Genomic DNA, 72,089 nt, shown 5'->3' with positions numbered 1-72,089 from the left:
AATAAAAAGAATAGTGACTCCTGCTCTTTGCTCATTCATTTCCATTTGCATGGTAGATCCTTCTCCATTACTTTACTTTGAGCCTGTAGGTGTCATTACATGTGAGATGGATCTCCTGAAGATAATAGATGGCTGGGTCTTGTATTTATCCAGCTTGCTACCCTAAGCCTTTTAAGTGAGGCAATTAGCCCATTTACATTCAAGGTTAATATTGATATGTGAACTTTTGATCCTGTCATTGTGTTGTTAGCTGGTTGTTATGCAGAGTTGATTGGATAATTGCTTTATAGTGCCTGTAAGTTATGTGCTTAAGTGTCTTTTTGAGGTAGCAAGTGTCATTCTTTTCATCTCGTGTTTGGCATACCATTGAGGACTTAATGTGAGGCTGGTCTAGTTGAAATTATCCCCTGAGCATTTGCTCGTCTGAGAAAGATTTTATTTCTCCTTCACTTATGAATTTTAGTTTAGCAGGATATAAAACTCTTGGTTAGAATTTCTTTTAAGGACACTGAAAATAGGCCCCCATCTCTTCTGGCTTGTACAGTTTCTGCTGACAGGTCTTCTGCCAGCCTGATGGGTTTCCATCTGTACATGAATTGACCCTTATCTCAAGCTGCCTTTTAGATTTTTTTCTTTTGTATTGCCCTTGGTGAGTCTGATGACTATGTGCCTTGGGGATTGTCTCCTTGTATAGCATATAGTTAGGGTTCTCTATTTCTTAGAATTGCATGTCAACTCTCTAGCAAGATTAGATAAATTTTCATCAACTCTATACTCAAATATATTTTCCAAGTTGCTTATTCTCTCTCCTTTTCTCTCAGGAATGCCAATGAGTCATCGATTTTGTCTCTTTACATAATCCCATACTTCTTGGAGGTTTTGTTCATTGTTCATTTTTTAAAATTCTTTTTTGTCTGAGTGGATCTGAAGAACTAGTCTTTAAGCTCAGATTCTTCCCCCAGATTGGTTTATTATGCTGTTAATACTTCCAATTGTATTATAAAATTCTTGTAGTGAATTTTTCAACTCTAGAAGTTCAGTTTGGTTTTCTCTTAAAATAGCTATTTTGTATTTCAACTCTTGCATTATTTCACTGGATGCTTTGGATTTCTTGGATTGGGTTTCCACTTCCTTCTGATCTCAATAAGCTTTCTTTCCACCCAGATTCTGAATTCTATGTCTGTCATTTTAGACATTTCAATCTCATTGAGAACCATTGCTAGAGAGCTAGTGGACTTTTTGGAGGTAAGGTGACACTCTGGCTTTCTAAATTGTCAAAGTTCTTGTGCTGATTCTTTCTCATCTGGGAGAGTTGATGTTCCTCTAATTGTGATGTAAGTTGAGTATAGTCAGTTGGCTTCATTTCTGGATACTTTCAGAAGGCCAGGGCTCTGTAAAGAATTTTTATATGTAAGTGAATTCTTGTACTTGGTTTCAACAATGTACATATTAGCCCAGTAATTTTTGGTGTTATAGTTTGAGCTCTGATCCAGTAGATGGTGCTTATAAGTAATGGTTGGTAGCTAGGCTAATACCTAGTTGTACAGCCTTTTTGGACTTCCTTTCATTCAAAGGCATACTCTCCAGTGTAGGGATGGGAGAGAGATGGCCCCCCAACCAGGTCTGCTTCTTAGCCTTGGGGAAGCCTCCTCCAATCACTGGTGCCACACTTGCATATTTTTTGTTAGGTGTTCTGGGCCATGGGGCTCCCTTGGGCAGGGGATGCAATTGAAAGATAGGCCACACCCTTTCTGGGCCAGTCCTGTGGAGGGAGGCATGCCCCACTCCTGCCCTGTTCTAGAAACCCACAAGTCTTGCCCATCTCTGTGTTCTGAGAGTGAGGGCTCCCCCCGCCCACTTAATTGCTGGCCACGGATCTCAGCTTGGTACTCCCAAGCTGCATGCCACAGCTCTGGGGGTACCAGGATGTTCTGTGGCTTGGGGTTGGGCTCCAACTGCACTGGAGAATCTGATGTGCTTTCAGGTCACCAGAAAAGTACTCAGGTGGGGCAATGGATTCAGGTTGGGCTGCAGAGACTGTGTTTGGTACCCACTCCTGAGAGGTGGCTAGGTATGGGCCTTGGGAGAGGTTGGTGGGCAGGAGGGCTTATGGAACAGACATGTCCCAGTCCCATGAGGCAGCCAGCCCCAGTTTCTCCTGGCTTGGTGGTCAGCTGTAGCCAGAGCCTCACAGAAAAGGATTGGGAGCTCTGGGGAATGGGTACCTATGACCATGCTTCATCAGAGCTTCCCAGCACTCAAAAGCTCCTGGGATCTCTGCTGTCCAAAATCCTGTCTCTGCCTTCTCCCAGGGGCGATTCACCTGCCAGCTCACATGCCCATGGGGATACGGGTTCCCCTGTAGCTAGGATCCCAGATGTCTGCAGTGAGAGTGAGCCACCCATCAGTTCCCTCACTCACCACTTTCCCAGAAGCCATTCAAGGCTGGGAGTTAGCCCTCGCATTCAGGTGCCGCATGCAGGGTTCCTAGCTTCCTCTTTCTTCAGCTACAGCTTCAGCATCATCTCTCCATCCACTCTTGGCATTTTCTCTCTGAAGATCTGCCCAAATTATGTTGGTTTACTCAGTAATTTGGCCTTTCTTGGCAGGAGTGACACCTGCTGGCTGCATCTCACTGGCCATCTTTTCCCCAGTCCCCACTAAATATCTTTTGTTGGTGAAAAGAATAAATGAGATAACACATGTAAAGTTAACTAGCTCTGATCTGATAAACAATTTCCAACTCCAAGCAAAATTGCCCCTCTCTTCTTTATGCCTCTTTATGACCAGATACTCTGTTGAGAGACACATCTGAGCATCTAGAACACTTTTATCATCTTTACTGATTTAAATGCCTTTCTCTACCTAACTGATTGAAGTCAGTATGTACAAAGTATTTACTTTTATGTGACCAGCACCTAGAATTATTCTTCACAGATAAAATGTGTTCAGGAAATGTTGGCTGACTGAATGGGGAAACAAACATGGAAACAATTTCAATGCAGTATGACAAAGACCAAACTCTCTACAAAAGACTAACAAGAACATAGAAGAAGAAATGTCAAGTAATCTTGGAAAATTTGTGAAACATACACACACGGGATTTAAAATGTGAGTTTTATAAATGGAGGTCTTCAGAGAAGAGGAAAGAAATAGCACAGACCAAGGAAAGGAGACATTTCACATTTATGAAAAATGATTGATCCAGGACCTGGAGTAAGAGGAGAGAAAAAGAAAATAAGAAATGATGTGGCTAGAGTTGGTAGGCAGGAGCCATATTATAAAGGTCCTTGGGTGCCAGCTGCCAGAATAAAGGGGTTTTCATTTTATCTTCATTGGTAGAGGTTCCAACTTAAGTGACTGAAATAATAAAGGATTTTGAGAGATGAATTATAATGCATGTAGGTTTGTGTTCCACAATCCAGAATGCTCACTTTAGTAGCAAAGTCAAGAAAGGGTGTCCTGTGTCTGGGAGATTAATCTGGAGCTAACTGTATGAGTCCAAGGCAATATATGTAAATACCTAAGGTATGTATTTGTGGTGATGCTGGAAGAGAAAATAGTTTTAGCTGATATTTAGAAACCAATCAACAGGGATTGCTTCTGACAAGGGAAAGAATACAGGTAGGGAAATCTAGGACAATTCCCAAGTTTTTGGCTTTGGGTGGCCTGGTAGGCAGCGATATCATCACCAAAGTAGAGAGGAGAAGGAATAGCTAGGTAGAGAGGAGGGGGCACTAAAGAAATGATTACTTTAAAGTACTGATGGAACATTCAGACAGAAACATTCAACCAGCTTTTGGAAATAAGCCTAGGTGGTGTGCTCCTTCCTCTTCTGTTCCACAGAGTGTGTCTCTTCTCTTCTAGGGAAGAGAAAACTGGAGGCAGGGGCCAACATTACCATTTCTCCAGCTGAACTGTTGTCAGTGGGCAGATGATCCTCATCACTAAGCAGCTACAATAAAGTCGGTGATTCTACCAATGGATCACTATAAGGAATAGCCTTCCTCCACCTGTTCTAGATACCACCTAACCTGACTTTCCACAAATAAATACAGATGCCAGTTAAAAGGTAAGAAGATCTTTATTGAGAAAGAATTCTTCAAAGCTATCCCAACCTTTCTCTAAAAGCTGCACATCTGTTACCTATTATTTGAGATGCCAAATTTTTCTGCCTCTTATCTAGGGCGTACACAGATCCTCACTATTGATCGCCTCTCATTAGGTCATTAACTCTCCTTGGAGGAAACATTATTGATTGTTTTTCAACATTCATGTTCTAGTCTCCCTTCCTAACAGCTTTCAGGTTTTAATTTAGATATCCATATTCATGCCCATGTAACCTACATATTTTATGTAAAGCTGATTGAGATTCTCCAACCTCAGGGGTAGACCTTGGTTGACCTAAAACAGCAAACATGGTCTATTCCCTTGACCAAAGTCACTGGTGTATTGTTGAGCATGTGACTTAAACAGTTTAGTCGGCATGAATCTCAGGACTCTTGGTTGGCATATTTAGAAAAAAGTTCTTTCTCACTGGACTAACCAGAGAAACACATATGCTTGATTACTACTAGCAGTCATTCTACATCCATGAGGCTAATTAGCCGAACACCACAGAAAGGGGAACAGAAAGTCTCGCAATCATGCAAACCTGAAATTTGTCCTATTTCTGGACTTTTCAGAGAATTAAACCAAAAATTTTCTTAGTAATGTTTCAGCAAGTTTAAGCCATACTTTCTATTATTTATAGCCCCAAAGCATACCAATTCAGAATGTGGTATTAAAAGATGAAATGGGCTGAGTGAGAGAGGCAGGGTACAGGGCAATATCTTCTATTGAATAGTAGGCTATCCTGATTATGAGGTAGAAAAAATAAATGTTGTTTAAACTGTTAACTGCTTTGATGGGGAAGAAATAGCCATACTTTATAAACACTGTATCCTCCAAAAGGGCACACCAGCCTATGTTAAGACCTCCTCTAACAGTACCTGGGTGATGTTGGTGATTGGGCCAGTTCTCTGAACTGGCACTCCTCAATACGAATTTTGGAAAATATTGGCAGATTTAACTACTTATGCACTATACTCTTAGGACATGTGGACGCTTAGCAACTTGTATCTTCAGCTTTGTATTTTAGCTATTTCAGGACAACATAGAAATCTCATTTGTGGCCTAGTTGCATAATCTTTATCTCCATGTTTATACATTTATCTATACTTATAGCCATAGCCATACCTATACCTATATGTATATCCATATACATGCTCATGTCTATATTTATGCACATATATATCCATATTTATGCATATATCTATGTATAAATATATACATCCAGCTGCATACATAATACAGTTATGCATCACTTAGCAGCAGGTATACATTCTGATAAATGCATCATTAGGTGATTTTGTCATTGTGCAAACGTAGAGTATACTTACACAAACCTAAATAGCAAGGAGGCTGAGAAAGCAAGTATATGACAATTTACAATTTTATATTGGGAAGTGGGCTCTGACCTCTTACCAAGATACATAGGGCAGAAATTCCCTAGGCACAGTAAAAGATTCGGAGAGTTGGATACCAATAAGGTCCGTTAGAGAGTTGTTATGTGAGCTTCTGTCACACCTAGACTTATTACACATCTAGGCTACATGGTATAGCCTATTGCTCCTGTGCTACAAACCTATACAGCATGTCACTGTACTAAATATAGGTAATTGTAGCACTATGGTGTCTGTATATAAAAACATCTCTAAATATAGAAAAAGTACTGCGTTGTGCTATGACATTATAATGGCTACAACATCTCTAGGTGATAGGAATTTTTCAGCTCCAAAATGATGTTATAGGACCACCATCAGATATGCAGTTCATAATGATCAAAACATTGTTATGAGACACATGACTATACTGTATTGTAACATTAGAACTATAATAACTGTTAAATAAAGTTAAATAAAAGTAGATGCTCAATTAATATTTGTCAAATAAATAAAAATTTCCTGCAAAATTTTAAATTCTCAATAAAGGCTAGCCATTATTTGCATCTATTATATCTATCGTAGTATAGATAGTTACAGCAGAAAATCCTAACTTAAGCTTGCTTATCAATAGAAAGCATATTATCTCATGTAATTTCAAATTCAAAAGCAGAGTACACTCTAGGTACAGTACAATCAAAGGCTCAATGATATTATCTAAATGCTTTATCATTCTTCACTCTGCTGTTGTCATATTGGCTTCATTCGGAAGTGATTCCCTTGCAATTGCAAGATGACTGCCAAAGGCAATCAGGACTCTGTGCTTTTTTTGTTCAGATGCAATTGAAGAAAAGAGGAGAATATTTTCCCCCAAGCACAAGAAATAAGTACTTCCCTTCTCTTAGCCTTTTTCTTGGCTCTTTTCTTCACAAGCTTATGTAACAAGCAGCGAAAAGTGGCTCTGTCCAATTTAAGGAAGATATTAAAGATATTGACTAGCTCATAGAAATTCTAGAAAGCTTGGGGACAATGCAGCCAGAAACAAAGCTTCAAACCAAACCACAAACTAGTCTTGTGAGGATGCTCTTACCACTGAACATTAGACCCTGTACTTCAGACACCAAGCAAGTTCATTTGATTAGCAATGCCTAGAGCATGTATCTATTATACATTAGCTTCAGAGGAGGCTGAGAAAGCAAGTATGTTACAATTTACAATTTTATAGTGGGAAGTGGGTTCTGACCTCTTACCAAAATAGAGAGGGCAAGTATTCCCTAGACACAAAAAAGGATTCAGAGAGTTGGCTGCCAATAAGGTCCATTGGACAGTTGTTACAGAAGCTTCTGCCAATTCAGCCACCCACATAGTATGGTGCTCCCTGAGGAAAAGAGGATTGTGAACAGAACTGAAAGAACTGGCTCACCAAACTCTGTAACACTTTAGGATTCATGTAAAAATTAAAGAAGCTTCTCCATTTCAGTTGACTTGTATTGAGTCTCCAGCTTAGTGGCGGTAGGTAGCATTACCGACAGCTCTCCAGCTTGCATCCGTAGTGTCAGAGTTTAACTCAAGAGACACTGCATGACTAATCTCTGTTAGGGCAAAGGCCAGTGCAGAGCTGTCAAGGCAAGCAGTGACTCAGCCAGCAGCAAAGGCAGTGACAGCAGCTCATCCAGCAACTGTGACAGGGAACAATAACCAGAACAGATTCCCCAGAGCATTGAATATGCCTTTTAGGGATGCCAAGAATACTCAGGAAAAGAAAAATCTACAAGGCCCCAAATTCCTTAACAAGGAAGTCAGGGTTTGAAATGAGAAGGAATTGGGTATTAAATTTAGAAATCTAATGTCTCAGGGACATATGGATCACATATGTGATTAGAGAAACATCTAGCATTTACTTCCTGGAATCAGAGCTCTTACAAGAAGGAAAAGGGAGCACTTTTGATAACAAGTTTCCCTTTTTCTTGTGAGGCAGTTTTTCTGGAAGCTCGGCCACCAGATTTTTGCAAAGTTGTGTTCGTGTAGAAACTAAAATTTCAGCAGTCACGACACACTCTCAGAAAAACTTGATTTGATACCCCAATCTATAATTGCTTCACTTCCCCCACCTAAGCAACTCTTACATTACTCTATTTTATTTTCTGCAAAGAATATGAATCTAAATTCTTAAAACTTACTTATTATGTTTATGACTGCTCCTGCATAAGCCTTCACCAGAGTCCACCAGAATATGGACCTCATGAGAACAGCGAAATTGTGTATCTTGTTACTAGTAAATTCCTGCAGTCTTAGAACAATAACTGGCACATATGGTAGACACTCGAGAAATATTTGTTAAATGAATATTAAGATCTGGCTCCTCATAGAACTATGTCCATTATTATAACCATATAAAAATTCCAATTTTATGCTTGCAAGTCTTTATTTCAATTCAAATAATATTGTCTCATTATTAAGCAACTTCTATATAATATCCTTTACACATTTCTGCCTGGGACACTCTGCTACCCAACTATATTCCTCATCTCCTCTCCAGAAACATGCTTCACCTGATCAACACCTTCCAATCTGTCCAGTTGATCCAGTCTTTCAACATGGAAAATGAAAGAAGTGAGACATCAGAACTAATACCAGAGAGTAAGTCAGAAAAACAACAGACGACTAGAGGACAGAATAGGCACAGGATAACATCAGTTTACCAAGATGGAATAGTTTTAGGGGCCAAAGCTAGGGTGCATAAATTATGCTAGAACTCACTAATAGTCAAAGTGAAAGAAAAAAACTGAAATCATTTGGGCTAGATACTATGTGTATTAAATGGTATGCAGAACCCAGGGCTTCCTGGAATTAAGTTCAGAGACTTAGTTTTCAACCAGTGTCTTGCCAAGTGTGGCTTTTTAAAGGTACAGGCTCCACTTCCAAGAGTGAAGGAGAATGTAAGGTGGAGTGGGAATCTGAGCATGGGTTTTGGAGATAGACAGAACTGGTTTTGAGTCCTAACGATGTCAAACAAGATAACTTCTCAGAATAACTTTCCTAAAGGACAAGCTAGGCAACCTCTCAGCAACTCAAATCTGTGAAATACAATTATATTAGTAGTACCATCTCATTGGATTATTGTGAGGATTAAATAAATCAATGCAATGTGTTAATTTATTATGGAACTAATTTCACAACTTATACAAATATTGAACCATCATGTTGTACACCTTAAATTCATATGATTTTATTTGTCCATTGAATCTAAATAAAACTGGAAAAAACAAATAAATAAAAGTCAGTAGGAAAAAACAGAAATATAGGTCAAAAATTAATGGACAAGGTCAACAGCACACTTCTCTGCTCTTAAAATTGCTATTTGTTCATTTAACAAATATCTATATACATTATTACTAATATTGTTTACATCTTTTAAAGTAGCTGAGTTGCCTAGTTGACTCAGGAGGTAATGACAATAGCTATTGGGGTTTTTTGGCAGTCACTGTGCTAAGCATTTAACAAGCAGGATTGTTTTTATTTTTCAAAATAACCTCATAAGAACTATTATTGCCCCATATTTCACATGAAAAACATCAAAAGTCACCCAGACAAAAGACTTGTGGGTAAGCCAGATGGTTAAGTACTCCCTGAAGAGGTATCAAGCTCCTCTAGAAGATAAGCGGGAATCCTGGTGTTGATGGGTTAGAGACTTGCTTCCTTTTCACAGCTGTTTTCTCCTTGGAAACTTTTTTTTTCTTTTTTGGAAGAGTCTCTTATAAACTGGGGTGTTAAAACCCCTAGCACTGGGAACTCAGAGAATGTATATATTATTCTCTACACATGTACCACGACTTATCTCAAACTTACTGAAGACAAATACTTAAATATACAATAATGGCTGATTCATTGGTCTATTTAATTTCAGAAGTTTAAACTTTTTTAAAATTTTATTTTGGCTCTTCCTAGTGCCTTTTATGGATCTTAGCAATGCTAACTAGGCTGTAATATTTGTTTTGTTATTGACTTCAGATTTCCATTGATAGATATAAACTCAAGAGTTAGATCTGAGGTGGACCTTAGAAAGTATCTATATAGTCCACTGGTTTACAAATTACTCAAATAATTAAAGGTGTTCTTTCTCTTTAACTGGAGCTGTTTCACTTTTGTTTTATGGAATAAGCTTCCATTTATTGTTTCACCAAACATAATTTCACTGAGAATGTGTGTGTATAGGTTTATTTATATTAAACCACCACACTGATCTAATAAGAAACCTTTACTCATTTTCATTTATTTAATCATTCAGTTTAGCACCACTAAGTGCCCATGTTTCTTTCAGCCAGTGGAGAAGAAAAAAAAAAAAAAGACACTCTCTCAGCCTTAAGGCCTTACTGTTCTGGTCAGGAAGGCAGACATACAGAGATAGCCGTATTGATGGGAGTAAGGCCATAGCAGAGGCTTACCGAAGAAATTATTTAGGCAGGAGAATAGAGTCTGGAGGCAGGGAACCTAAGGCCAATTCATGCTGACTTCCTAGAACTGAATCAAAAAGAAAACCCCACCTCTCCACGTCCAAGTAACAAAAGGGTCAGAGGCTACTCCTTTGCAACATGCCCCCACTTCCACTGTGCACAGATGAAAAATGGAATGTAACTCTGATTGGTCCTCTCCCACAACCAATCAGACTGGTTATGGGCCAAATCTTCATTTACATAGGGTAAAACCAAGTAATCAACAGGAAACCTCTAGACGGTATTTAAACCTCAGAAAATTCTGTAATTAGGGCTCTTGAGTGACTTGCTCGAGCCCGCTTCCACTATGCGGTGTGTACTTTCATTTCAATAAATCTGTGCTTTTGTTGCTTCATTCTTTCATTGCTTTGTTTGTGCATTTTGTCCAATTCTTTGTTCAAAATGTCAAGAATCTGGATGACTCGTAGTCAAGACCTTCCACCAGTAACACTATGAGCACATGGTGGCGGGAGATTTGGACAATCTTTCAGAGAGGATATGACCTAGGGCTGAGCCTCATTAATAGGATGAGAGAAGTGCAAGAATTACACACAAAAGCAACAACAAAAGCTAGCAACAGAAAAAAACAGAGAGCTCAGAATGGGAAATAATTGATGTAGCTATACTTTGAGGTTAATTGCATATGGTAAGCCCTCAATAAATAGCTGGTTAATTCATTTACCAACTAAATTATTATTCTGGAGGAAATAAGCGTGTGAAAGTCAGTTCATGAAGGGGCTTACAGGTGTACCAAATAATTTGGATTTATTCTCTAATCTAGGACCTGAAAATGCAAATGTCTACATGGATCTTGTAAAAATGTGAATAAGTTGGCCAGGTGTAAAAAAAAGAAAGTAATTATGAAGACTACACCTTATTATTGTCAACACATGAATGTCTCATACATACTCCTGGCACTTAGGCTACATACATAAATAAGTACAAACAATATAACATGATAATTTGTCTCCATTTATGTACCAAAAGCAATAAGATCATAGAGAAGGGCTTACTTAATTCATGTCAGGGAAGCAGGAAGATATTACTGATATTTTATCTGAGGTGAACTTGAGGAATAAGCAGAAGCTCATCTCTCTATTTCTAGCTACACTCCAACATACTCCCTGCATTCCAATCAGGTTTGTCTCCTAACTGTCCTGCAGCACCCCACACTCCTATGTCCTCTCTCAAGTCTTTCACTTTGCCTGGTGTGCTCTGCCTTCTTTACTTACTCAATTTTCACCAACCCTTAAAGACCCAGTGCAGACCTTCCTCAACCATAAATTCCTTGAAGACTTTCCAGGTACCAAATGCTAATTGAGAACATACCAGAGGCTGGACATACTGGAAAGCTGAAAGACACATATGACACAGCAGAGTGTAGAAGTGCTCAGGAAAGAGAGTTTTCCTGTGTGTAATGAGAAATTTATGGATTTGGGAGTCAAGGAGTAATTGGCTCTGTGACTTCAGCAGATTATCTAGCCTGTGTTTCCCTCAGTTTTCTTAGCTAGAAAAATGGATGCTTAACCCTCATGGTCATTATGCTTCCTTTCAATTCTAAGATTATGACTCTGATTTTGAAGAACAATGTGATCTCTTATGTTTCCAGTAGGATTTCCACGTTTTCAGAACTTTTCTGTGTAATATGATCAGTATAAAATCACTCATCAATGGTAGCACTACTGAAGAGTATCATTTCTGTGCCATTATAACTCTTACCCTGGGTTTAAAGAGTTGCATAGGTCACAGGTTCATTGAGAAAATATCAGCTGTCATGTTACCCTGTTACTGTTTTGGTTATCTCGCTAACATTAAAAATAGATTGTGGTTCTTTCTCTGGACCTGCAATTTCACGGTAGTAAGAAGATAGAGGCAGGTGGACTACAGATCCTGAATGTTAAGATTAAAGAAAGACTGCTTATGAAAAACAACATACATGAATTAAAGAATCTATGGAATTATACCAAAATAATTAATGAAACTGTTGTGTTATTTTAGTAATTATGGAAGCATTATTTATGTTATAAACAGACAACAGGTTATGAAATACCATACTTTGTTTTAAGATCTTAGATGATAAATTGCTGACAGCTATTTGCAAAAACTGGGAAGGTATTTTCTTAGCACCTACTATTTATTGTTAATTTGCCTCATTCCAACTGGATGCATTAGTTGTACTTTTGGTTTTAAGCAAAAGAACCAACTCCAGCTAGATTTAAGCAAAGGCTAATCTATTGAAAGAACATCAGATTATCTCATGGAGTCCAAGGAAAGGTCCAGAAGTGGGAGGAATCAGATCAACTTCAGGGACCTTAGCAGTAGAACTTCATGGACATTCTTGCCACAGATTTTCCTTTAGTTTGACTTTAGTTCCTGTGACTTCCTACCTGTATCTCTCCTCCTGTCCCCAAATTTTAATTTCTAGGAAAGAGCATATGTTGAACACAACTTGGGTCAAATGTCCTGCTCAAGCACAACCAACTATGACAAAAACATACATCAAAAGAGTGATATATTACAAACATGGCCATCAGAGACCATGCCTTGTAGATGATACCAATGTTTGAGAAAGGGAGAAATGTTGGTATCCAGCAAGCCACCTCAAGAGATGCCTGCCCATTGCACAGACTTTTTTCTGGTGTGATTTTTACCTCCTTCTTCCCTTTCCCAGTTATCCATATTTATATATAACTGTATAAAATTGTACTTTGTCCTTCTAGAAGTATATATTTTATATAAAATTAAAATAATGAAAGGGGCAGAATAAACAATCTTCTGTTATTCTATAAGTGAAAATATAAACAATTATGTTTGCATGTACCATATAGAGGCATCCAGAAGCTAGACTAAAATATCACAAAGATAGGGACTAATCATCAGATATAGTCTATGAAAATCTAATAACTTTTATAATAATAAATTTGTCTAATAACTTTGACCAATCACAGGATAATCTTTCTTGATTACCAAAGGTGTTTACTTCATTTCTTGAAAGCAAAATCAAAAACATTTATCAATACCAGATATTCAGAAAGATAAAGAAAACATGTAGTATGTATGTTATACTCCCTTCAATAGTTTGTGAAGGACAATTTCAAAGACCTAGATCTTTATCCTCCTCCTGTTATCTGTACACCCTTACTTCTTGAAAGTATAATTCTCCTTGGCTTCCTAGACATTGGACTATCAGGTTTTCCTCATCACAGATCTCTTTTGCTACCACATTCACCCCTGTTCACAAATGAAGGACTTATTCCAAGGCTTGTTTTTATCTTTGCTTTTTTTTTTACTCTCTCTCTCTCTTATTTTTATTTTTTAATTTTTTAATTTTTTTTTTTTTTTTTTTTTTGAGATGGAGTCTCACTCTGTTGCCCAGGCTAGAGTGCAGTGGCAGGATCTTGGCTCACTGCAACCTCCGCCACCCGGGTTCAAGTGATTCTCCTGCCTTAGTGTCCCGAGTAGCTGGGACTACAGGCGCATGCCACCATGCCTGGATAATTTTATTTATTTATTTATTTATTTATTTATTTATTTATTTATTTATTTTGTATTTTTAGTAGAGACGGGGTTTCACCACGTTAGCCGGGATGGTCTCCATCTCCTGATGTCTTGATCCACCAGCCTCAGCCTCCCAAACTGCTGGGATTAGAGGTGGGAGCCACAGCGCCTGGTTTCTTTTACTCTTAGTTACTCACAGAACTCAAGGATATAATTGCCACCTCAAGGCCAAGACTGCCAAGTCTATCCTGAAAACTACCTATGTTTTGGTCTACTTGTTACTACTTGAGGGTAGTTGTCCAGGTTCTTGACGTTTTGAACAAAGAACTGGACAAAATGCACAAAGCAAGGCAGTGAAAGCAGAGAATTTTAATGAAAGTACACTCCACAGGGTGGGTGTGTGCATGAGCAAGTGGCTCAAGCGCATCTGTTACAGAATTTTCTTGGGTTAAATACCTTCTAGAGATTTCCCATTGGCCCACAACCAGTCTGATTTGTTGTGGGAGGCGACACATCAGAATAAAGAATAGACCCATGACCAGTCTGATTGCTTGTGGGAGGGAACAAATCAGAGGTACTTTCATTTTTCCTTTTTTTTTTCTTTATCCATTCATCTATTTTTAAACTTTTATTTTATTATACTTTAAGTTCTAGGGTACATGGGCACAACGTGCAGGTTTGTTACATAGGTATACATGTGCCATGTTGGTTTGCTGCCCCCATCAACTCGTCATTTACAGTAGGTATTTCTCCTAATGCTATCCCTCCCCTAGGATCCCACGTCCCAACAGACCCTGGTGTGTGATGTTCCCTGCACTGTGTCCAAGTGTTCTCATTGTTCAATTCCCACCTATGAGTGAGAATATGCAGTGTTTGGTTTTCTGTCATTGTGATAGTTTGCTGAGAATGATGGTTTCCAGCTTCATCCATGTCCCGGCAAAGGACATAAACTAATCCTTTTTCATGGCTGCTTAGTATTCCATGGTGTATATGTGCCACATTTTCTTAATCCAGTCTATCATTGATGGACATTTGGGTTGGTTCCAAGTCTTTGCTATTGTGAATAGTGCTGCAATAAACATACATGTGCATGTGTTTTTATAGTAGCATGATTTATGATCCTTTGGCTATATACCCAGTAATGGTATCGCTGGGTCAAATGATATTTCTAGTTCTAGATCCTTGAGGAATCGCCACACTGTCTTCCACAATGGTTGAACTAACTTACACTCCCAACAGTGTAAAATAATTCCTATTTCTCCACATCCTCTCCAGCATCTGTTGTTTCCTGACTTTTTAATGATCACTATTCTGTCATGAGATGGTATCTCATTGTAGTTTTGATTTGCATTTCTCTGATGACCAGTGATGATGAACATTTTTTCATGTGTCTGTTGGCTGCATAACTGTCTTCTTTTGAGAAGTGTCTGTTCATATCCTTTGCCCACTTTTTGATGGGGTTGTTTTTTTCTTGTAAATTTAAGTTTTTTGTAGATTCTGGATATTAGCCCTTTGTCAGATGGGTAGATTGCAAAGATTTTCTCCCATTCTGTAAGTTGCCTGTTCACTCTAATGGTAGTTTCTTTTGCTGTGCAGAAGCTCTTTAGTTTAATTAGATCCCATTTGTCTATTTTGGCTTTTGTTGCCATTGCTTTTCGTGTTTTAGTCATGAAGTCTTTGCCTATGCCTACGTCCTGAATGGTATTGCCTAGGTTTTCTTCTAGGATTTTTATGGTTTTAGGTCTTACATTTAAATCTTTAATACATCTTGAGTTAATTTTTGTATAGAGTGTAAGGAAGGGATCCAGTTTCAGCTTTCTACATATGGCTAGCCAGTTTTCCCAGAACCATTTATTAAATAGGGAATAATTTCTCCATTTCTGGTTTTTGTCAGGCTTGTCAAAGATCAGATGGTTGCAGGTGTGTGGTGTTATTTCTGAGGCCTCTGTTCTATTCCATTGGTATCTGTTTTGGTATCAGTACCATGCTGTTTTGGTTACTGTAGTCTTGTAGTATAGTTTGAAGTCAGGTAGCATGATGCCTCCAGCTTTGTTCTTTTTGCTTAGGATTGTCTTGGCTATGCAGGCTCTTTTTTGGTTCCATATGATCTTTAAAGTAGTTTCTTCCAATTCTGTGAAGAAAGTCATTGGTAGCTTGATGGAAATGGCATTGAATCTATAAATTACTTTGGGCAGTATGGCCATTTTCACAACATTGATTCTTCCTGTCCATGAGCATGGAATGTTCGTCCATTTGTTTGTGTCCTCTTTTATTTTGTTGAGCAGTGGTTTTTAGTTCTCCTTGAAGAGGTCCTTCACATCCCTTGTGAGTTGGATTCCTAGGTATTTTATTCTCTTTGAAGCAATTGTGAATGGGAGGTCACTCATGATTTGGTTCTCTGTTTGTCTGTTACTGGTGTATAAGAATGCTTGTGATTTTTGCACATTGATTTTGTATCCCGAGACTTTGCTGAAGTTGCTTATCAGCTTAAGGAGATTTTGGGTTGAGACGATGGGGTTTTCTAAATATACAATCATGTCATCTACAAACAGGGACAATTTGACTTCCTCTTTTCCTAATTGAATACCCTTTATTTCTTTCTCTTTCCTGATTGCCCTGGCCAGAACTTCCAACACTATGTTGAGAGAGGGCATCCTTATCTTGTGCCAGTTTTCAAAGTTTTCAAAAACTGGAATGCTTCCAGTTTTTGCCCATTCAGTATGATATTGGCTGTGAGTTTGTCACAAATAGCTCTTATTATTTTGAGATACATTCCATCAATACCTAGTTTATTAAGAGTTTTTAGCATGAAGGGCTGCTGAATTTTGTCGAAGGCCTTTTCTGCATCTATTGAGATAATCATGTGGTTTTTGTTGTTGGTTCTGTTTATATGATGGATTACATTTATTGATTTGCATATGTTGAATGAGTCTTGCATCCCAGGGAAGCAGCTGACTTGATTGTGGTGGATAAGCTTTTTGATGTGCTGCTAGATTCGGTTTGTCAGTATTTTATTGTGGATTTTCGCATCAATGTTCATCAGGGATATTGGTCTCATTTTTCAGCTGCCACACAGAAGGAGAGGTTGTAAACGGAGTAGCCTCTGACACCTAGTCAGCATGAATCAGCCTTAGGTTCCCTGCCTCCAGACCCTATTTTCCTCCTAAGAGATGTGATTCCCATAAATCTTTATGGGAAGCAGAGGGACTGATGGTCTTTCTTCTGTAACTGCTTCAAGCTAACTTGAGGAGCAGTCCCTACCTATTGAAGATCATGGAACTTTTTCCCTGCTCTATCTAGTGGAGGCAGGGTAGTTTATTGATCGCCGGGGGTGCTATCTTCATTTGGAACTTCCTGGCAATCTTGTTGCATGATCATATGAAGCTCGATGGTCTCTAGGTGAGAGGAAATGTATTTGGTTAAATGATCTAATGGGAACTTCAGGGAGTGAATACCTATGCTATCAGGAATGTTTGTTATAGGGAGAAATTAAAACATTCTGCTTAATTGCTCCAAAGGAAGCGATTCCAAATATTTGAAAAAAGAAAAACTGCAAAAATATATAAAAAGATGGCTACTATTATCCAGCCTACAGTAACTATGCAACAAAAACACCAAGGAAAGTTGGTAGGCATTTACTTATCTTTTGGCTGTCTTCTAAACAGATACTTCAGGTCTTCCACAGGTTCACAGGTATAGTGGCTGATGGAAGCTTCGGGTTCCAGGTCCGAGACTTCAGGTATCACAGACTTGATCCTTGAAAGTTGTATCCAATTATTTTTTTTTTTTTGTAAACTTTTTTTTTTTTTTTTTTTTTTTTGAGACGGAGTCTTGTTCTGTCGCCCAGGCTGGAGTGCAGTGGCCCGATCTGGGCTCACTGCAAGCTCCGCCTCCCAGGCTCACGCCATTCTCCTGCCTCAGCCTCCTGAGTAGCTGGGACTACAGGCGCCCGCCTCCTCGCCCGGCTAGTTATTTTTGTAGTTTTTAGTAGAGACAGGGTTTCACCGTGTTAGCCAGGATGGTCTTGATCTCCTGACCTCGTGATCCGCCCTTCTCGGCCTCCCAAAGTGCTGGGATTACAGGCTTGAGCCACCGCGCCCAGCCATAATTATTTAATCCTAATACTTTGACCATGGAAATCATGGCCAGCACCACTGAAAATGATCCCTTCCATTTGGGCTGTAGTTGTTGAGCAGGTGATACCTCCTTCCAATGTTTTAACAAGTACCTTATCTCTTGGCCTGATTTTGGGATGCTGGTTAGCTCCTGGTATGGGAAGACTTTGAGTTCCAAACTTTTGTTAAAGCCTGCTGAAATTGTCCATTAACTAGGTATTTTACTAAACCAGCTGTTTCTAGATCAGTAATTAGATCGTTAGTTGAGAATGGCCTCCCGTATAACATTTTGTATGGGTTTATATTAATTTTTGCTCCAGGGGTATTGCAGATCCATAAGAGGGATATAGTCAGTGAAATTTCTGATGTTTCCTAACATAGCTTACCTAATGTTTCTTTTAGAGTTTGGTTAGCCCTTTCTACTTTCCCGAAGGATTGAGGCCTCCATGCTGAATGTAAATAGTATTTGATCCTGAAGGTCTTAGCAACCCCTTGAGTTATTTGGGAGTTAAAAGATGGGCCATTATCACTTTGGAGACCCTGAGGTTACCCAAACTAGGGGACTATTTATTGTAAGAGAAACTTTATAACCTTATTAGCCTTCTCTGTTCTGGTAGGGTAAGTTTCAACCCAACCAGTAAAGGTATCTATTAGCACTAACAAAAACTTGTATCTTCTACAAGTGGGCATTTGGGTGAAGTCTATTGATAGTCTTCCCCTGGGTAAGTTCCTCTCCTCAGGACTGATTCTATTAGAGGAAGCATTTTGTTTCCTGGACTGTTAGGTGCACACAGTGAGCAGGCTTGACAGACCTGCTTAACCACTGAATCTAAGTTAGGCCCAATGAAGAGCCTATTAACCATGGTCACAGTGGCATCTCCATTGGGCTGTTTGAGGGAGATTTAGTTTGATTCCATATACCACCAGGATTCTTATTTTTGTCCCCCTTGTTCCTTTATTAACAGTTCTTCCTATAGTGTGTATTCAGGATCCATTGAGGAATCATAGAAAGGAAGCAGTGCTAGGATTTGTTGGGATTGCACCCTGAGGGATGCGGCTTTGGCTTCTCTATCAGGCCTTCTGTTCCCTTGTGCTATAGGGAGTAAGTCCCTTTGACGCCCCTACAATGGATTATAGCTACAGACTTTGACAGATGTATTGCTTCCAATAGCTGAGGAATTTCAGGCCCATGCTTTATTGGAGAGTATTTGCTATTTAGTAGTCCCCTTTCTTTCCAGATTGTAGCATGAGCACGAAACATAAGGAATGCATATTTAGAATCTGTATATATGTTAAGCTTTTTCATTTGTACCAACATTAATGCTCAGGTAAGAACAATGATTTCAGTATTTTGTGCTGATGTGCCAGGGGGCAGTGACTGCTTCAATAATGGTGTTGTGATTTACTATTGCATATCCAGCTCAGCGCTCCCCATTTGACACAAAGCTACTGCCATCTGTGAACCAGTTATCCTCAGAATCTGGGAGAGGCTAATCTTCTAAATCAGGCCAGTTAATATATGTGTGTACAATGACCTGCTCACAGGTATGATCAGTTATTGGGCCTGTGAGTAGCAATGAAGATGGATTCAAGGTGTTACAGGTTTTAAGGGTTACATCTGGATTGTCTAGGAGCATGGCCTGGTATATGTTTAACCTTTCCTCCATCATCCACATGTGTCCTTTTATCTTTAAGACTGGCTTTACCTGATGGTGAGTTAGAACATCCAGTGGTTGACCCAGGGTGTTTTTAGTGGCTTCCTCCACAAACACAGCAGTGGCTATTGCCTGCAGGAAACTTGGCCATCTCAAGGCTACTCCATCCAACTTCCTTGAAAAGCAGGCAGTTGGTCTGGGTTCTGATTCTAATTTCTAGGCTAGCACTCCCACAGCTATGCCCTTCTCAGCTACATACAAGGAGAAGGGCTTAGTTATGTCTGGGATGCCAAGAGCAGGAGCCTGGGTAAGGGCCTGTTTTAGCTTGATGAAGGCTTCTCATTTCTGGGGTTGATTCCATTAGCTCATTTTCAGGCCTCCTTTTTGCTTCATATACAAGCTTTGCTACAAGCCCAAAATTTGGTACTAGTATTCTGCAAAACCCAGACATTTCCCAGAAAGAACAAAGCTGCTGCTTGGTGGTAGCGGGGGAACCACATATGGCTTACACTCATTCTGGGGATATTTGCCGGGTTCTCGGTGTTAAGACATACCCTAAATATTGGACCCATTGGAAGGTAATCTGAGCCTTCTTTTTGGACACTTCATATCCTCTGTCAGTCAGGAAATTCAAGGTTTTTACAGTATTTTGGTCAGAAACCTCCTGGGTTTGGCTACACACAATAAGTTCATCCACATACTGGAATATACTCCTGTTCTCCAATTGCAGATCCCTCAGATCCCTCTCCACAGATCAGGCTAAGAAATCAGGGCTAAGCCGAAAGCCCTGAGGGAACACTGTCCAAGTGCATTGTTTTTTTCTGGTATTAGGATTTTCCCATTTAAAGGCAAAAAGGTATTGGGATTCTGGGGCCAGAGGAATAGAGATGAAAACATCTTTTAGGTCTAGAAGAAATATTTTGCATCCCCTGGCACCTGAGCCAGGAGAGTATATGGATCTACCACCAATGGGTGGACAGGGATAACAGTCTCACAAACTATTCCGAAATCCTGTACTACCAGGTATTCCCTCAAGGGCTTTAGAATGGTTAGGATGGGGGTTTTTAAGAGACAATTGCAGGGTTTTTAGAGCCCATGGGTAAGTAATATCTCAACTATGAATGTTAGGCCTTTTCTTGCTTCCAGCTTAATTGGGCATTGTTTTCAATTGGGGAAATAGCTGAGGTCTTTAAATGGGTATTTTGACTGGCACTGCTGTTTTAGCTTTCCCTGGTGATATGGTTTGGCTGTGTCTCCACCCAAATCTCATCTTGAATTCCCACATGTTATAGGAGACACCCAGTGGGAGGTAATTGAATCATAGGGGCAGGTTTTTCCTATGCTGTTCTCATGATCATGAACAAGTCTCACGAGATCTGAAAGTTTTATAAGGGGGAGTTTCCCTGCACAACCTCTCTCTTTGCCTGCTACCATCCACGTAGGATGTGACTTGCTCCTCCTTGCCTTCCACCATGATTAGAGGCCTTCCCAGCTATGTGGAACTGCAAGTTCATTAAATGTATTTCTTTTGTAAATTGTCCAGTCTCAGGTTTGTCCTTATCAGCAGTGTGAAAATGGACTAATACACCTGGTTTCCCAGCATACCATGCTAGCAGGTTAACCTGTTTATTAATGTGGTCTGGGATATTGTCTGTATTTTTGACTATTAGCAATTTTACTGGGTGATGCTTAAATTGTATTAGTACCCCTATTTTAATGATAATATCTCTTCCCAACAGATGGATGGGGCAGCTTGGAACTACTAAAGATTTCTGTTGGAATATTTGTTTCTCAAATTGACAAAGGAGGAGTAAAGAATCTCATTTGTAGCTTTCCTTCCATTCCCATAACACTCCTGGACTGGGAGGAAAGTTTTCCTGCATAAGCAGTAAGGAAAGAGTAATTCTCCCCTGTATGGGGGAAAAACAACACTGAATTTGGGTGCCCATGACATCTAGTTACCCAGGGCTCTGCAATAGTAATTATGATGTTCCTGGATAGGGACAGTGAGGAAGACTCTATGCCCCTTCAGTCTTCATCTAATTCCTCCTTTCACACTGCTAGAGTTTTGCCTAACTGAGCCCCTTGGTGGGAGCGGAAGCAGTCAATCCTCTAGTGCCAGGGACCCCTCTTAGTCCATCAGACGTCTCTGACCTTAGATGGGTGCCAGGGACCCATTCCGATCACCACTGATGACCCACTATGAGCTTTCCCTCTTGCCCCGGATGTAGGTCTCTACTTCTAGAATTAACTTTCAGACAAACCTTTGGATTTTTTTCCTATCCCACTTAAAACAATTCTTTAACTTTCTAAATTTGGACAAGATTAAATTGTACATAGATTCCCTTTCATGAATCCCCTCCATGAGTTAGACCACAAATATGACCAAACCCTGTGACTTATCCTTAGCCAGTCAAGTAGGGGAAGGGAAGAATTTAGCATAAGGAAAGAAGGTTTAAGTCACCTGAAACGTGTGTGCATTTTCCCTGGACAGGCTGCCACTGCTAACTGCATCACTCACAGGCATCAGGGACTATAACTGGAAAAGACAGAAAAGATCCTTCCACCCTCTGGGCAAGGCAGCTATCCCCATTCACTCCTGGGCCTTCAGTTAACACCAGAGAGTGGGCCCGGTTGCCTTCAATTACCAAGGGGCTACTAGGAAACAGCCACTGAAAGACAGAAAGAAACGGACTCAGGTTCCTCATCTGAACCAGGTGGTGGTAGTCAGGTGCTTCCACATAGACCTTTTAGTTTCACCAGAGAGTGGCCCCGGCCAGAAACCTGCAGTTGCCTCCATGCTTAGGCACTGTCCATCAAGGGTCCCAACTTGGAAAGGAAAAGAGAGAGAGAGAAAGAGAAAAAAGAAAAAAATCCCAAACTTTGGGCTTACCTCCTGGCTGGCTCGCCAAAATATGTTACCAGTTGAGGGTAGTTGTCCAGGTTCTTGGTGTTTTTTTTTTTTTTTTTTTTTTTTTGAGGCAGAGTCTCGCTCTGTCGCCCGGGCTGGAGTGCAATGGCCGGATCTCAGCTCACTGCAAGCTCTGCCTCCCGGATTTATGCCATTCTCCTGCCTCAGCCTCCCGAGTAGCTGGGACTACAGGCGCCCGCCACCTCGCCCGGCTAGTTTTTGTATTTTTAGTAGAGACGAAGTTTCACCGTGTTAGCCAGGATGGTCTCGATCTCCTGACCTCGTGATCCGCCCGTCTCGGCCTCCCAAAGTGCTGGGATTACAGGCTTGAGCCACCGCGCCCGGCGGTTCTTGGTGTTTTGAACAAAGAATTGGACAGAACACACAGACAAGGCAAGGAAAGCAGAGATTTATTTTAAAGGAAAGTATACTCCACAGAGGGCAAACAGGCTTAAGCAAATGGTTCAAGAGCGTCAGCTACAGAATTTTCTGGGGCTTAAATATCCTCTAGAGATGTCCCATTGGCCCATGCCCAATCGGATTGGTTGTGGAAGGAGACCAATCAGAGTGAAAAGTAGTCCCTCAACCAGTCTGATTGGTTGTGGGAGGGGACCTATCGGAGGTACTTTCATTTTTCAACTGCCGCCGGAAGAAAGGAGGGTTGCAACTGCCATGCAGTGACTGCCACGCAGAAAAAGGAGGGGTTGAAAATGCAGTCGCCTCTGATATCCAGTCAGCATGAATCAGCCTTAGGTCCCTTGCCTCCAGACCCTATTCTCCTACCTAACATTGTTTCTATAGAATTCTACTTTTATTTCATTCACACTGAAAGGGCAGAATCTCTCAAACCAAAACCATCATCATGTCACAAACCAGACTATTTTCCAACCTTCATTTCAAAATGACCACTATCATATTTTCCCACTCTTAATCGGGCAGTAGAATAGGGTCTGGAGGCAGGGAACCTAAGACCCATTCATGCTGACTTTCTAGAACTAAATCAAAAGGAAAACTCCAACTTTCCAAGCTCAAGTAACAAAAGGACCAGAGGCAATTCCCTTTGCAACCCCCTGCCCAACCTTCTAGGCCCTTGGTATCTGGGCCTGGTCTTCATTTGCATAGGAGAATAACTTTGTAACTTTTGCCTCTGATTGGTTGCAGGCTACTCCTAATTTACAGAGGGTGTGAACCAATTAATCAATGGGAAATCTCTAGAGGATATTTAAACTCCAGAAAATCCTGTAACCAGGGCTCTTGAGCCACTTGCTGGGAGTGGAGCCACTCCCACTCTGTAGAGTGTATGTACTGTCATTTCAACAAATCTCTGCTTTCCTTGCTTCATTCTTTCCTTGCTTTCTTTGTGTGTTTTGTCCAATTCTTTGTTCAGAACACCAAGAACCTGGACGATTTGTAGTTAAGACCCTCCATGGGTAACACTGGGACTACACCAAAGCCTCAGAAATCATGGAATGATTTTTCAACCACATTATCTGATTCTAATGATGAAAAGACCTGTAGACCAGTCTGAATCTTGGAATTTGCCTATCAAAAAGCTCGGCTTTCCCGACTTCATAGGTCTTCAGAAGCGCATGTCTAACAAGGCTAATATTCCATCATCGGGATCAAATTGCTCACCAGGTAGTAAAAAGACACTACAGAATTTCAGGGGTTCTCTGCCAATGAGGACTTTTGAATTATGTAGAACGGATCAGCTGCTAAGCAGTGTTCTATCTTCCTACTCTTCTAATCGATTGTCATCCCTTAAAGCGCTGCTAATTCTAGAAAACAATCTATAACCTGTTAGAACCAGCGCAAGCTGGTGATGACTACAAGTCCCATGATGCAAAGTATGAGCGCGGACCAATGTTGCTCGTAGTTCCTTCTGGGAATTGTAGTCTTCTAATCTCCTGTTTGGCAAACTAGGTATTGTAGCCTCCATTTCTCAGAATTTCGGTTGGAAAAGTAAGATAGTGCAGAGAATGTCGACTTCCTGCCACAAGATTACGTTTATCTTCGCTACCTGAGCGCCCGGCCAGACAACTCCAGTCGCGCCTCCGGTGGGCTGGCACCCTTGGCGTGACATCACTTCCGGCAGAGATGTCCCAAGTTCGGCCCCTCCTTCCACACGGCAGGGATCTCGGGCCGGGCAGCCGGGCAGAGACAGGCTGAGGCGGGGAGCAGCTGCTTTTGGGGCGGGGGTGTCACGTGAGGCTTCTCGCTGCCGAGGGAGGAGGTGAAAAGCGGCAGTTAAGGAGAGTCCGGTTTAACCGTCACCGTGAAGCGCGCTCGTTCGGGATCGCGGAGTGGGCTGAGGTAAGGACTGGGTCTTTACCTCAGGACAGGCGGTCGCTGTCCCGGGTTCTCGTTCGGGTGACACCTGCAACCTCGATGTCTGGCGGGCGCCGAGAGGCTCCGCGGGAGAGTGGAGAGGCGCCGCGGGAAGCCCAGCCACCTTCAGGCCACCGCCGACCCCACTGTGCGTCTGGGAGGCACTGGGCGCGCACCGGGCAGCGGAGGCGGGAGAGTCTGGGAGCCCGGGGAGCGGCGGGTCTCGCCGCCTGCAGTGTGGAAGACCCGTGGCCGGCGCGGACCCCGGCCTTACCTTCCGAGGGTCGAACTGTGCCGGGTATTTGCCTCTTTCCTCCCGCCCACGGGGTTGCTCGGAGTCGGGCCACTTCACCTGAGATTTTCCAGAGTGAGACTGAACTGGTCGTCCTGGGAGCAACTCCGCACCAGGGCAGAGGCGAAGACGCTGCTAATGAGCACAGCACGTTTTTTGTTTTGTTTTGTTTTGTTTTCAACGCTTGGGTAGCGCTCACATCTTCGGACGTCAGTGGTTGTATTCATATGCGACCTCCCCCAGCCAGGCGGCCTCAGGTAGAAGAGTGGCAAAGGCCAGGTCGATCCCTCGGACCTTCAGAAGGTTGAGATTTCAGACTTAACTTATTTTTGGGGAGGCCGTCAGGCGGAACTGAGGAGCGTGAATCAGCAGCTGAAGTTTCATAAATCTTTGATAATGGGGAAAGGTTACCGAGAGTCACTTGAGTTAAAAATCTTTTTTTTTTTTTTTTTTTTTTCTGAGATGGAGTTTCGCTCTTGTAGCCCAGGGTGGAGTGCAATGGCATGATCTCGGCTCACCGCAACCTCCACCTCCCGGGTTCAAGCCATTCTCCTGCTTCAGCCTCCCGAGTAGCTGGGGTTACGGGTGCGCGCCACCACGCCCAGCTAATTTTTGTATTTTTATTAGAGCCGGGGTTTCACCATGTTGTCCAGGCTAGCCAAGAACTCCTGACCTCAGGTGATCCACCCGCCTTGGCCTCCCAAAGTGCTGGGATTACAGGCGTGAGCCACCGCGCCCGGCCCAGAGTTAAAAATCTTATTTCAGCATCTTTCCAAGTCCAGGCGACTCATTTCTTACCTTTCCCACTAGTAGAGTTTCGTATGAAAAGTTGGGCAGTTATTGTTGTGTGTAGTCTTGTCATTTTGTTGGTCTCTAGTTATTACAGTTTCTTATGAGTTTATTATTTAACAACGTAATAGCAAACCATTTCTTCTTTGTGTTATGATACTATTTTGACACAAGATATACTAGTCCTTTTGATAACAGATCCTTGAGTGTAAGTTATAAAGATTTAAATACCTTCAGTTTATCGCAGAGCAGCATTAGTGATGACCTGTAAGCTGTGAAGAACGGTTACACTTTTCACTATTTAATTTTGTTGCATATAAGTTTAATGTTCACTGGGTTTTATTTTAGTAACTTGACTAGGTGTATTTTTAGTCCTGGGTTCTATAAAATTATACTGTGTAGCATGTAAGCGTCTGGTTCATTGTTACTACTCTGTGTAAGTTTTTGTAGTTTCACTAATTAAATTGAAAGATAATGTGAATAGATTTCCTCCCTTTATGATTAAATCCAGAGGTAATGTAAATAGTTTTCCTCCTTTTCTTCTCTTTTTCTCTCTTGTACTGAAATGTAATACTGTCAGGATGATAAGCATGGAATAAAGCTTCAGAAGGGTCTTTACCAATCTTTCTCCTACCAGATGGAGATGATGAAATCAGGTTAAAATGAACATTACAGAAATACTTCACAGGGGAATAAAGTAGGGGGAAAAGGGATAACATGTAACATGGGGTCAAGAAAAAAGAGTGTGAAGCAGTTTTGCTCTCTCTACCTTGCAAATAGGAGACCTTAAAGACAACTGGAATTAAAAGAAGGGGTTTGAGGTATGTTTTCATTCCAAATAAAATAGAGTGTCGTAAAATTGAAAAGAACATTTTTCTTTTGGATCCTGCTGCAGATTAAAGACTAATCTTTTAATATGTCCTTTTCATTTTTAGATAGTGAATTCCTAAGAAGAAAATAATGAATTGCATATTAGTTGTTCTCTAAGTGGACTCAACAGTGTGCAAGCTTGTTGCAAAAGCCAAGAGAAGATGGCAACTCCTTATGTCCCAGTTCCTATGCCCATAGGAAACTCTGCTTCCAGTTTTACGACCAACAGAAATCAAAGAAGTTCTTCTTTTGGCAGTGTCTCAACAAGCTCAAACTCTTCTAAAGGCCAGTTAGAAGACGCCAATATGGGTAATTTTAAACAGACAAGTGTTCCTGATCAAATGGATAATACTTCACCTGTCTGTAGCAGTCCCCTCATTAGGACTAAATTTACAGGTACAGCTTCTTCCATTGAGTATTCTACTAGACCAAGAGAAACTGAAGAGCAAAATCCGGAAACAGTGATTTGGGAAGATAGACCATCTACACCTACTATACTGGGTTATGAAGTGATGGAAGAAAGAGCTAAATTTACTGTAAGTATTGACTTCTGCTGTGTACCAGTACAAAGTGACAGATTGGCTAATCTGTGTGTTTAAACCAGTGTTAAATGAATGTAAACCTGTACTTATAATTTCTTGAATATGAAATTCTAATGGTTTTTACACCACTGAATTCTATCATGTTGTTGTAAACTTTTGCTTTACTTTAATAAATTTTCACAAACCAGACACACCTATGTAACTATTAATAGCACATAAATCAAGGAAAAGGACGTTACTAGAATCTTAAATGCTCTGGGTTCTCTGCCAGTCAGGACCCATTCACCCGATACTTTTGTATAGCCTAGATTAATTTTGCCTATTTTTGTACTTCATCTAAATGGAGTTACATACTCTTTTTGCATCTGCTCTCTTTTCTTTAGCATTGCCAAATTACATGCCCAGCTTTAAAAGATATTGATGAAAAGTGTTTCAGAATGGTTGTGTACTGATTTATACTCCTAAAAGCAAGATATAAGAGTTCCAGTTGATCCATAGCATCCTCGCATGTGATATTTTAACATTTTTATCATTTCAGCTGTTCTCATGGGTATAGAGTAATTGGTTGTGGTTTTTGAATTTTCTTAATGACTAATTAAATTGGATTTAAAAAAAATTTTTTTGGCTGTTTGGATATTCTCTCGTGAAATATCTGTGCATGATTTTTGTTCGTTTTTCTTTTGCGAAGTCTCCCTTATGATTTGTAGTTTTCTACGCATTTTGGATATTTTTTTTCAGATAATGTATTGTGACTGTCCTTCTCACTCTGGCTTGCCTTTTCAATTCCTTGATAATACCTTTGATAAACAAAAGTTCTTAATTTTAATTTGGTTTGATTTGTTAATTTTTTTAATGGCTATCACTTTTTGAAATCTTTGCCTACTCCAAGGTTACAAAGATATTGTCCTTTGTTTTCTTCTAAAATCTTTACTGTTGAGCCTTTCACATTTAGGTTTGTAAACCACTGGAATTGATTTTTGTCCATGGTGTGAGATGAGGGTCAAGTTTTTTTTTTTTTTTTTTCCCAGATGGGATCAATTAATCAGACTTACTTAAAAGACCTCTTTCTCCTCTTCATTTTCAGTGTTGTCTGTGTCATAAATCATGTGACCATAAATGCATGGGTCTGCTTCTGTGTTCTGTTTTTCCATCCTTTACTAATTTCACACTGTCTTAATTAGTAAAATCTTGTAATAGGTCTTGATATCTAGCAGTGTAAGTACTCTAGCTTTTTTCTTCAGGATGGCCTTGGCTATTCTTGGCCCTTTGCATTGAGATTTTGTTAGATCTATAGATTAATCTGGGGAGAACTGACATCTTTACGATACTGAGTTTTTAAATCTATGAACCTCATCCATTGATATAAGGCTTTAATTTTTTCTAGTAATGTTTTGTTGTTTCTGGTGCAGGATTCTTACATCTTTCGGTTAGATTTGTTTCAGATTATGGATGTTGTTTGATGTTCTTGTGAGAGACATCTATTTTTGTTTTCTATTTACTGCTATTTTATATATTTTGACCTTTTATGTTTATGTATCCAGCAACCTTGCTTAACTCACTTATTAACTCAAAAGGTTTACTTTTTTGGTAAGAGTTTGTTCCTTTAATAAAGTTTAATGTTTACTTCAATATTTCCTGCTGCAAATTTATGACAGGATAGGATGACCTCCAAGGAAAAATTGTTGACATAATTTATGAAGAGGCAGTCTTTAAAATTATCATAAGACCGTGATATAGGAAATCTGCAGGGAACTCTCTCTCTTTTTTTTAGAAAATTTTTAGAAATTATAATAAACTGATGGCCAATTTCCTGAATTAAGGAATAGGCATTTAGTGAGTTGATACTATGGTCTGAATGTGTGTTCCTTCAAAATTCATATGTTGAAACCTAACCTTCAAGGTGATAGTGTTAAGAGATGGAGCTTTTGGAAGCCGGTAGGTCATGGGAGCAGAGCCCCCATAAATAGGATTAGGACCCTTAAAAAGACGCCCCAGAGAGCTTTCGTGTCCTTTCCACATGTGAGGGCATAGCTATAAGGCACCGTCTATAAACCAGAAAGCAGGCCCTCTCCAGATACCAAATCTGTTACTGTCTTGATCTTGGACTTCTCAGACTCTAGAACTTTGAGAAATAAATTTCTGTTGTTTACAGGCTACCGAATTTGTGGTATTTTGTTATAACAGACCTAACAGACTAAGACAGATGATATGTGTGAAGATGCAGGTATGTGACCAAATACAAGGTGGTGTTATACAAAACATTTCAAGAGACTGGAGAGGAGGAAGTAAATGACAGACAGACATGAAATTAGTCATATTCATTTATTTATTAACTCAACTTTTTTTTTAATTACCTATTATGCCTCAGGCACTGTTCTGGGTAGTAGTGGTACAGCGATTTGAATGAAAGCATGATAAGTAAGTAAATAACAAGACACCTGATATGTCACATGGTGATAAGCACTATTGAGAGAAATAAAATAGAGAAGAAAGAAAGGGAGTTTCCTCAGATCTGGGGTTGGGATTTAAATAGTACTGTCAGTCGTGGCCTCACAAAAAAGATGTTAGTACTAACAGGGATTGAGCCATGAGAATGTGTTTTCAGCACAGATGGGACAACTACAAAGATCCTTGTGGCTGACAGCAGAGTAAGCTGTGGGAGGTGTAGGGAATGAGATGACAGGCAGGGAAGTGTGGCACACAGATCACATAGGGAATGAGGCACTGTAAAGTCTTTGGATTTTACTCTGCATGAGATGGGAATCTTTGAAAAGGTTTTTAAAACAAGAGTCATGTGATCTGACTTAATGTTTTAAAAAGTTCCTTCTGGCTACTGAATTGAGACTGGTTTGGTCGAGATGGAGAACAGTCAAAGCAGGAAGCAGTTAATAGGTTCTTGTAGCAATCCAAGGGAGACATGATGGTATTGTGAACTGGGGTGGTGGAGGAGGTCCTGAGAAGTGATCAGTTTCTGGATCTATTTTAAATGTAGAACCAGCAATATTTCCTAATGATTTGGAAGTGGAGTGTGGAAGAAAGAGAAGTCAAAGATGACTTCAAAAGTTTTGGCCTAAGCAATGGGAAGAATATGGCTGCCATTTAATTAAATGACAGGTTTTGAGGGGATGATCAAGATTTGTTTTTAGATATGCTAAATTTGATATGTCTGTTTGACATTGAAATGGAGATGTTACATGTGTTAATGTGTACACATATATATGTATTGTGTGTGTGTATACACATAAGCTGAGTTTAAGGGAGTGGTATGAGCTGGAGATACAAGCTTGATAATGTTAGGTTTGTAAAATAATTTTTTCTAGATGTAGTCTTTTGAATTGATCTCATAACTAAAAAAGTATTAGGACTCACTGTTGATCTGATAATATATAAAGTGTCTAGTCTTTAAAAGGATGTTTAAAGACAAAAATTGACTAGGATGGGTAGTGAGTAGGATTGGGAAGGAAGCATGCTGTAGACCTCTTTGGTAATGTTTTGTTTCTTGCTCACTGCTTTGGCTGTGTCCCCACCTAAATCTCATCTTTAATTCTCATGTGTTGTGGGAGGGACCTGGTGGGAGGTAATTAGGAAGTATAGCTAACTTGCTTTTGATTTTACAAGCTGATGGGCAGAAAGGACTTACCTTGTCTTGGATGAGGGGCAAGGGTCTTTCCCTTGGGGCAGGTCTTTCCCATACTGTTCTTGTGATAGTGAATAAGTCTCATGAGATCTGATGGTTTTAAAAATGGGAGTCTCCCTGCACAAGCTGTCTTCTCTTGTCTGCCACCATGTGAGACTTGCCTTTCACCTTCCATCATGATTATGAGGCCTCCCAGCCATGTGGAACTGTAAGTCCAATAAACCTCTTTCTTTTGTAAATTGCCCAGTCTCATGTATGTCTTTATCACCAGTGTGAAAATGGACTAATACAGTAAGTTGGTACCAGTAGAGTGGGGCGCTGCTAAAAAGATACCCGAAAATATGGAAGCGACTTTGGAACTTGGAACAGTTTGGAGGGCTCAGAAGAAGACAGGAAAATGTGGGAAAGTTTGGAGCTTCCTAGGGACTTGTTGAATGGCTTTTCCCAAAATGCTGATAGTGATATGAACAATAAAGTCCAGGCTGAGGTAGTCTCAGTTACAGATGAGGAACTTGTTGGGAAATGGAGCAAAGGTAACTCTTGTTATGTTTTAGCAAAGAAACTGGAGGCATTTTACCCCTGCCGTAGAGTTTTGTGGAACTTTGAACTTGAGAAGGATGATTTAGGGAAGAAATTTCTAAGCAGCAAAGCATTCAAGAGGTGACTTGGGTGCTACTAAAGGCATTCAGTTTTATAAGGGAAGCAGAGCATAAAAGTTTAGAAAATGTACAGCCTGACAGTGCAAAAGAAAGTAAAATCCCATTTTCTGAGGAGAAATTCAAGCTGGCTATAGAAATTTGCATAAGTAATAAGGAGCCCAATGTTAATCCCCAAGACAATCGGGAAAATGTCTCCAGGGTATATGAGAGGTCTTCATGGCAGCCCCTCCCATCACAAGCCCAAAGGCCTAGGAGGAAAAAGTGGTTTTGTGGACTGGGCCCAGGGTCCCTGTGCTGTGTGCAGCCTAGAAGGCTTGGTGCCCTGCGTCCCCGCTGCTCCAGCCGTGGCTGAAAGGGGCCAAGATAGAGCTCAGGCCATGGCTTCAGAGGGTGCAATCCCCAAGCCTTGGCAGCTGCTACATAGTGTTGAGCCTGCAAGTGCACAGAAGTCAAGAATTGAGGTTTGAGAACCTCTGCCTAGATTTCAGACGATATATGGAAATACCTGGATGCCCAGACAGAAGTTTGCTGTAGGGGTGGGACCCTCATGAAGAACCTCTGCTAGGGCTGTGTGGTAGGAAAATGTGGGGTCAGAGCACCCATACAGAGTCCATACTGGAGGCACTGCCTAGTGGAGCTGTGAGAAGAGGGCCATCGTCCTCCAGATCCTAGAATGGTAGATCCACCAACAGCTTGCACTGTGCACCTAGAAAAGCCACAGCTTATAAAAGCAGTCAGGAGGAGGGCTATACCCTGCAAAGCCACAGGGGTGGAACTGCCCAAGGCCATTGGAGCCCACCTCTTGCATCAGCATGACCTGGACATGAATGAGACGTGGAGTCAAAGGAGGATATTTTGGAGCTTTCAGATTGACTGACCCACTGAATTTCAGGCTTGCATTGGGCCTGTAGCCCCTTTGTTTTGGCCAGTTTCTCCCACTCGGAATGCCTGTATTTACCCAATGCCTGTACCCCCATTGTTTCTAGGAAGTAACTGGCTTGCTTTTGATTTTACGGACTCATAGGCAGAAGGGACTTCTTGTCTCGTATGAGACTTTGGACTGTGGACTTTTGAGTTAATGCTGAAATGAGTTAAGAATTTGGGGGACTGTCGGGAAGGCATGATTGGTTTTGAAATGTGAGGACATGAGATTTGGGAGGGGCCAGGGGCAGAATAATATGGTTTGGCTATGTCCCCACCCAAACCACATCTTGAGTTCCCACATGTTGTGGGAGGGACCCAGTGGGAGGTAATTGAACAATGGGAGCAGGTCTTTCCCATGCTGTTCTTGTGACAGTCTCATGAGATCTGATGGTTTTAGAAATGGGAATCTCCCTTCACAAACTCTCTTCTTTTGTCTGCTGCCATGTGAGATGTGCCTTCACTTTCTGCCATGATTATAAGGCCTCCCCAGCCACATGGAACTGTAAGTCCAGTAAACCTCTTTCTTTTGTAAATTGCCCCATCTCAGGTATGTCTTTATCAGCAGCATGAAATGGATTAATACACTCATGGTACTAGTTACATAGGTGTGTTCATTTTGTGAAAACTTCTCAAGTTGTATGCTTATGAATTGCATACTTTTTTGTATATATTTTGTAATTCAAAAACAACTACATTAAAATAAAAACAGTAAAAGAATACATATGAAGCTTCAAGTAAAGAGTAGAAACAACAGTTATTGGAATATAGAGAAGGGAATGATCAGTACTGTTCATAAAGTTTTCATTGAAAGCACTACTCAAACAAGCAGAAAGAGCACTTTCTGGGAGAGATAAAACACAAAAGTCTGTACTTTATCTTGCCTAGAGAAACAGGGGTATTCAGTGGCCACAGTGGAGAGTAACTTATTTAGAAGGGGGAGTTCATTTTCTAAGACAAATAAATAAAGTCAGTATGTATTATTTGTAGATAAACCTAATTATTATATGAAATGCATTTTTGTGCTGTATCAGTCATTCATACTCAAAAGTTTTAAAAGACTTCTCTCTTCTTTTAATGAGTGACTACTAAAAAGAATATCTTTTGTATCCCCATTGCAACTTTTTTAGATCAGAACCTTCTGCTGACTTTAAAGAGTATCCAAATAATCTTGTTTCCCACCCTTATATGTTACAAAGATAAATTGCTTATTTTTTTTACTTCAAAGCTAAATGATTAATCCTTAACTCCTTCTTATTCTCCCCTGAATAGCTAAAAGAGAAGTTTGTATGGGAGAAAAATCAAAGGATAAGGACAATCTGTAGTCCCTAACTAATGAGTTATCTTTAGGGCAGCACTGTCCAATAGAAGTATAATGTGAGCCATAATTGTGAATCACATCTGTAATTTTAAATTTCTTAGGAGCCACATTAAAAACAAAAGAAATAGGTGAAATTATTTTATTAATATATCTTATTCAACCAAATATGTCCAAAATATTATTTTAACATGTAGTTAGTATTAGACCATTTTAATAAATGCCATTTACATCTTTTTTCACATTAAATCTTTGAAATTCAATGTATATATTGCACTCTCAGCACGTTAGTTTTGACTAGTGACACATTGAATGCTCAATTGCCATGTGTGACCAAAAGTGCAGCCTAGAGCTACACTTGGAAATTACTGGACAGCAAATGTCCAGGAAAGAAGTTACTTTTTTAAAGAGATTTTCTTATCCAGCAGATAGTTATTGAATATCTCGTATGTGCCTATATCTAGTTTAGTGCAAAATACCGTATCAAAAACTACTAGATGTTTCTCTGAGATTCTATCATAAATAACACTTTCTCATAATACGTTCTAAAATTATGCTTATAAAAAATAGAATCCACTTTTTTCTTAAGCACTTTTAAAAATATATTGACTTGCTTCAAGTTTTTCTGTTCAGTAGCCTACATAATTGTACATAATTACAAAAATGTAAATTTTATTCAATTGGGGTTTTTTGGTATTTCAAGCTTATATTTTGCCCTTTTTTACAATAATTTCAACTTTCATTCTAGATTCAAGGGTTACATGCGCAGGTTTATTACATAGGTATATTGCGTGATGCTGAGGTTTGAAATACTAGTGAACCCTTCACCCAAGTAGTGAGCATAATACCCAACAGTTTTTCAACTCATTCCCCTCTCATTCTCCCAACTAAGAGTCCCCAGTGTCTATTGTTGCTATCTTTATGTCCATGAGTACCCAATATTTACCTCCCACTTATAAGTGAGAACATTATGTATTTGGTTTTCTGTTCCTGCATTAATTCGCTTAGGATAATGGCCTATACCTCCATACATGTTCCTGCAAAGGACATGATTTCATTCTTTTTTATGGCTGCATAGTATTCCATGGTGTATATGTACCATATTTTCTTTTTCAAATCCATTAGTTTTCCATGGTGTGTATGTACCGTATTTTCTTTATCAAATCCATCTTTGATGGACAACTAGAATGATTCCATGTCTTTGCTATCGTGAGTAGTTCCTGCAGTGAACATGCAAGTGCGTGTATCTTTTTGGTAGAACAATTTATTTTCTTTTTGGTGTATACCCAGGAATGGGACTACTTTGTCAAATGGGAGTTCTGTTTTAAGTTCTTTGAGAAATCTCCAAACTGCTTTCCACAGTGGCTGAATTAAGTTACAATTCCACCAGCAGTGTATAAGTGTCCTCTTTTCTCCATAACATCAATATCTGTTGTGATAATGACTGATAGCCATTCTGACTTCTGTGAAATGGTATCTCACTGTGGTTTTGATTTACATTTTTCTGATGATTAGTATTGTTGAACATTTTTTAATGTTTCCTGGCTGTTTGTATGTCTTTTAAGAAGTGTCTGTTCATGTCTTTTGCCTACTTTTAATGAGGTTATTTGTTGAATTGTTAAAGTTATTTTTATTTTTATTGTTTTTTTTTTTTTTTTTTTTTTTTTTTTGACGGAATCTCACTCTGTCACTCACTTGAGTGCAGTAGTGTGATCTTGGCTCACTGCGACCTCTGCCTCCTAGGTTCAAGCAATTCTCCCATCTCAGCCTCCCAATTAGCTGGGATTACAGGCACCCACCACATCTGGCTAATTTTTGTATTTTTATTAGAGGCGGAGTTTCACCATACCATGTTGGCCAGTCTGGTCTCAAACCCCTGACCTCAAGTGACCCACCTGCCTCGGCCTCCCAAAGAGCTGAGATTATAGGCGTGAGCCACTGTGCCCAGCCTTGAATTGTTTATGCTCCTTGTGGATTCTGGATATTAGACCTTTCTCAGATACATAGTTTACAAATATTTTCTCCCATTCTGTAGGTTATCTCTTTACTCCATTGATAGTTTTTTTGCTGTGTAGAAACTGTTTATTTTAATTAGATCAATTTTTGTTTTTGTTGCAATTGCTCTTGAGAACTTAGTCATAAATTCTTTCCCAAGGCCAACGTCCAGAATGGTGTTTCCTAGGTTTTCTTCTGGGATTCTTACAGTTTGTGACCTTACCTTTAAATCTTTAATCCATACTGAGTTAGTTTTTATATATAGTGAAAGATAGAGCTCTGCTTTCATTTTTCTGCGTAGAGCTAGCCAGTTATCCAAGTCCTATTTATTGAACAGGGGATCCTTTCCCTGTTCCTTACTTTTGTCAACTTTGTCAGAGATCAGATGGCTGTAGGTGTGCAGTTTTATTCCTGGGTTCTCTATTCTCTTCCATTGGTTTATATGTCTGTATTTGTACCAGTACCATGCTGTTTTGGTTATTGTAGCCTTATAGTACAATTTGAAATCAGGTAATATGATGCCACTGGCTTTGTTCTTTTCACTTAGGATTGCTTTGGCTGTTTCAGCTCTTTTTTGGTGCCGTGTGGATTTTAGAGTAGTTTTTTTTCTAATTCTGTGGAGAATGATGTTGGTAGTTTGATAGGAATACTGTTGAATCTGTAGACTGCTCTGGGCAGTGTGGCTATTTTAACAATATTGATTCTTCCAATTCATGAGCATGGGATGTTCTTCTGTTTCTTTGTGTTGTCTGTGATTTCTTTCAGCAATGTTTTGTAGTTCTCCTTGTAGAGATCTTTCCCCTTCATGATTAGATGTATTCCTAGGTGTTTGTGTGTGTATGTGTGGCTACTGTAAATGGGACTGCATTCTTGATTTGGCTCTCAGCTTGAATGTTATGGGTATATGGAAATGCTGTTCATTTTTAAACATTGATTTTATAGCCTGAAACTTTACTGAAGTCCTTTATCAGTTCCGGGAAACTTTTGGCAGAGTCTTTAGGATTTTCTAGGCATAGAATCACATAGTTTGACCTCTTTTTTTCCTATTTGGATGCCTTTTATTTGTATCTTTTGCCTGATTGCTGTGGCTAGGACTTCCATATTTTATTCTTGACAATAAAAACATTACACTTATTTGAAAACTTTGCTTGAAGTTTTTAAGTTTAAACATTGTGTAGAACAAAAGTGGCTATTTTTCATAGCTTCTTCAGGTGTAATTCCTTTATCAATTTTAGAATATGTTGACATAAATCATGTTTTGGAAGCTGATGAGTTTATTGTTATTGTGCACAGAAAAAGCAATTTGTCTCAAATCTGTTATATTTATATACCTAAGGAAAAAATCTGGCTTTTGGTGCTTGCATTGATTATTTGTACTTTTGATGATTTAAATGATTTTTGATATTTTTTACGTAATAATTGTTATAGACTGGGTTATCAAGTAAAAGTTTTTAAAATATTTGGCTTGAATTTTTAAATATCTTTACTTCTATATTTCTCTCTGTCTCTTTTTCTTCCTATGCATAGGTGTACAAAATACTAGTAAAGAAAACCCCAGAAGAAAGCTGGGTAGTTTTCAGAAGATACACTGACTTCTCTAGGCTTAATGACAAAGTAAGTACTATAATAAATCCAAACTAACATTTCAGTTTTGAATTCTTTTCTATTTCCTATACTTCTGTTATATTTTTTCTTCTTTATTAATTGAGTCAATCACATCCTTTCTAATTCATAAGAAAATTAAATTTTTAAATAAAAAATTTAAAAAATTTTTAGTATAAAAATATGAAACTTTAAAATTGCCAACAGAAATATAAATATCTTGTGAGTTTGAAAAAGATGTGTATAAGACCTTTTGAATTATTATAAAATTATATATGTCTATAAGATAATGAACAAAAACATATTTAACACATTATATTAGTTTCTTATTACTGCATAATAAATTACCATAAACTTTGTTGCTTAAAATAATACCTGTTTATTATTTAGTTTTTTGGGTGGGTTCAGCTGTGTTTATTGCTTAGCATCAAGCACGGTCAAAATCAAGCTGTTAGCTGTGCTGGGCACTTATATGGAGGCTCTGGGGAAGAATTACCTTCCAAGCTTATTCAGGTTGTTGGCAGAATTTAGTTTCTTGAAGTTGTAGGGCCAAAGTTTCTGTTTCCTGGCTGATTGTCAGCCAAAAACCATTCGTAGTTTATCATAGAGTGCCCTCCAGTCCTTGCACATAGCCCCTCCATCTTCAAAGCCAGCAGCAGTGAGCCAAGTTCTTCCTGTGCTTGGAAGCTCTCCAGCTTTCTTCTCTGCCACCAACTAGAGAAAACAGTCTAAAGTAGTCATGTGGTAAGATAAAGCTCACCCAGGTAATCTTCCTATCTTAAAGTCAATTGATTAGTAACCTTAATTACAGCTGCAAAATCCCTTTTTCTATGTAACATAATAAAATCACACAAGTAATACCAGAGGCAAAGGTCATGGAACATCTAGAATTCTGTCTACTGTGCATACGAAACGGAATAAGAAACCTCAGTGTGTTAAGAACCCTTAAAACTAAATTAGGAAAGTGAACCCCAGAGTAAAACATGCAATGAACAGTATGAGCAGGATAATTCACAGAAGAAATATAAATGACCAATAAACCTAGAAAACACTTAATATCACAGATACTCCAAGAAAAGGAAATTAAGACACTGTTTTTCACCTGTCAAGCTGACCGATATTTAAATGATAATACCCAGTGTTAGAAGTATGAATCTTCCTAGAGGACACCCAAAAGTTTTGCATAATTTAACATTATAATCACATTTCTAGGATTTATCCTATATAAGTAGTCATAAACATGGGAAATATTTAGCTTTAAGGACACTTACCTCAATGTTTTGTATATTGTTTCGTTTATCTATGTTTTACTTTGTTTTTAGTAGTTAAAAGTTGGAAGCAACCTAAATATCTCAAAGTGAAGAATTAAGTAATTATTATTAGAATATAATAGCAAAAGAAGAGTTGCCTTGTCCCCAGAGCTAGAGAAAATTTAGATGGGGCAATAGGCAGAGAGTGTGATATTTTGGAAGCCAAGTGAAAAATCATTTATCTAAAAGGAGCAAGCCGTTATGCTTTTGAGAGGCCAAGTAAGATGATCTTAGAACATGCAGAAATGACTCTCCAATTTTGACAGGTGTTTAATAAGAAAGTTTTACTGGTCCTGTTCTCTCCCATTTGCCACTTTTCCTTTCCTCCTTCTTTGGACTCCTTGAAACTTTAAAGTTAGTATATTTTTATAGTGTTTGGTGATGGGAAACCTATGTAACTTTGTAGTTATTTAGCTGCCAAATTTTTCTGCCACTCTAAAAACCTCAGTTTAAATGAAAAGGTAAAATATAGAATGCTAAAGTATTTTGTCCATTTTAAGTTTTGGTTAAGATGCTTTCTTGTAATATGCCAAAATAAAGTGTTATTTCTAATGCATACCTACAATTATATATGTATTTTATTTACTGTTCCTGAGCTTCATATATTATACCAATGAATTTAAAATTTTTAATTCTGTACTTCTGTTAATTTTTTGAAATGACTAAATAAACAGAAAGATAAAAGCAATTCATGAAGTTACCTGATAGTTCAGTGGAATACTTAGCTTTTAATGAAATTATTACAATTTTTATCATGCAGACTGATTTCAAACAGTTTCATTGTAGACCTATTTAACCCTATATGACATTATTTTTCTTTTCAGACTCCACTGTTATTTAGTGTTTACTTCCTATTATCTCTTTAGTTTTCATCTTTATTGCTGAAATGCTTTCTTAGGCAAGCTGAAATTTAGATAAATCTTTTTGAAAAAAGATGATAGGAGTTTAATTTAAATTTAGTAAATATCTCCTTGATCCTCCAAGATGGGCATTTAAAATTAACAAGTGTTTATGTTGGTGTTATAGGTATCAGAAAGAGCTCTACCCGTCACTTGCTTTTACTTGCAATATTTTTTAAAAGTATGTCAAACACCAAGAGGCACACAGTTTAAATTGTAATTATTATTGATATAATTGTAAAAAATAAAAGCTTAGGATCTTTCATTTTATAAAATCAATCATGAAGTATTTATGAAATGAGTAGATTGAGTTCAGAATTGTGCTAGGAATTTGGAGTTACTCTTATGTAGAAACTATATAGATGTGACTAACTTTAAGGAATTTACATTTCGCAGTTATATAGTTGTGAAGTAAAAATAGCTAATTGGTGATACAAACATTATTGAACATAACTAAAATAACACTGCTTAGAAAAAGAATGTTTATATAGAACATTAATATTTTCTTTTTGTTTTATTTTTATTTCCTGGGTTATGGTCTGACTTCAGCTTCTCTGGGAGTGATAAAAGCCTCTGCTGAGGAAGTGAGAGGACAAAGTCATGAGCAAATTCTGAAATGCACAGGGCTTATCAGAGTTGGGGCAACCAGGCAGTGTTTTAGGGTGGGCTGGGAGATGTATTGATTGTAGAAATATGGCCATAAGAAGTGAGTTTTTCTCTAAATTCTATTTAAAATTTAAGCTCAATATTTCTACTTCCAGGTTACAGCAGTAGGACAAAGCTGAACATTTCTGTGAGGTAAAATTACTGTTCTCAGTTGCTTCCAGGCAGCAGAGCTTAGGGAGGAGAGAGCAGGACCTTACCAACTCATTGTCAAGACATTCCAGGTTCATATAAAAAGTCCATGGCAGAATCAACCAGGCATTCAGTCCTCACATTAAAAACAAGTTCAGTGATATTCTTCCACATGTCTGTCTCTTGAGTCATGCTGCTCTCTCTTAAACTGATCTGCCCACCATATGAGCTTCATAAGTGGCATCCTGAGATTGCCTTTCACTGTCTTTGTGGTGATTTTTTTTCATTTCTCTCCTTTGTTGGATCTTGTTTTCTGTATCCCTTATCTTCCTCTTCTTGAATTACCCAATTGTGGGACAACTCCTTTTCTGTGGACAATTTTTTAAGGGGGGAAAAAAATCTAACCATTTAAATTATAAAGCTTAAAATTAATAAAAAGACTATTTTCATTTCCCTCGTGACTTTTGTCATTTTATTTTCTTTCCAGATACATTAAATAACAAAGCTCCAAGGCCATAAATATCTAGTTACATCTTGAAATCAAATTAAAGTTTTTAGTTATCTAAGTTACTCTGTAGTTTTTGCCCTATTTATTTTATCTTCACATGTATATAGAAATATAGACAGACGGCCGGGCGCGGTGGCTCAAGCCTGTAATCCCAGCACTTTGGGAGGCTGAGACAGGCGGATCACGAGGTCAGGAGATCGAGACCATCCTGGCTAACACAGTGAAACCCCGTCTCTACTAAAAAAATACAAAAAAAAAAAAAGAAATATAGACAGAATGTTATAATTTTTCCATTTTTCCACTATTTTATCCAGTGCATTTTTCCTTTGTAGTTATGATATTCATTTTATATTTAAGTATAGAAATGCAAATGTACACAGATTCATTTCAGTCATTCATTTATTGAACATATATTGTTGACTGCTTGTTATGTCGCAGTCACTATGCTAGACATAAAAGATGCAACTATGACAAAGGCATGCATAATAATTGTAGTGTAGTAAAAGGGTTCTCAATCTTAATTACACTTTGGATTTCCCTGAAAGCTTTTTAAAATTACAATGCCCAGGCCTCATTTCAACTAATTAAATTCTAATCTATCAGAGATGGGAAACAATCATTAATATCTTTTAAAACTCCTTGGGTGATTCTGATGTGCAGCCAAAGTTTAGAATCACTGGTCTAGTAAGAGAGCCTAAATTAAATATGCTGTTTACATTGTGAATGATGTCATTAAAGAAATAAATTTATGATTTGACAATGTGTATCAAATTGTCTTTTCTAAAAGTGGCCACAGCAGTATCTTCAGTCCCATATGCTCTTCCTGAATCTTGCCACGGCCCATCAAGAGGTAGAATACATTTCCCCTCCCCTTGAACCTGGATGGGCTTGCGACTACTCAACCCAGTAGAGGTCAGTGGAAATAATGCTGTGTGACTTTTAAGCCTGGATTACAAGAAGTACACAGTTTCATTCTGGCTTGCTTTCTTGGAATGCTCCCTTTTGAAGCCAGCCTCCATGCTGCAAGAAAAGTCCAAGACACCTGGAGAGGCTAGTGTTAGGCTTATGGCTGACAACCTTGGCAAAGTTCTCAGCCAGCAGCCAGCATCATCCACTATAGATGTAAGTGAGTGAACTTCAGACAATTCCAGCACCCAGCCTTCAAGTCTTTCAGCTGAGGCCTGAATTCATTGTATAATAGAGATATATTGTTCTCACTGTACCTCATATGAATTATTGGCCTAAAAAATCTGTGAGCTTAATATTAATAAGTGGTTATCTTATATCACTGAGATTTCGGGTAATTTGTTACACAGTTGTGGTAACTTGAGCACAATATAGAAGGGAAGACTTAACCTAGTTTACAGGGTTGGGGAAGTCTTCCCTAAGAAAGTAAAATTTAAGTCAAATGTATAAAATAGGTCATAACCAAAATATAAAAGTTAAAACTAAACTTTTAGGAAAGAAACATAGAAGAAAATCTTTACAACCTTGGAGTAAGCAAAAAATTTTTTATGATTAAAAAAAAGCATAAACCATAAAAGAAACAATGGATGAATTAAATAACATTAAAATTAAAAAAAAATCTGCTCTGTTAAGACTTAAATTGAAAAGTCAGGGCAAGTTGGGAGAAAATATTTGTAATACATATATCTGACAGAGGACTTGTATCTGAAATATATAAAGAACTCTTCTAACTTAATAAAAAGGCAACCTAATTTTTTAAAAGGTAAGGTGCTACAAAATTTAATACATAATTCACCATTGAAGATATTCAAATGCAAATAAGCAGATGAGAAGATCTTCAACAACATTTGTCAGCAAAGAAATGCAAATTACAACCAGAATGAAATGGTTCTACACCCCCAATAAAATGGTTAACATTCATAAGATGGACAATGCCAAGTTCTGGCAAGGATGTGGAAAGACTGGAACTCTTCTGTGTACACAACTGGTAGAAAACAAGAAATAAGGCATAAAAAGCTTAACTGAATTTAATTCTTTTATTTTAAACTTATTTCATGAATAATTCATGTAGTCAACAGGATAGATTTTGTAGAATTGATAGTGCTTGAGTTAAACGTTGTATTTGCTCTTTATTTCTTTTTCAGTTAAAAGAGATGTTTCCCGGTTTTCGACTAGCACTTCCTCCAAAACGCTGGTTTAAAGACAATTACAATGCCGACTTTTTAGAAGATAGACAGTTAGGATTACAAGCGTTTCTTCAAAATTTAGTAGCTCACAAGGACATTGCTAACTGGTATGTAACGAATTGAAATAAGAAATTAAATTATAAAAGCGTCCCAATAACTGGTGTAAATTAAAGAATAAATCTATGATTATAGTTATTTAAGCACAAAAATAAGAGTTGGAGTATAATTGTCTTCTTTAACAAAGTACTACAAGGGATTTTCTTGCTTTCTTTCAATAAGGACTTTATTTGACATTTCATTTTTATCAAAGCTTATTTTAAACAGTCAGTAAAGTGAAAAATCCAGTGTACCATGTACTAAAACCACCCAAAGGTAAACTTTTAGTATTTTGTATTTTAGCAATGACTTAAACAAAACCACTTACATATTAGTAAAATTTTGGTTAATACGATAATATGTAATTGTAAGGGTAATATTCTTTATATTTCTCCAAAGTAGTGCAAAAATATTAAAATTGTGAAGTTGGCTTAATTTACATAGAAGGTAGAGTGAAAATACCAAGCAGCATTAAAAAAGGAAAAGAACAGAGCTATATGGCTTTTTTGCTTCAGAGTATATTTACAAGAAAATTGCTTGGTGGTTTAGTATTAGCTGAGTATCTAATTTTGGAACTCATGTTATCAGATAAATTAAAACTATTTCGAAAAAAAAATTAGAGAGCATTTACAATGCAGCAATAGCTTATAGATAACTTGGGCCCGTAACTGTCTTGAGAAGTTTTTTACATGAGGATGGAAAACAAATTAAGAAAACCATTCTATCTGATTTTTTCTATCTCTTTTTCTCACCCTTTGCATGTATCAAGTTTTTTCCTGCATGACACACACGCGATATATATATATATACACACACACACACAAACACACATATGTATATACAGATATGTGTATATATATACATCTTGCTTGTCAATGTGTGCCACATAAGCCTGATGGCTTCTCAAGGTCTCTGCCCATCCTCCCTTATTTTTCTCTTAATGAAGGAACTGCAAGCCAAACCCATTCTTTCTACTCCAGAATGATATATGCAGTTGCCTCCTCGACATCTCCTTCAGATATCTGAAAATTACCTCAAACATAAAACACATTTGAAAGTTTAGTCTGCAGACATTTTTTCCTCCAATTTGCACAAGCAGCATCATCTACCCAGAACCTGTGAGTCATCTTTAACACATCCCTCACTACCCTTAACATTTCCCTTGCAAGTACCACTCAAGTCTGTCTACCTTTCTCCATCCTTGCCATCACTACCCTAGTCCAAGAGGTATCCCTCACCTTAATTACTGTAGATGCTTTCTCACTGGTTTTCCTCCTCCACTGTTATTACTATAGCCCAGTAAAGCCACAGTGATCTTTGTGCTTCAGTTTGACTTAAAGTATTCTTTCTGGTCCCTGCCTACCTGCCTTCTTTCCAACCTTGGGTTTTGTTATTCCTACCCACCTCCCATTCTCTGTGTATTTACCATATTGGTCTTCTTTTAATTCTCCAAAATCAGCTTGCTCCTTGTCTCTCAGAGCCTTCAAATATGCTATTTCCTGAAAAGGCGGCATTTCACACTTCTACCCCACCCAACCCTGACCTCGTACCTTACCCATCCTTCAGTTTTCAACACAAACTTCACTTCCTTAGGTAACTGGCCTCCTGACTGACCACTCACCACCACTACCACCACCAAACACTAGGTCAGTTCTTTATCACAGAGTCTGTACTTTCCCTTCTCAACTGGCTCTGATGCTTTAAGACACCATTCATCACCCATAGGTAATGAATTAACCTATTTCCTGTATTCTAAGATGATACTAGCTATGTACCAGTCTCAATAGAATTGAGACAATAATCACTTAAATCATTATCAGTAGGAGTCAGTTCTCTCTTGGAATCTCAGTTGAGAAAGGCTAATTGGTACTTCACTTTCAATGCACTTCAGCTTATAATTTTTTCTGTCAATATTTGTCTTTCTGCCACCAGATTATAAGATGTATAACAACAGGTCGTGTGGCTATTTTATTTACCATCCAATCTCTAATGTTTAGCACAGTGCTAACATAGTTGGTTCTCAATAAGTACTTCTTGAATGAATGATAGAACTATTGATATTCACTGATATACTGTGTATTAGAAAAAAAAAAAATTGAAGCCAGTGTGACAGAGTTAGCAATTATGTGGTCTAGGTGGTGAGAACATAGTGCTCCCCACTTTTCTATACATATATATATATTTTTTTTACATCTCAAAAGAAAAAAGAGAAAAGATTAGTGTTAATTCAGACACACAAAGCAGGAATAAAAACCAGTAAACACCAAAATTATAGAGAAAGCCTTGGAAGAAAATATATTTGATAGCATACCATAAAAGAGGATTTTTACTACCACCAAGAAATCGACATATCCTCTCCCCTTTTCTCTTTCCCCTTGTTCAGTAAACCTTTATGTCTCTGTATTTAAGATGTGGTGAATTAAAATCAAATGTATTCTATAAATGAATTCTCTGTTTTTAAAATACTGATAATAGATCTTAGTTGCTAAAGTAGAGATTAGTAGCGCCATTTGAGATCCTGTCATTTCTAAAGCTGCATAGCTCAAAACAGTGGTAATGGTCTTGCTCAATTCATAAAATAGGCGTTTTAGGGAAAGAAAGGTTTCTTGGCCAAATAAGTTGGGGAAGGGTTTCATTTGATATTCCTAGAGGATTAAAGGTTCTAAAAAATCTTGCATGAAAGAATCTAATATGCCTTGCATTTGTTTGCCTACCTGCCTTTGTCATATATCATCAGATATTTAGGGAATACAGGAAGATAACTTCAGTTCAATTAAGAACAGGGTACTTGTGCCTTGGTACCCACGATCTTTTTTATAGGTGATAGGTAGCATTTTTTATTTCACAATGTAAGAGACTTCTTAATAACATATTGCTTAAAATGTGAGTTGGGGAAGAGGAGGAAGGGTTACTGATATAGAGCAAATCTTATGCATTTGCCCTGTATCATAGGGTATAAAAGAGGGGATATACTCACTGGTTTTAACAATCACTTAGAGAAAATAGGCTCCTGTTTGAACAAAATAATGACATTTGGGAACTGCTACTTGGTATGATACAGTTTATAAAAGTAACAAGAACTCAAAGAAGTGGGGAGATCAGAGCTGTTTGCAATGATCAAGCAATACTGTGAGTGGGATTTTGAGAGCCTGGAATGCTTAAGATTATGGGTAGGAAGATGGATATGAGTCAGAAACAAATAATTAGAAAGTGTATAGAAAGTCTGAGGTTGCCAAATATTTATGAATTGATGGTTGATCCATTAAAAAACTAGCACAGTATTTTCCTACATTTTTTGAGATTTTATCTTTTCATCCCTCAGTACTGTTCCTTCTATAAAATACATACCTAATTCTAAATGTATCACATACTAAATTATTGCAGTGATTCTGTCATCAGTATTACTGTTGTACTGCACAGCCAAGATTTTAACTATCTCTGCAATCTAAATTCAAATAGTAGTTGGAGCATAAGGTAGTTCATCAGACAAAAGCTCCAACTACTATTTGTATCCAACAATGTAGGAGAAGAGTGAAAGAAGATTCTCTCATTTTTTACAATTGAAAAGGAAGGGGGGAAATCCCTCCTAAGGGAGAAAAGGAAAAAAGACAAAGTCTCAACATTTCTTTATGAAAACATAAAACTGCATGTAAGAATCACTACATAAAAACATCAGTTAGTTGCACATTACCTGCTGGGATGCCTGTTAGCATTCTGGTACAGTTGGAATGGCAACATAGAAAAAACTCGGTATCTTTAGCTGGCCAAATAATTATTTGATATTGTTTATACATTAATATTAATTGTTTATTAATTGTTCTTTCACTTTTTATATCCTTATCACCTTACAACAAGGTTAATTTTTAACCTTCCTCTTGGCTAAGCACTTACCATTACACAATGGGCAACTCTTAATGTTACATATTCTCCAACTCTTAACAAAGCAGAAATGGAAGAAAATACGAACTGAATATTAAGGACTATTGATTTGAATATTTTAAAAGAATGTTTCCACATTTATTTAGAAAGTTCAAAGAAAGGATGCAGGTAAAAATATTAATATTTATGTAATAAACAGATTTAGAGATTTTATCTGTTCAATAAATATTTATTTAGAGCTTACTATTTAAAAGATGTTTTGACTATATAAAATTGAGTTAGATACTCATCCTATTAAAAGAAACTGAATAGAAAGAAGACATACCCCCAGAAATCATAATGGATAGAGAATTAGACCTCTTAAAGGTGTAAAAGAGAACTTTTGACTAGGAAAAGTAGAAAAGGCTTCGCAGACGGTGATAGTTGAACTGCACTTTAAAGAATTAGTGATAATTGGACCAGCAAGGAAAGATGAAGAAGGACTTTGCAAATGATAGGAAATATCATAATCAAAATTCAGAAGCAAGAAGGTACAGGTCTTGTACCAGTAACAACACACAAGTCAGTTTATCAAGCTGAGTATAGCCTTACATTGCACAGTCTTAGTTAAAATATAGCTATTTGTTTTACACCGTCTTGAACTACTTTTAAATTATTACATCATTAATCAGCACAGCAAATATTTTCCGATTCTCCAATTTTAGAAGTACTTCACATATATCTTATTTGCCATTTTTTTCTTTTTAATTTTTCAAAATTCAAAGTTAAACTTATGTATATTTGTCTTCACATTCTCATTTATCTGTAAGGGGTTCAGTACCAAAATTCAGTATTTTTATTTCTACATTAAAAAAAAAAAAAAGTTCAGAATCGATCTGGATTAATAGCGGTTCATGACTTTAAAGAAAAGAAAATAGTATCCAAACATTAATATGACAGAACAATTGAAAGAAATGAGAATATCCTTTTAAAAAACTGCTTGGGAGATATGATAGCCATCTTTACGTGTTTGAAAGATTTGAAAGACTGTTTTTGGAAGGAAGGATTGATCATGTATATTTAAGAGTAGTGCTTCTCCAACCGTAGTGTGACTGTGAATCACCTGGGATTTGTTACAAATGCTGACCCTGATTCAGCAAGCTTGAACTGAAGATTTTGCATTTCTAACAGGTTTCTAGCTGATGATGAGACTGATTGGTCTAATAACCTCATTTTGAATAGCAAGGCTAACATATAAAATAGGAATAATGGCAAGAAGTTAGAGGAAGGCACTATCAGCTCAGATTTTAAAAAGTTACTGTCATTTCAAGCTGTCCAATATAAAAATGTTCTGCCTTTTGAAAAAGTAGATTTCTCTTTATCTTAACTATTTGAAGAGAGTAAATAACTATCAGTGGTATCAAAGAGGGAATTATTAAATGGAATGTTTGATTAGATGACAAGTTAGGTTTCTTCTACTTAAAATTCAATAATTCTCTACTTGAACAAGAATACTTAAAGATAACTTTTGTACATTTGCAACCTGAACTATCTTTTCACAGGAAATGTAATCATTAATGTCTCTAAGTTGTTTTTATATTTTTTTAATTTAAAAAAAGAAAATTTAAGATATTCAGAGAAGTTAATCTTAGTATCTATATAAAATGAAAGAAGAATTCAATTATCTATACAGTAGTTCATATAATGCTATCTCATGAGAATCCACACATTACCAAGGTTGGTTGGATGGTTTTTGTTACAAAATGTTAGTTTGATAGAAATTAAATTACAGATAGTTATAAAATTTGCAATAAAGTCAAATATGTTGTTCTTAAGAGCATAATTTGAAAATACAGTAAAACTCTTTAAAAAAAACTGAAAGAGACTCAAAGAAAGAGGTGAATTTACAGTACAGATTTGCTCTGATAATTAAAACAATGCTGAGGGATACCATAGGTGGTTTCCTTATCTACCTTTAGTAAATTTAAGTCAACACCTGATCCCAATTTTAAAATAGTTTTCCCAAACACAGTAAAAATGTATTCCAGGTAATAAAAGGAAAAATGGCACACATAGACAGTCAATAAATATTCACTGGATCTAAGTAAAGTTATGTAGTCAGTGATTCTCAAGCAAGGGTGAGGGTTTCCTTTCCTAGGGGGAAAAATGTATCAGAATTTCTAAGAAGAAAGGAATTGTTTTCTCAAATACTACCATCTTCCAGAGATTCTTGTGTGTCCTCTCCTTAGATAGAAAATAGAATTTGAGGCCGGGCGCGGTGGCTCAAGCCTGTAATCCCAGCGCTTTGGGAGGCCGAGATGGGCGGATCACGAGGTCAGGAGATCGAGACCATCCTGGCTAACATGGTGAAACCCCGTTTCTACTAAAAAATACAAAAAAACTAGCCGGGCGAGGTGGCAGGCGCCTGTAGTCCCAGCTACTCGGGAGGCTGAGGCAGGAGAATGGCATAAACCCGGGAGGCAGAGCTTGCAGTGAGCTGAGATCTGGCCACTGCACTCCAACCCGGGCGACAGAGCGAGACTCTGTCTCAAAAAAAAAAAAAAAAAGAAAATAGAATTTGAGGGTATTGACTACTTCCTTTTCTGACTGAGTCTTGCTGAAGCAGAGGAAATATAATGAACCACTGAAAAGGTTTTATGTAAATTAAAGTTGTAAAGCCAGTTTCAAATTGTATTCTGCTACTGATTAAAGAAAGTAAAGCATAGACTATAACTTTGGAACTATATGGATAAAAACTTAGAGAATCCATTGGATTTCGTTTAAGTAGAACTCTAGTGAGCCATAGATTGTAAAGATTTTTAGGGAAGGTGAATGAAACAGAATAACCACTCCAAAAACATTTCTCCAGCTGGATACGTTGTCAACATTCACTGTTGATCTTGGCTAAATTTCTACTGTAAACCAAAGATATAAAAAGGGATATATGTGTACTCCTTTACCCACTTTTTCTTTCCTAGCAGCAGCAGTCCAATAGAGTAATTTGTAAACATAAAAATGGCATTAAAATATGAGGAAATTTGGATATAAAACTGTAAGAAAATAATGTCTCACATTTGTCATATACTGAAGTATTAAACAGGACCCTTCCGTATGTTTCTTAGCAGTTTGCTTTCAGTCTTAAGTGCTATTTCCTCAGGGTTTCATACAAATTTGACCTCTCAATCCCAGATCAATTGATTTCCTAGGAGTCATTTGTATGTAATAGCAGGTGCCCCAGTATAAATAATGGGTGGATAGAAGTATAATATCTACATCAGAAGACCTTGTTCTACTCTGTGCTATCAGACCAACTGCAGTGTTCTACTAGAGGCCACGACTCGAGAGGGATGCAGAGAAATCGAATATTTTCAGAGAGAAGTGTCCAGCAAGGAGAATCCAAATAAACCAAAGCATAAGACAAAAGAATTTAAAGGTAGAAAAGGACACATATTCACACTCAGGGAACAGATTGAAGGTACAGCTCTACCACCTGCACCTTTTGACAATAGGCAAGTAATTTCACCTCTCTGAAATTTGGTATCATTTGTGAAATGGAGATCCAATACTTATCGAATCTTACATGATTGTTGTGAAAATTAAATGCAGTTGAATATGTGACCATATTAAATACAATAGGATATGTAAAATTCCATTTATCTCTTCATGGACACCTCCTGACATCATCAAACTGTCTGGCCTAATCTGATCCCAAAAGCCTCATTCCCTTTTCACAATAAGTTGACATCCCCTGTGTAGTATATCAAGAAATCCTGGCTGGGCACAGTGGCTTGCGTCTGTAACCCCAGCACTTTGGGAAGCTGAGGCGAGCGGATCACCCGAGGTCAGGAGTTGGAGACCAGCCTGGCCAATATGGAGAAACCCTGTCTCTACTAAAAATACAAAAATTAGCTGGGCATGGTGATGGGAGCCTGTAATACCAACTACTTGGAAGGCTGACACAGGAGAATTGCTTGAACCCAGGAGGCAGAGGTTGCAGTGAGCCGAGATCACATCACTGCCCTCCAGACTTCAGCCTGGGCAACAGTGCGAGACTTGGTCTTAAAAAAAAAAAAAAAAAAAAACCTTTGTGAAAGGAAATTTGTAAAGATTTTATTTTGCAAATCTAAAATAAGGATCCACATTTATATTTTGATGTGTACATAGAATTGTCTCTCAGTCCAAAATTGCTTTTTAGAAAGGCAGGGAGGCATTTTTATTATAAGGAAGTTTGGTTGTCTACCTCCTTAACCTGTTTCTCTGATAATAGCAAAGTATAAGCATAACAATATCATTATTTTTTAATAATAATTTTAAAATTTGTGGTCATTTAGAGATAGGATGGTTAGAATTTTTTCTCTCAAACTATCTGGGGAAAATATTTAAGGAAATTAATATAATAAACATGATTGCAAGGTCAATCTTTAACTTGTTTGCGAATAAATGCTTTTCAGTCACTTTAGAAGCATCTACTGAAACAAAAACAAGTGAGGTATAAATTAGAAATTGCATTTATTCATAAAAGGATAATGACTGCTAGACTAGTTCAGACTAATATTTCTTTGAAAATCATAAAGAGGCTATTCACTGTGTTGGTCTCTTGAACCATTATTGTGAAGTATGTTTTATGTCCTATAGTTTGTATGTAACAATAAATTTGTGATATTTATGTTCTAAGATCTTAGAAAACACCTTAAAATCTTTGCATCTTCTATAGTTTTATATTTATATTTAGTTACTTGTATGAAAGCACATAACCAACTTGTTTAAAACACTGTATTGCTTCAAAGTAACTTTTACTTTTTGCTGTCTTTTGCAAACTTATTTGTGCTTCAGATAATTTTTTTTTCCTTTGAAAAGCCTTGCAGTGAGAGAATTTCTTTGTTTGGATGATCCACCGGGTCCATTTGATAGCCTAGAAGAAAGCAGGGTAAGTGCTGTATTATATAGCACATGAAAAGAGGAACAAATAATACAGTACAATAACTACATTGTTTCTTGAATGGAATAGCAAACAGCAAAATGTTATAATTTCAGGCTATGGTAGTTTTGCACAGAAAGCTTTCAATGTTTGAGTCAAAGGTTTCTTTCACTGAAATACATAGACAGTTCAAGGAAAAAGTAAAAATTCATACATGTCATATAGTCAATAAAGCTCTAAAATTAAATCCCACATTATTTATTTTTGCTGTTTCAAAATAAAATGATTTGGGGAACCTTTTTATATTTAATAATACTATGTGCAAACTGAATTTTCTTCCATTTGAGTGTCAAAATAAGGAACCTACAGCTAAAATCAAATTTAAAACTTCAGGGGTAGGAGTGATTGTCTTGTTAGCGGTTTAGCTCATGCCTGATGCTTCTCAAATTACATTAATTGACATGTTAAAGTGTCCTATTTCTTGAAGCAATAGCCTAGATTCACAAAACAGATTTGGTAATAGTAGATTACCTAGGATTTTGTGCAAGTTTTTTCCCCAAATGTTTAATAGTATTTAAATGGAACAGATTTAATTGGTAAGTTTGTGATGTTTTTCATTCAAGCTGAGTCAGTTCTTTGTGTTAGATTGAATGCTATGGCCTTTTTTAAAACAGCTTTATTGGAATAAGATTTTCATCCATAATATTCACTAATTTGTTGTTTGCTATTCTACTGAAAAGGTACAATTTTATACTTTTTAGTAAATTTATAGAGCAGTTAACACCATCATCACTGTAACCCAATTTTAGAATATTTTCATCACCTCAAAAAGAATTCCTGTAAGCCATTTTGCAATCAGTCTGCAGTTCCAGCCCAAGGCAACCACTGATCTGCTTTCATTCTCTACATTTGCCCTTTCTGGATATTTCATATAAATAAAATCATACAATGTGTGTTTGTGTATATGTATTGGTTTACCATATACGTAACTTTTATATATATAGTCTGCCTAATATATAGTATTATAATGTTTTACACCTGATTTATTTCACTTAGCATGCTTTTTAGGGTATTCCATGTTATCCTCTATGTTATCCTCTATAACTACTTCATTACTGAATGATTTTTCATTGTTTGCATATACCAGATTTTGTTTATGCAGTCACCCGTTGAGGGATACTTGGATTGTTTCCAGTTTTGTGATATTATGAGTAATGCTATGAACAATTTCATATAATGTTCTATATGAACATATGTTTTTCTTTCTCATGGACTGAGAAATTCTACTTCCCTGAGAGTAGAAGTGTTTGATCGTGTAACAAGTTTAACTTTTTAAAGAAACCAATAAAGTTTTTGAAAGTTGCTGTATTACATTCTCACTTGTACTGTACGAGAGTTCCAGTTTCTCTATGTCCTCACAAACATTTGATATTATCTCTCTTTTGGATTATAGCCATTCTCTTGGATAGGTATTGATATTTCATTATAGCTTTAATTTTCATGTTTCTAATGATTTTTTGATATTGATCATCATGTCACATGCTTTTTAGCCATTCATGTTTTCTTCAATGAAATGTTTGTTCACATCTTGCCCATTTTTTTAAAACTTGAACTATTTATCTTATTCAGTTATAAAATCTTTACTTTAGATATTAATCCTTTATCAGAGATAAAATTTGTAGATATTTTCTTCCAGTCTGTAGGTGTCTTTTCATCCTCTTAATGGCATTCTTTGAAGTGCAAAAGTTTTTAATTTTAATGAAGTTTATCACTTTTTAAAATGGCTTATGCTTTTACTATTGTATTATAAAAACTCTTTGCCTAACCCAACGTTACAAATATTTTCTCATTCTTTTTAATTTTATATTTTAGCTCTTACAGTTAGGTTTATGGTCTGTTTGGGGTTAATTTTTTTATAAGGTGTTAAGTAAGGGACTTAAGTTCCTATATGTATCTTAATTTTTTTTTTTAGTTCCTTTTGTTTAATTATGTTGACACTTCTGTCGGAAATCAAATGACCATGAAAAGAAGGGTTTGTTTCTAGAGTCTTAATTCTATCTATTGAGCTGTTTTCCTGTCCCTGTGCTAGTATGATACTGTCTTGTTTACTGCAACTGTATTATCATTACTGTTTGCATAGCATATCTTTTCCCATTCTTTTACTTTCAGTCTGTTTGTATCTTTCAACCCAAGATCCATCCCTTCTACATAGTGTGTAATTGGGTCTTGATTTTTTATTCTTTCTGACATCTGTCTTTTACATCTGCCATTTTGCAATTTGTTTTCTGTTTCTCTGTCTCCATCCTGTTCCTCCTTTTATCTTGTGTAAAATAATTTTTAGTATGCCATTTTGATTCTTCTATAGAATTTTTTACTTTTTCTTATTTTTCAGTGACTGCTCAAGGTATTATATTTCAGTGAAATATAAACTTGGCTCCAATATATCTCCATTTCCTCCCTCTTTCTTTGTGTTGCTATTGTTATCTAGTTTATGTATATCTTATAAACCTAACAATACAGTGCAATAATTATTTCTTTATACAATCTTTTGTGCTTTAAAGAACTTAAGAAATGGGAAAATATATTTCATAGATTATTTTATTTAATCCACATGTTTACTATTTCTGGCCCTCTTCATTTGTTCCTGTAGATTGATGTGATCATCTGGTATCACTTCCTTTCAGTCTCATAATCTTCCTTTAGTTTTTCTTGTAAGACAGAACTGCTAGCAACAAATTCCCAGTCTTTGTTTATCTGGAAATGATCATTTTTGAAAGATAGTTTTACTGACAGATTTTTTTCTTCCAGCACTTTGAATGTGTCATTCCACTGCCTTCTGGCCTCTATTATTTCTGAGAAAAAAAAAAAATCAACCTTTAATTATATTGTCTCCATGTGCATGATGAGCCTTTTTGCCCTTGCTGCTTTCAAGATATTCTGTTTGTTTGACTTTCAGCAGTTTGATTATGATGTATTGGGATGTGGATCTCTTTTTGTTTCTCATGCTTTGGCTTCATTGAGCTTTTTGGACTTGGCAGATTAATGTTTTTTATCAAACTTTGGAATTTGTTAGCCATTATTTCTTCAAATACTTTTTCACTCCCTTTTTCTCTGCCTTCTCCTTCTAGGACTCTCATTACTTGTATATTTGTACACCCTATGTTGTGCAAAATGTCCCTGAAGTGGTGTTCATTTTTCTTCAATTTTTTTTTTCTCTGATCTTCAGATTGGAAAATTTCTATTGATCTTCAGATTCAGATTTATTTTTTGGTCATATTAAATCTCCTGTTGAGCCCCTCTTGTTAGTTTTTCAGTTACTGTGCTTTTCAACTCCAGAATTCTCAATTGCTTATTTTTTAACTGTTCTTTCTGTTTATTGAGATTTTGCTATTTGTTGAGTCATTATCATTATCTGTATCATTAATTCAATTTTTTCTAGTGTATTTCATGTATGTAATGGTTGCATTAAAAATCACTGCCTGATATGCCTAACATTTGGGGCCATTTAGAGATGGCTTCAACTGACTGCCTTGCCTTTTTTCCTGAGTATGCTTATATTGACCTTGTTTCTTTGAGTGTTTTATACATTTTTTTTGAATACAAGATGTTTTAGGTGATATACTGTAGCAACTCTTGACTCTAATTTCTGCCTCCTGTGGTTGTTATTATTTTGTCTGTTTAGTAACTTGACTGGACTAAATCTGTGAAGTTTTGTCTCCTCAGCAATGTGTGGTCACTGGTGTCTTTTCTCAGTGTTTTTTTCCTCATTTTATTTTTAAGCCTGGCTTTCTTGTGTTTCTGCATAGCTTAATGTTCAGCCAACAGTTGGTCATAAATTTTGCTTATATACCTCGAACTAGTAAGATTTTTACACTCTGGTAATGGATCTGTATATAGTCTAAGGAGTGCATTTAAGGTTAAGGTCATTTTCAGATATGCCATAGATTTTAGTTTCTGCTGATCTCCCATCTCCTATTCTATACACGTATATGGGCTCTGTTGTCCTAGGATATGTGGTCCCAGGATCTGTGGAGAGCTTATCAAGGCCCCATAGATATATCATTTTCCAGAACTCCCTATTAAATCCTGGCTAGATCATTGCTTCTAGGTTTCATTAAGGCTTTTGGCTACCATTTTGTCACTTCAATTCAGAATCTGTTTAGAAAATTGACTTATATTTCAAGTGAACATTGGGCTAACGAAGCTAAGTGTTTATCACTCCTTTCCAGCTCAAGGATTCCAGAATTTTTATTCCTTTAAAGTATAGTATTCTTTCTTCTTGCAAGACAGCCTTTAGTTCATTTTTAATTTTTAAATTAGCCCTTTTATAAAAATAATAATAATTTGAATATCTTTTTAGTGTTCTTAGTTCAAAATATATGCTAGTTAGTAAGTGTCAAGTATCATAATGGGAAGGGGATGAGTGGAATCCTAACTGATTTGAGTTAGGATTTCTCATCCATGATACTGGCATTTACAGCTGGATGACTTTTTGGTGGCCATGGCTAGGGCACAGCCTGACCTGTGCATTGAAAATATTTAGCAGCATCCTTGGCTTTTACATATTAGACACCAATAGCGTACCCACTCATGACAACTAAAAATGTCTCCAGACATTACCAAGTGTCTTCTGAGTTTAAAATCACTCCTGGTGTAGAACCACTGATTTAAATAAATCACCAAGGCAATATTAAGTTTATATACTCGGCAGAGTAATGTGGAATGTATCTCCTAGACTCTTTCTCTAAAATAAATGCATTTTCCTACAGGTGTATTTGAAAATATGTGTTTATTTGAACAGTGAATGAAGAAATTCTGTGCTTGCTCCTCTCCTTCAAAGTAAAATCTACAGTAACCTAATGAGATCTATATCTCTTTTGTCTGCAGACTTACTTAAGCAGCCTCTCACTTTAAGAAAAATCACAAAATGACTTATTAACCCACATTTCTTGGAGTGTAAAATTAAACTTATTCAAAGGATACTCAGTTCAGCAAATCTTTAACCTACTTTTCTCTGTTCTCTATTTAAAGTAGTCATTTCTACCCCTCATATACTTGTACTAAAAGAGGGAATTAAGGTTAGGGATATAAATTAGTCTACCTTTTTTTGGGAAAATTCAAATATATTACTTGTATGGAGATAATATAATTGGAAGAAATGAGGTCTTACTGTATTAGCATTAATGAATAGATTATAATTTAAAAAAATTATAATTTTTAATATTGTATATGAATTATAAGTACAAATAAAGCAGAATTCTTTTTTTTTTAATTATACTTTAAGTTCTAGGGTACATGTGCATAACATGCAGGTTTGTTACATATGTATACTTGTGCCATGTTGGTGTGCTGCACCCATCAACTCGTCAGCACCCCTCAATTCATCATTTATATCAGGTATAACTCCCAATGCAATCCCTCCCCCCTCCCCTCTCCCCATGATAGGCCCCGGTGTGTGATGTTTCCCTTCCCGAGTCCAAGTGATCTCATTGTTCAGTTCCCACCTATGAGTGAGAACATGCGGTGTTTGGTTTTCTCTTCTTGTGATAGTTTGCTGAGAATGATGGTTTCCAGCTGCATCCATGTCCCTACAAAGGACACAAACTCATCCTTTTTTATGGCTGCATAATATTCCATGGTGTATATGTGCCACATTTTCTTAATCCAGTCTGTCGCAGATGGACATTTGGGTTGATTCCAAGTCTTTGCTATTGTAAATAGTGCCGCAATAAACATACGTGTGCATGTGTCTTTATAGCAGCATGATTTATAATCCTTTGGGTATATACCCAGTAGTGGGATGGCTGGGTCATATGGTACATCTATTTCTAGATCCTTGAGGAATCGCCATACTATTTTCCATAATGGTTGAACTAGTTTACAATCCCACCAACAGTGTAAAAGTGTTCCTATTTCTCCACATCCTCTCCAGCACCTGTTGTTGCCTGACTTTTTAATGATTGCCATTCTAACTGGTGTGAGATGGTATCTTATTGTGGTTTTGATTTGCATTTCTCTGATGGCCAGTGATGATGAGCATTTTTTCATGTGTCTGTTGGCTGTATGAATGTCTTCTTTTGAGAAATGTCTATCCATATCCTTTGCCCACTTTTTTATGGGGTTGTTTGCTTTTTTCTTGTAAATTTGTTTGAGTTCTTTATAGATTCTGGATATTAGCCCTTTGTCAGATGAGTAGATTGCAAAAATTTTCTCCCATTCTGTAGGTTGCCTGTTCACTCTGATGGTAGTTTCTTTTGCTGTGCAGAAGCTCTTTAGTTTAATCATATCCCATTTGTCAATTTTGGCTTTTGCTGCCGTTGCTTTTGGTGTTTTAGACATGAAGTCCTTGCCCATGCCTATGTCCTGAATGGTACTACCTAGATTTTCTTCTAGGGTTTTTATGGTATTAGGTCTAACATTTAAGTCTCTAATCCATCTTGAATTAATTTTCGTATAAGGAGTAAGGAAAGGAACCAGTTTCAGCTTTCTACTTATGGTTAGCCAATTTTCCCCGCACCATTTATTAAATAGGGAGTCCTTTCCCCATTTTTTGTTTTTCTCAGGTTTGTCAAAGATCAGATGGCTGTAGATGTGTGGTATTATTTCTGAGGACTCTGTTCTGTTCCATTGGTCTATATCTCTGTTTTGGTACCAGTACCATGCTGTTTTGGTTACTGTGGCCTTGTAGTATAGTTTGAAGTCAGGTAGCGTGATGCCTCCAGCTTTGTTCTTTTGACTTAGAATTGTCTTGGCAATGCGGCTCTTTTTTGGTTCCATATGAACTTTAAAGCCGTTTTTTCCAGTTCTGTGAAGAAACTCATTGGTAGCTTGATGGGGATGGCATTGAATCTATAAATAACCTTGGGGAGTATGGCCATTTTCACGATATTGATTCTTCCTATCCATGAGCATGGTATGTTCTTCCATTTGTTTGTGTCCTCTTTTATTTCACTGAGCAGTGGTTTGTAGTTCTCCTTGAAGAGGTCCTTGACATCCCTTGTAAGTTGGATTCCTAGGTATTTTATTCTCTTTGAAGCAATTGTGAGTGGAAGTTCATTCATGATTTGGCTCTCTGTTTGTCTGTTACTGGTGTATAAGAATGCTTGTGATTTTTGCACATTGATTTTGTATCCTGAGACTTTGCTGAAGTTGCTTATCAGCTTAAGGAGATCTTGGGCTGAGACAATGGGGTTTTCTAAATATACAATCATGTCATCTGCAAACAGGGACAATTTGACTTCTTCTTTTCCTAACTGGATACCCTTGATTTCTTTCTCTTGCCTGATTGCCCTAGCCAGAACTTCCAACACTATGTTGAATAGGAGTGGTGAGAGAGGGCATCCCTGTCTTGTGCCAGTTTTCAAAGGGAATTTTTCCAGTTTTTGCCCATTCAGTATGATATTGGCTGTGGGTTTGTCATAAATAGCTCTTATGATTTTGAGGTACGTTCCATCAATACCGAATTTATTGAGGGTTTTTAGCATGAAGGGCTGTTGAATTTTGTCAAAAGCCTTTTCTGCATCTATTGAGATAATCATGTGGTTCTTGTCATTGGTTCTGTTTATATGCTGGATTATGTTTATTGATTTGCGAATGTTGAACCAGCCTTGCATCCCAGGGATGAAGCCCACTTGATCATGGTGGATAAATAAAGCAGAATTCTTAAGCCATCTATCTTCTACCTAAATTTTAATCTTCAGTTATTCTACAGGTTAAGAACTTAATTTTCTTTTTCCTAAGTTTGAGAAACCCAGAAAAGCAGATTAAAAATGCAATGAGAATTGTAATACATAATTAAGCTGTTTTCTTAGAATCACTTGTTAGCAGATTTTTCCAGTTCTAATGGAACTGTTTGATCTCTATCCCAGAAGGAAATTTATATCAATATTGCCTTCCAATGATTATTCTAAGGACAGTTTCCATTCCTATATACATCTTTCCTAAGGTACTTCCCTCATAGGGATGGATGTCAATCTTGGAAGAAACCCAAGGATTTATATAAGGTACTTTCCTAGGAATACACTTGTTTCATTGTTAGATATTCTCCCCTTCAGCTTCACTGCATATGCTAAAGAGTGCATTTGTTGTAGCAGTTTGTACTTTTACCAGCAATATATTTTCCTTTTGCTCTATATCACCACTAATATAATTTGTCAATCTTTTAATTTTTGTCAGTCTGATGGGTATAAAATAGTATCTTATTGTTATTTTAGCCTAATTTTCTTGATTACCAGCCAGCTCTGGCATCTTCCATAGTAGCTGTTTGAGACTTCTGTAAATTTTCTGCTCCACATTCTTTGTCACATTTTCTGTCGCTCATGTTGTTCCCTACACACCAACACATAAAAATATTTCTCCTAAATTTCCTCCTCATAAGTGTAAACTTTTGCTTTTCACACTTAGGTCTTTTTTTTTTTTTTTAAGGGAATTAAATCATTTATTGATTACACCTAATAATGGATGATACACAAGCTTCATTCCCATCTATAATTTTATCTGGTACCATTATTCAATTTAGATATATTGCATAGGATGTGCCAACAATCATTTTTATAAGCAATAATTCCACGATTTTGCTTGGATAATCCCTTGTAATGGTGAACTTCAGGTCACAACAGTAACCATCAGTTCAACTACAACAAGGTTTCTGAAGACAATGACTTCTCCACCCAAGCAGGTTGTGTATAAATTCCAAATAGAACCTGTCATGACTCTGAAGGAATTCTAACTTCACACTGTTGGGGAAATTTACCAGGGTGGCTTCAGAGTAGACTAACCTTACACAGCACATTAAAAAAAAAAAAAAAAAGACACTCAGCGTTACAGTCAGACTATTACATTTAGCAATCAACAACCTGGATGCAAAGTATATATATATATATCACACACACACACATACACACACACACACACACACACACACATACTTTAAAACCCTTTGTTGGAATGCTTTACACTTTCTACAGAACAGAAACTAAAATAACCTGTTATACAATTAGTAAGAAATACAGTGGTCGAGTTTTTTGCCCATGCACATGCGTATTTGTCTAAAACATGTCTTCTTCGTAGCAGCTAGGCCCTGCCACCACTGTGCTTGGCTGAGTTCACAAATTTGTTGCAACCTGTAGCTTCCCTGTTACTTCTCTGGCTCTCCCCTCCGGCTGAGTGCTTTGTTTCCTCATTAAAATCTTCTGCCACTGCCATAGCTATTGCTGCTCCTGGAACCGCCATATCCACCTTGGTTTCATGGTTTGGCAAAGTATTGGCCTCTACCACCATAGGCAGAGCTTCTGCCTCCAAAGCCTCCTCTCTTCATGGGTCCAAAATTTGAAGACTGATTTTTATAACTGCCAAAATCATTGTAGCTTCCACTACCTCCAAAATTGCTTCCATCATTACCAAATCCATTATAGCCATCCCCACTGCCACCATATCCACCACCACCACAGCTGCCACCAAAGCCACCACGACCACTGAAGTTTCCTCCATGACCAAAGTTGTCATTCCCACCGAAACCACCCCCATGACCACCACCAAAGTTTCCAGAACCACTTCCACCTCTTTGGCCAGATGAAGCACTAGCTATGTCTTACTTTTACAGGGCTTCCTAACTTCACAGTTGTGGCCTTTCACAGTATAGTATTTCTGAATGACAGTCTTATCCACAGAGTCATGGTCGTCAAATGTTACAAAGGCAAAGCCCCTTTTCTTGCCACTGCCTCGGTCAGTCATGATTTCAATCACTTCCATTTTTCCACACTGTTCAAAATAATCTCTTAGGTGATGTTCTTCAGTGTCGTCTTTAATGCCACCAATCAATATCTTTTTCACGGTTAAGTAGGCACCTGGTCTTTGAGAATCTTCCCTTGAGACAGCTCTTTTTGGTTCCACAACTCTTCCATCCACCTTCTGTGGCCTTGCATTCACGGCTGCATCCACCTCCCCCACAGTGACATATGTGACAAACCCAAAGCCCCTGGAGCGCCTGGTGTTTGGGTCTCTCATTACCACACAGTATGTGAGGGTTCCCCATTGCTCAAAATAGCTCGTCAGACTCTCATCAGTTGTTTCAAAGCTCAACCCTCCAATGAAGAGCTTCCTCAGCTGTTCAGGCTCTTTAGGAGACTGACTTAGACATGACTGCAGGGAGAAGAGAGACTTTAATGATGCTGCTTCGGCAGCATCCATGGGCAGAAAGGAGCAAGCTGACCTCAGATCTTTTAATTGATTTTTCTGTATGGATGACCAGTGATACCAACCTCGTTTATTTAAAAGTGCATCCCTACCTCACTGATTAGTAATGGTTTTATTCTAAATAGTTCAGTGTGAACAGGTCTGTTTATGATCACTCAGTTCTTTTTTTTTTTTTTTTTTTTTTTTTTTTTGAGACAGAGTCTCACACTGTCACCCAGGCTGGAGTGCAGTGGCACCATCTTGGCTCACTGCAACCTCTGCCTCCCAGATTCCAGTGATTTCTCATGCCTCAGCCTCCTGAGTAGCTGCGATTACAGGCGTGCACCACCACCCCCAGCTAATTTTTGTATTTTTAGTAGAGGGGGAGTTTCTTCATGTTGGCCAGGCTGGCTTAAACTCCTGACCTCAGGTGATCTGCCCACCTCAGCCTCCCAAAGTGCTGAGATTACAGGCATGAGCCACCATGCCCGGCCACTCAGTTCATTTTTAGTAGTCTTATCCCTCTGCTAGTACTATATTGTGTTAAGTACTATAATTAAATAATCCTATTAACTGGCAGAACAAGGGTGCCCTTATTCTTCCAAGTTGGTTATTCACTTTTCCGTATGAATTTTAGAACAACTTCGTGAGTTCCATGAAAAAACCGTATTGCCATTTTGTTTGGAATTTTAATTCATTTATTTATTAATTTTGAAGAGTATCTTTATAGTATTGAATCCTCTTATTAATAGATCTTTGCATATAGAAGGTTTTTTTTAAGTTCTTCAATAAAAGTTTACATTTTTTTTCTTAAACTTCTAGGGAAAGCCATAGGATTTCTCATCATTTTTGTTGATGAAATAATTGGTATTTTTATTGCATTCTAAGTTACTGGTTTTATTATTGATTTTTATATATCTATTTTGTATGTCTCATTCTCTCATTAGTTTATAGATCTGTTTGGATTTTCCATATAGGTAATCATATCCCCTGCAATATTAACGATGTGTTTTTTCCTAATACTTAATATCTTTCATTTCATTTTTCTGTATTATTTTGCTAGATAGGTTCTTTCAACGTTAATTGAAGCCATTATGGTGGACATCCTTTTCCTCTCATCCTAACTTTAATGAAAATGATCCTGTATTTTGCTGTTGGATATGGTGTTTTCTATAGGCTAGTGGTAGTTGTGAGTTATGTTGATTTGTTTATCTTTGTTGTTTTTAGATTAAAGAAGTTCTATTTCTAGTTCGTTAAGAGGTTGTAGGGGTGTGTGTGTGTGTATGCATGTGTCTGTGTGAATGCTTTCACTTGCATCTGTATAGATGATCATATGGGTTTTTTTTATTGGTGTGGTAAATTACATTCATAGATTTTCAGATGATAAAACATTTATGAGATTAACTCAAATTCAGCATTTTTTAAATTACTGGATTTGAATTGTAATGATTTTATTTAGAATTTTGGCATATATAATATTTGTTTCTGTTACTGACCTTTGTTGGGTCTGGCATCAAAATTATACCAGTTTTATAAAACAAGGAATAGTCCCTCTTTTTCTGTTATCCAGAACCATTTGAATAAATGTGTATTGGTTGTTCCCTAAACGTTTGTTAGAATTCACCTGTAAAACAATCTGGATTTGATATTTTCTTTAGTTTGTCTTATAGTAGACTTTTAACAACTGATTCTGTTTCTTTAATGTCTGTAGTGTATTCAGATTATTTGGGGGCGGGAGTTTCAGTTTTGAGAATTTGTATTTTTCTAGAAATTGACCATTTTGTTTAGATGTTAAAATACATTTTTTTCTTTTTTTTTTTTTTTTTCTTTTTTGAGATGGAGTCTCGCTCTGTCGCCAGGCTGGAGTGCAGTGGCGCCATCTCTGCTCACTGCAAGCTCCGCCTCCCGGGTTCACACCATTCTCCTGCCTCAGTCTCCCGAGTAGCTGGGACTACAGGCGCCCGCCACCATACCCGGCTAGTTTTATTGTATTTTTCAGTAGAGACGGGGTTTCACCATGTTAGCCAGGATGGTCTTGATCGCCTGACCTAGTGATCCGCCCACCTCAGCCTCCCAAAGTGCTGGAATTACAGGCATAAGCCACCGCCAGACTGTTGTTCTTAGTAGTATCACATGACTTTAAAATCTCTTAACCTATCTTTAGTTATATATCCACTTTCAATCTCACTATTGTTTCCCCTGGTCTTTTTTCCTTGGGTTGGGTGTATTTTAATAGTCTTCTCAAAGAACCATTTTTTGCCTTGTTGATTCTCTTGATTAAATTCTTTTCCTGTCTCTTAATTCCTTTCTTATACTTGGTTTTAGTATGTTCTTTGACTTCTTGAATTGGATGCTTTCTCAGTTGTTTCTAGTATTATACAGTTCTTTTATATAACAGTCAAATTGCATCTCACAAGTCTTAATATTTTCATTATCATTCATATCTTATATTGTTCCTTATAATATCTTGTTTGCTCCATAAATTTAGAATTCTCTTTAATTTTTCAAGCACTTTTTTTCATACATTATTGACTGTTTTTTAGTCTATTTGCATTTTTTTCAGAGATTATGTTCTCTCTGACACCAGTTCTTGGTTGTTGTTGACAGTGTTCTGCAGTCTTTGGGATCTGCATATATGTGATAAATTTTCTAAATTTTCCATGTGTGCTTCAAAAGAATATGTATTTCTTTCTTAATTGTTAGACTCTGAGTTCAATATATGTTCATCAGATCAAATTTACTAATTTGTATTGTTAGATTTTTTTAATCTTAACTCTTCTTTTGTTTAATCCATTAATTGCCAAGAGTTATGTCAAATTTACCCCTTATGGTGTGGATGTGTTCAATTTCTTGTAATTATGCATTTAAAATATTCCTGGTGAATTATTACTCTTATTATTAGAGATTCTTTGTGCCTAATAATGTTTATCATCTTGAACTGCATCTGTCAGATACTAAGAAAACCACAACTTTTGGTAGGGGAGAAAAGGCTAACATTTGTCTGTTGCCTGATAAGTATGTTTCTACTTTTGTATTTTAAATATGTCTGTTTTAAACATCATAGTTTTTTTAATACAATCTGAAAAATCTGTTAAGTTTTGAGTTTATTTTATATATGGTAATTACCAATATATTTGTATTTATTTTTATTATTTTGTGCTTTTTATTCTGCTTTATAAAATGCTTTTTTCCTTCTTTCTTTCCTTTCATGTTTTTTAATGAGTTTTTCTCTTTGTTCTCTGCTCTTGGTTTTTAAGTTCTGTAGTCATTGTCTTTTATTTAATGGTCATATGTTCTCATATTTTGGAAACAGATTGTTTACAGCCCTCCTCAAAGTTGGCCATCATTATCATTTCACACAGTGTTTCTTTTGATTTACCTGAGTGTTTGTCACTTTCATTCCTCACCATTCCTACTTTCCTCTTTCTCTTTCCTTTGGGATTCAGTTAACTACTTCTTAAAGTATGTAATTTAATAGTTCTTTCAGTGAACGTGTATTGGTAATGTTTAGATCTTTGATGTTCAAATGTCTTTTAATTTTGTCCTCATTCCTGAAGTGCGATTTAACTGAGTGTAGAATTCTACCTTGATAGTTATTTTTCTCAGTGCTTTAAAGTGTTTTCCACTGCCTTTGACATAGACTGTTTTATGACATCTATTCTCAGTCCCCTACTGTCCTACAATTTTATAGTAAACTGGTTTGTCTTCCTGGTGTTTTAGAGATCTTCTATTTGATTTTGGTATTTGCAATTTCAGTATCCTATATTTATGTATGTGTTTGTTTTTATTTGTCTTCCTTGGGATACATTATTTTTCCCAAAATCCGTACGAGGCTTTTTAGATTAGATTCTTCAGGAGAGAATTTACCTCACCCACCTAGAGACCAGATTGAAACAATCTTTCTTGATGTATTCCTGTGTTGTTGAGTGACTTTTATTAATGGCTTTGCTCTTTAGGTTCTTTGGTTTATTCCTGAATCTATCATTTTTTGTCACTCACTTCCCAAAATGTACCTGACTCCTCATTTCTTGCACCATCCTGGTACTGCATCACAAGTGTCAATATTACCAAAATGCTGTTACAGTAGTATGTCTACTGAGCTAATACAGATGGAATCAACCGCAATTGATTTTTTTTAAGTGTAATCATGTATGACTAGGCAAAAGTAGATTAAGGAGAATAAAAACTAAAGCAGTAGTTGCTGATTATTTTTTATCCTAGTTCTACACTAAAGGGATATCACATACTCACTTCAGGAACACTAGCTTACTTTTCTTAAGTCTTCTAAGACTTTTCTTAAGTCTTAAGAAAAAGAACTTGTAGTTATGTCCCCCTGCTGGATGGGGCTAAGAAAGTTAATATACCAGTGACCTAAAAAGATGAGGGTAGAGAACAAATCATTTGGAGTTTCATACTTTATTTTGATTATCTATGTTCTTTGACTCTTCAATAATGCCCTTGAGAAAGATACTGCATTTGTAATTAATTTTATTCTTTTTCTGCATGTGTTTAGTTTTGTTTGTTGTTTTTTTTAAGGCATTCTGTGAAACTTTAGAAGAGACTAACTACCGCTTACAGAAAGAACTACTTGAAAAACAAAAGGAGATGGAATCACTAAAGAAACTGCTCAGTGAGAAGCAACTTCATATAGACACTTTAGAGAACAGAATCAGGTGTGTTGTGATACTTGCACTTCTACTCTAACTAATTCAACCCTTAATACTCTGGGCTAAATGCCCTTTATATTTTAATATGATTTAGGAATTTTCTGATTCTGAAAGTTGTAGGCTTTTGGCATACTTCATTGGGAAAAGTATGCTTTATTTAGCATAATTTTGCTAAATAAATTTTGAACATTGAAGGATGGGAAACATCAGGAAAATAAGCCACTAACTGTTCAAAAAGATAAACATTATTCATTTTAATCATTGTTAAATCATTATTAAATAAATAATCACTATTAAATAGAATACCATTATTTTATTTAAGTGATATTTTAGTTTCTAGGCATTTATGCCAACTTTTCACATATGAAACCTCTAGTTTGCCATCTCATCAGCATGTCTTGACTTGATGCTAAAGTCATTTTAAATTAATCACAGCTACTAATTTCTCTGTTGACTTCCAGAGTGAGCTGTTTATTAGTTATGTGACTACATTAAGCCTTAACAGCTAAAGACTGCTATAGCTACATGTATTCACAACATTAAACATATGCCTGTTTTGTTCATAGAAAATAACTTGTTGCTATAACATACTTTTAGAACATTGTCTGTAGAACCTGAAGAATCACTGGATGTGTCAGAAACAGAAGGTGAACAGATCCTAAAGGTGAAGTCCTCTGCACTTGAGGTTGATCAGGATGTCCTGGATGAAGAATCTAGGTACATAATATTTCATTTATGATAACTTAATCCTTTGAATAATTGGAGGAAAGTGATGATACTCTATAGAGTATTTTTTTATGAACTCAGCGTTACTGTGTCACGAATCTACTAAGCAAGCAGAGAATGATTGGAGATATTTTAGGCTCTTTCTAAAAAAGTATCTTTGACATCAGGCTGTAAGTTTTCTCATTACTTACTGTAGAGCTGTGTCTGCATTAACTGGCCTCTGACTCAGATAATTAATTATTTTTTAAAATATTGACAGATTACCTTAATCTCCCTCAATATCACCCTTTTTCCATTCAAAAAATAGGATACTATAATAGCAAACTACCCTTCCTACCTAATAGGAATGATGAAAAGGTAATGTATTTAAAAGCACATAGAGTTTTTATTGCATACAAATCCAAGGTAATTGTTAATAGTTTAGTGGTAATGGTCGACTGTAATTCTGAGAACAATTTTATGTAGATAAAGGTAATTACCAAGTAGATTTTTATTGGTAAATGGTGGTTCAGAGAGCTGAAAGAGTTTAAAACCTATCTCCAAGGGTCTTACCTGGCAATGACAACTTAAAAATATTAAATTTCTGATTGAATGTTTAAATACTCTTTTACATTAAATACTTTTACACTAAGTATGTAAATATTCTTTCTATAAGGTAGAAGATTTTTAAAGGTAATAGTGAAATGAAATAATAGCATGCATCCAATCCTGTCATTGACACGTTGCTTTTTTTTTTTGCAGAGCTGATAGTAAACCATGCTTAAGTTTTAGTGAACCTGAAAATGCTGTATCAGAGATAGAAGTAGCAGAAGTGGCATATGATGCTGAAGAAGACTAATATATCACAAGCAGTTCCCTCCATTTAGACTATTCAGCAAATTTAGAAGAGTGGCAAATACTATTTTAAAAGAAAAAAAGAACTGCAAAACATATAGAAAAGAGCAAGAATGCACATGTATGAAGTTTACATAAAGAATTGTTTTAAGTTATTGAGATAGGAAATATATTCATTGCTGCTTTTAATTGTATTTTATCGAATTATATTTAATACACTAAAAAAAAATCTTGTTAGAATTCTGTTATCAAGGCCCACATTCTTAAATACTGTGCATAAATTATTATGGTGTTTTGCCTATATATTGCTCCAAACTACTGTGTATATATGTATCTGTGTTAAATCACCAATTATATTAATCAAATGGAAATTAATTGCATGTTACTATCTGGGTGATATATTCTTCTTTATATCTCTGACATGACATATTTTCATTAATGGTTTAAATCGGTGACCATCATAGTAAGGATAAAATTTAGTTGAGTTTTTAATGTTTACGTGTTTACCATCTCTAAATAAAATTTGCTTATTTGAAATGTTAATGCTCTTTAGAAAAAAAAAATGACTTTCTAGTACCAAAGGAAAACTACTTGAAAGAGCTGTAATCGTATAGCTAACATGATAAGAAAGCCTTGATTTTAAAAGCTGATTCATTAATGTCAAAATACTTTAATAAGTGTCATGGTTATTAATATGTTGCATTTGTTTAGTTTCCACATAATCTTTATCTCTACCTAGATTTAGTGAGTTTGCCTTTTTCAGAATACTACCTCCTTTTGTTAAGGCATATTCTTTTGAAAATATAGATTCTATATAAATAGGGGCTTATACAAAAAAAATAAAAAGCCATATATACTGCAAAGTTCCTAACTGGCTTGACTCCTGACATTGCATTTTTATTTCTATTTATGTGAAGATGTTATTATACTCTATTATGACTGGTTTTCTTTTTAATATATTTAGCCAAGTGATGCACTTTATGATCATTAAACTCTTTTGTGCCAAGTTTAATTGGTGGATTTCTTTAGTAAGTAGAGTTAGGAGAAAGAATTATGTAGTGCCTTTACTATTTCACTTTCTACAAAAGTCTCCTAGGGTCTATGGGTCAGCTTTATGAAAAAATGTTTGTTTATTTCAGGTTTGTGTACAGTCATTGAAAGTGCCTTGTTTCATTTTTATAGTGTGAAGTTATTTATTTTCCGTTTTCACTGTTTTGCATATTGCTGTTAATATGCATTGTAATCATGCTGGCATTTTGCAATCCCAGTCGGTATGCTTTCTAAAAACTGAGGGAAACTTACTGGAGAAGTAGAATAACAACCTCCATTTTTTTCTTTACTATCTAAAAGTTTATCAGTATCTTGATGTATATATTAAGGTGTGGCTGTTTAAAATTCTACTGACATATATCAACACATCCAATGGCTGTTGTTAACCTTTGGAGTAAAAAGGAGATAACTTTTTACCAAATAACCAAAAATTTGTAGTCTTTATCAAAGTGCACAGGTATGCTCTCAGAATATTTTTCACAATGTATATTAGAAATATGTTTGCTATCCTTAGAGACAGAAATGAATATAACAAGTTGATCTGCTTATTTATTAAAATTACTATTCTAGACTTGCAAAAGGCTTAAAAAGAACAATCATTTAATCAGTACAATTCTGAATCTTATATAACAGATCTTTGCCAAATTCTAGATATTATAGTGTTGCCTGTCTGTTCTAAAGTGAACCACCCACTTTTTCAATCTGGCTTTTTGGAAGATTGTATTTAAAGTTCTGCAAGGATGAAGAAAAAAATCTGTTAATTAGGTAAACCACTATTATTTATATTTATAATTTACTTTTTTTTACTTTTGTAATGTATTTTACTCCCAGTATTATGTTCATTTAATAAATTATTTTTTCACTACAACAGTAGCAGTGTTGTTCATATGTTGAATACCGTTTTCCCCCTCCATTTTCTATATTCTCCCTATCTTTTACAATTATTGTAAATTGAATTATATTTAAGCGGTGAATTTCACAGATGTGAAATGAGTCTGATTTTCTTTTTAGGTTTACACTTTATGTTGCTGATCATTTTTTGAAAGTCTTTGTGAATAGGTGCAATGCACTTTAACATAACCTGTATTAATAATTTTAAAAATTGAACGCAACTGAAACATAACATTTTTGTGGACAATCTTTTAACTTAACCTTTTAAAAATAAGTTTACATATAGTTAGTACAACCATAAGACAGCATTTTAAAATGTATCTACTACACTGAGATCAGCCATTTACAGCACATTTATTTAGAAAACCATGCTTAGATAAATTATGTAGTCTAGTTCAGTCTGTGATATTAAAAGGGAACAGTGGCTTTAGATATAAAAAATAATTTGGTTTTGAAATGGATTTTATTATTATAGAAACATATGAGTTTGGGGATTATGATAAGACAAGTTTGTATTCCCAACTAGCAGAGAGAGGAACCTAAATTTTATCCTCTAGGAAATCTTCAGAGAGCTACATATGTGATCCACATTTTGACTCTTCACAGAATTACTGTTACTGCATTACACTTTGTTTCTATGCTGTTGGCTCCTAATAGCAAACACAGTCATCAAAACATATTTTCAAGACGTGTTTTTAAGGCTAATGGCTACTATTAAATATATCACATAGTGTGCCTTTTATGAAGACCCATAGGAGAAAGTTCTCTTGGGTCTTGATCTCAGCAAAATATGTGCTTCTCCTAAAGAGTTGATTTTCAGTGGGGGTAGTGTGGGGTTTTTTTTCTTTGTTGTTTTTCGTTTTTTTTTTTTTTTTTTTTTTTTTTTTTTGGTCTTTTTTTGAGACGAAGTCACTCTGACGCCCAGGCTGTAGTGCAGTGGCGCAATCTTGGCTCACTGCAGCCTCCGCCTCCCAGGTTCAAACAATTCTCCTGTCTCAGCCTCCTGAGTCACTGGGACTACAGGTGCACATCACCATGTCCAACTAATTTTTGTGTTTTTAATAGAGACAGGGTTTCACCATATTGGTCAGGCTAGTCTGAAATTCCTGACCTCAGGTGATCCACCTGCCTCGACCTCCCAAAGTGCTGGAATTACAGGTGTGAGCCACTGCAACCAGCCTAATTTGTTTTTCTCTCTTTTTTCTATTAGTGGTTTTTTATTTTATTTTTATTATACTTTAAGTTCTGGAATACACATGCAGAACGTGCAGTTTTGTTACATAGGTATACACGTGCCATGGTGGTTTGCTGCACCCCTCAACCCATCATCTACATTAGGTATTTCTCCTAATGCTATCCCTCCCCTAGCCTCCCACCCCCCGACAGACCCCAGTGTGTGATGTTCCCCTCCCTGTGTCCATGTGTTCTCATTGTTCAACTCCCACTTATGAGTGAGAACATGCAGTGTTTCGTTTTCTGTTCCTGTGTTTGCTGAGAATTAGTTTCCAGCTTCATGTCCCTGCAAAGAACATGAACTCACCCTTTTTTTATGGCTGCGTAGTATTCCATGGTGTATATGTGCCACATTTTCTTTATCCAGTCTATCACTGATGGGCATTTGGGATTTGTTTTCATCTTAAAGGGTCTTTTGGTTGCCCTCTGTCTTTTGGGCAGCTCTCTTTGTTGCTCCTCTTTCTCTTTTGGGCAGCTCTAGGCCAAATTGTAGTTCACTTGTATGGTTATGCTTTTCTGTTGTAATCATGACTTTATTTTTTATCTTCTTCCATTTTTTTCCCTATTTTAGTTCTATTAGAACATACATATTTTGGGGGCCAGGTGCGGTGGCTCATGCCTGTAATTCCAACACTTTGGGAGGCTGAGCTGGGTGAAATTGCTTGAGCTCAGGAGACCAGCCTGGGTAGCATGCATGGAGAAACTCCATCCCTACAAAAAACAAGTCAGATGTGGTGGCCTGTGCCTGTAGTCCCAGCTCCTGAGGTGGAAGAATCACCTGAGCACCAGAGTTGAGGCTGCAGTGAGCTGTGACTGCACCATTGCCCTCCAGCCCAGGCATCAGAGCAAAATACTATTTAAAAAAATAAA

The 72,089-nt window shown here is 37.0% G+C and overlaps 1 protein-coding gene across 3 annotated transcripts; it reads left to right on the top strand.

Moving 5' to 3' along the window:
- Positions 1-24,214: 24,214 nt before the first annotated feature.
- SNX16 (sorting nexin 16) lies at positions 24,215-69,965 on the top strand. 3 transcript variants are annotated; one of them, XM_030938217.1, is made up of 9 exons: positions 24,217-24,468; positions 26,500-26,743; positions 26,831-26,970; positions 37,034-37,120; positions 42,732-42,880; positions 51,585-51,654; positions 66,355-66,491; positions 67,083-67,202; positions 67,953-69,965. In XM_030938217.1, the coding sequence occupies exons 2-9, from the start codon at positions 26,596-26,598 to the stop codon at positions 68,047-68,049; spliced, it is 948 nt and encodes a 315-aa protein (XP_030794077.1). In that variant the 5' UTR covers positions 24,217-24,468; positions 26,500-26,595; the 3' UTR covers positions 68,050-69,965. The 3 variants fall into 3 exon arrangements, with proteins under 3 accessions (XP_030794078.1, XP_030794077.1, XP_010376767.2); XM_010378465.2 differs by having other exon boundaries at positions 24,218-24,468; positions 26,500-26,970; XM_030938218.1 differs by lacking the exon at positions 37,034-37,120 and having other exon boundaries at positions 24,215-24,468; positions 26,500-26,970.
- Positions 69,966-72,089: the final 2,124 nt, after the last annotated feature.

The sequence above is a fragment of the Rhinopithecus roxellana genome, chromosome 9, assembly GCF_007565055.1.
Source record: "Rhinopithecus roxellana isolate Shanxi Qingling chromosome 9, ASM756505v1, whole genome shotgun sequence".
Taxonomy (NCBI): Eukaryota; Metazoa; Chordata; class Mammalia; order Primates; family Cercopithecidae; genus Rhinopithecus; species Rhinopithecus roxellana.
The sequence above is the reverse complement of the archived record's forward strand: the minus strand, read 5'-3'. Positions and strand labels throughout refer to the sequence as shown.

Coding starts and splice junctions, on each gene's coding strand:
- SNX16 (XM_010378465.2), top strand. CDS start 26,596: ATGGCAACTCCTTATGTCCCAGTTCCTATGCCCATAGGAAACTCTGCT. Junction 42,881..51,584: donor CACAAGGACATTGCTAACTG/GTATGTAACGAA, acceptor TCCTTTGAAAAG/CCTTGCAGTGAGAGAATTTC. Junction 51,655..66,354: donor ATAGCCTAGAAGAAAGCAGG/GTAAGTGCTGTA, acceptor GTTTTTTTTAAG/GCATTCTGTGAAACTTTAGA.